The 71,197-nt window shown below is 34.9% G+C and overlaps 10 protein-coding genes across 10 annotated transcripts in view; 5 read left to right on the plus strand and 5 right to left on the minus strand.

Annotated features, from left to right (window-relative positions):
• Positions 1-1,090: 1,090 nt before the first annotated feature.
• On the minus strand, positions 1,091-3,937 carry LOC147392007 (pectinesterase-like). The gene is made up of 2 exons (XM_086457803.1): positions 2,953-3,937; positions 1,091-1,986 (listed from the first exon to the last, which is right to left on the minus strand). Exons 1-2 carry the CDS (start codon positions 3,902-3,904, stop codon positions 1,295-1,297), a joined length of 1,644 nt encoding a protein of 547 aa, XP_086313929.1. The 5' UTR covers positions 3,905-3,937; the 3' UTR covers positions 1,091-1,294.
• A 7,845-nt stretch (positions 3,938-11,782) lies between these two features.
• LOC147392008 (pectinesterase-like) lies at positions 11,783-14,210 on the minus strand. Its single transcript, XM_086457725.1, has 2 exons — positions 13,228-14,210; positions 11,783-12,564 (listed from the first exon to the last, which is right to left on the minus strand). The coding sequence occupies exons 1-2, from the start codon at positions 14,177-14,179 to the stop codon at positions 11,873-11,875; spliced, it is 1,644 nt and encodes a 547-aa protein (XP_086313851.1). The 5' UTR covers positions 14,180-14,210; the 3' UTR covers positions 11,783-11,872.
• A 5,343-nt stretch (positions 14,211-19,553) lies between these two features.
• LOC147392009 (pectinesterase-like) lies at positions 19,554-23,857 on the minus strand. Its single transcript, XM_086460026.1, has 2 exons — positions 22,864-23,857; positions 19,554-20,399 (listed from the first exon to the last, which is right to left on the minus strand). Exons 1-2 carry the CDS (start codon positions 23,807-23,809, stop codon positions 19,708-19,710), a joined length of 1,638 nt encoding a protein of 545 aa, XP_086316152.1. The 5' UTR covers positions 23,810-23,857; the 3' UTR covers positions 19,554-19,707.
• A 2,094-nt stretch (positions 23,858-25,951) lies between these two features.
• LOC147392010 (nuclear transport factor 2A-like) lies at positions 25,952-27,578 on the minus strand. The gene is made up of 2 exons (XM_086457265.1): positions 27,216-27,578; positions 25,952-26,110 (listed from the first exon to the last, which is right to left on the minus strand). The coding sequence occupies exons 1-2, from the start codon at positions 27,513-27,515 to the stop codon at positions 26,039-26,041; spliced, it is 372 nt and encodes a 123-aa protein (XP_086313391.1). The 5' UTR covers positions 27,516-27,578; the 3' UTR covers positions 25,952-26,038.
• Positions 27,579-30,933: 3,355 nt separating this feature from the next.
• Positions 30,934-32,253, minus strand: LOC147392011 (Tetratricopeptide repeat (TPR)-like superfamily protein). Its single transcript, XM_086459132.1, has one exon. It carries the CDS (start codon positions 32,251-32,253, stop codon positions 30,934-30,936), a length of 1,320 nt encoding a protein of 439 aa, XP_086315258.1.
• Positions 32,254-35,409: 3,156 nt separating this feature from the next.
• Positions 35,410-35,802, plus strand: LOC147392012 (2S seed storage albumin protein-like). The gene has a single exon (XM_086459133.1). It carries the CDS (start codon positions 35,410-35,412, stop codon positions 35,800-35,802), a length of 393 nt encoding a protein of 130 aa, XP_086315259.1.
• Positions 35,803-43,099: 7,297 nt separating this feature from the next.
• LOC147392013 (protein NRT1/ PTR FAMILY 4.5-like) lies at positions 43,100-46,651 on the plus strand. The gene is made up of 5 exons (XM_086459891.1): positions 43,100-43,148; positions 43,265-43,482; positions 44,270-44,692; positions 45,237-45,361; positions 45,584-46,651. Exons 1-5 carry the CDS (start codon positions 43,100-43,102, stop codon positions 46,524-46,526), a joined length of 1,758 nt encoding a protein of 585 aa, XP_086316017.1. The 3' UTR covers positions 46,527-46,651.
• Positions 46,652-50,628: 3,977 nt separating this feature from the next.
• LOC147392014 (protein NRT1/ PTR FAMILY 4.5-like) lies at positions 50,629-56,565 on the plus strand. Its single transcript, XM_086459134.1, has 6 exons — positions 50,629-50,661; positions 51,536-51,614; positions 52,025-52,239; positions 54,115-54,537; positions 54,621-54,745; positions 55,552-56,565. Exons 1-6 carry the CDS (start codon positions 50,629-50,631, stop codon positions 56,504-56,506), a joined length of 1,830 nt encoding a protein of 609 aa, XP_086315260.1. The 3' UTR covers positions 56,507-56,565.
• A 2,081-nt stretch (positions 56,566-58,646) lies between these two features.
• Positions 58,647-67,862, plus strand: LOC147392015 (ubiquitin-conjugating enzyme E2 enzyme activator PEX22-like). Its single transcript, XM_086457674.1, has 9 exons — positions 58,647-58,918; positions 59,243-59,482; positions 59,569-59,616; positions 63,874-63,930; positions 64,005-64,106; positions 64,318-64,383; positions 67,045-67,146; positions 67,261-67,381; positions 67,511-67,862. Exons 1-8 carry the CDS (start codon positions 58,814-58,816, stop codon positions 67,372-67,374), a joined length of 834 nt encoding a protein of 277 aa, XP_086313800.1. The 5' UTR covers positions 58,647-58,813; the 3' UTR covers positions 67,375-67,381; positions 67,511-67,862.
• Positions 67,863-68,776: 914 nt separating this feature from the next.
• LOC147392016 (uncharacterized) overlaps positions 68,777-71,197 on the plus strand; it is a 3,934-nt gene continuing 1,513 nt past the window's right edge. The window contains exon 1 of the mRNA XM_086457673.1: positions 68,777-69,603. Coding sequence (XP_086313799.1) covers positions 68,833-69,603 — 771 coding nt within the window. The 5' untranslated portion in view covers positions 68,777-68,832. The remainder of the gene's footprint in view (positions 69,604-71,197) is intronic.

Below are 71,197 nucleotides of genomic sequence, written 5' to 3' on the forward strand. Positions count from 1 at the left end.
CAATTTGATGACTCCTAAAGGAGCCATATCACCAGATTTTGGAACTACGTGGATTAGATAATCCATTTATCACTTCAACCCAATAATTTTGGACCAGGATCAAGGATTTGTGTTTCAATAAGGATCTGATTCAATAACTTAAGGATCCCTTCTTTGATCAACCATGTCATGAGCTTTCAAGGATCCCATATGATAAATTTCAGAAATGATATAAATTGTCACATTTTTTTTTATCAGTATATCACATATTTAGTATGAATATAGGAAGTTATTTATATTTTTATAATATGAAATCGTATTTGATCTAATCAAAACTCAATTCAATTGTCATCCGATCAAATTTGAATTCTACTACTGGGATCCAATAAGGAAACCAATTCAACAAGGTTCCAATCTGATTCTCATTGGATCAGTTCTAAATCCAATCCAGTGACAACCTTCGCCAAAAGGATGTCTAGAGAAATGTTAAAAAATAATCCTATGATTCGAAGTATAAATCAACAAGAACACAAGAATTTCACAAGAGACAAGATATATGTGGTTCAGTCAAAGTATTGACCTACGTCTATGGGCGAAAACGACGATTTCATGATATTAACCAAAGAAGAAGTAGGTTACAATTTTTCTCTGTCTCTCATATATATCTCTCCTCCCCCCCTTTCGAGTTTCATCTCTTACTCTTTATATACTTAAGATTACCAAGATGTTAAACGGGTCGGATCCAAAATCAAATCAAATGGGCCCAATATTTTGTGGGTCGTTAACGGATCATCAAAAAATCCGGTTTGAATCCACGACAATCTCCATATACAAAAATAGAAGACATAACCTAATAAGAAATATTAGAATAATGATACAAATAATCATTTTCCAAGACATCCATGGCTTTAAAACTCTATTTGGCATCTTGTCTTGTCCATGAGCAAAATTGAGTCGGATGAGATATTCGATTTATTTGAGTTGTCTTAGATGAGATTTTAAAGAAATGCTGTAGAATTACAAAGCACATCTTTGAGATAACTTGTCAATTCATTTCGTTGGTGGACGATACCGAGACAATTTAGACAAGTCATCTCGGGTTGGGATGAGATTTAAAACCATCAATACATCCAATCTTATTTTAATCCAAATCAAATCTCTATGAGAAGATGATTCGGTGTATCAATACATACCTTATTACAATACATCATATATTCTAATATCATTTCTAGTTATACAAAACACACGTTAAAAAAAAGCTGGAAGTAATACAAAATACAAAATACAAACAAGAACTATAGATGTTCTTCCTTATTTAGAGCCCTTCAGTATAAGATACCCCAGTAGACTTCAACCATGTCCCTCCTTGTATCAACTGGCCCACTGTGAAATGCTTTGCTACTTCCGGGTCGGTTATGACATGATAACCAGCCCATTTCACTCGTTTACTCGTACCCGCACCGGGTCCTTTATTCAAATACTCTCCATAGTACAAGGTCTTCAAGGCAAAATCTCCGGACCATTCGGACCAACCCACCGGGTCAATAACGTTTCCAATGGATGATTGCATGACAACAGTTCTAGAGTACTCCTTCCATGGACGACCAAGAAATGATTTGAACGATTTCTTCACTGGTTCCAAGTCAGAACTGGCTATTATCTTACACTTTTGTATCGAAGTACCAGTGTTTTGGTTCGGGTCGGTCCGTCCTTGGGCTGTTACCATATTACTTTGGCCCTTCATAGGTTTTCGGGGCATGATTTTGCAATTTTGTAACACTACAGCTGCATTACCAAATATGAAATCAACCGTGCCAGTGATGGAGCAGTCTCTATAGAATTGACGTAGGGAGTGGGCATAGAGTGTGTCCTGATAAGCGTCGATGCGACATCGATTGATAACGGATTGATCGGCTCCAACGCGGAGTGCAACTGCTTGATGCTTCTCCGGACCCGCCGTGTTCTGGAACCATATGTCTTGTCCTATAAACCCATCACCTACAACGGCTGCATTGGAGAAGAGATGAAAATGTTACAAATATTGCAAAATTATTCAATGCTTTTTGAAACAACTTCTTTGATAATTACAATAGAAATTTTGACTTTTAATTCATTAACTTAACAACTTAATAGCTATACCGATGTTAATTTATTCATAAATAAATATATGGGGGCATCAATAATTAAAATTTATATAACTTTACATTTTAATTAGATTCTCACAAATGCTAAAAATTGATCCGAAAAAGGGGATGCACTTATCTAATAACGACAAATCAATCATAAGTGCTTTTCAAAGTGAGTACAAAATCTAGAGACCAAAATTGCATACGTTCCATCTATTATTTAATAGAATTGTAATAAATGCATGCGGAAAATCGTATGCGATCTCTCTGTGGTTGACAAGACAAGGGCATAGAATCATAGATATTTATCTTTGGGATACAGAAGGAAAAGATATGTGATTTTATGCCCTTGTTACATCAACCATATATGACTTACCACGTGCATTCATCATTATTCTATTTAATATGGACTCTGTTGAGTTTTAAGTGGATTATGAACCTCATATAGGCAGTGTTGGACCTATTCGATGGTTTATAGACCGAGTAGGCCACATGTCAGGTTGCGACTGGCTGAAAAAACCATATCAATAATTAATGATAAAACACTAGGAAAAGCCCATATACGACGAAGATTATTTGTTGTCATGGAACAAGGATTTTATTGATCTCTAACACAGACCGAGTTATACATCCTTAAAGATTCTCAACCCAACTGAGTTTTGAGTAGATTCAACAAGTTTTAAAACTATGGGTATTGAGTTAAATATAAAACTGACGCATTGACGTGGCAGTGTACCGACCGTCGTTCTTTTTCTTCGGGATACAAGGAAAAAGATCTATGATGCCACGTTAAGATAATTATCATTAGTTAGTCATAATGAAAAGATGGTGAAGTGAGGTTACTTACCAACAGTGGCGGAATCGAAAGTCGTGGATCCATCAATAACATTGAGACTACCAGTTATAATGGTCAAATTCATGCCATCTCCTATGATCATCAAATTTTTCTTCTTCTTCCCAACCTCCACTTTCTCCTTATATGTTCCCTTTTTCACATATATCACAAACCGGGTCTTACCGTTATCCGGTGCGGATCCAAGTGCTTCTTTTACCGTTTTATAATTCCCACTTCCATCCTTTGCCACCACAACATCAGCTTTGATGTCATTAGCAGAAGCTTCTAGAATCTTCCGATCTCTCCTCGTGATCCACGTCGGGAATCCTCCGTTCAATGGCTTGATGATCTCTTCTTCTTTTGTATGGGAAATTGATGTGATAATGGCTAGAGAAGCTCTTGCTCGATCAATCAAGTCTAGAAGATCCGTTTCCACTTCGGGTCGGGTTGATCCTTTTAGCCCATCCAAACAGGTGACATGATTGGTTAGTACACCGCTGAGCCATGTATGTACCTCGAGATGAGATCCAACGTTCTGGGTGCGTAGAGCGAATATCGAGTCAATTACTCGATCAATCGACAAGTCCATCAACTGGATACAGTTGGTCAACGCTGCATGTGCTTCCAAGCCATTGATACTGTTGACCAACTTGACCACATCACCTATACGAGTCATGGAATTGTTCAGGAAGAGCTGTAGTACATCAACCTCGTTTAATTTTCTTACACCATCATCTTTTACTACTTGAGAAACCATGTTAATACATGATGCAGGGTTGTGTGCCCGGGCACAGATGTGAGGAGGGAATGAGAGATCAGACTGATTTGTTTTGATCAGATGGAAGGTTACAAGAGCTGTGGGGCAGATTATAGCAACTAAAGAGAGAACAACAAAGAGGGTCTTGCAAGAAGAGGTTGTCTTCTTGGGAGAACCTAGTAAGGGCTGATGATGGGTTGTTGCCATGTTTCAAGAATCTTTGATCGACTTCTTCTCTTACAAATTACCTTAAATAAGGAGAGGAGAGAGTGTATGTGTGTAGAAAGATAAAGTATCCAGTGGTGCTCGGGCTACCGTATTAAATTGTGATAAAATATGTACAAATATGGAGAGTGTGAGATAATTTAATATGGTAAGTTTTGAACTATTGGGTCTAGATCTAAGTAAACAAATACTTAGTACTGTTAGTGGGAGATTTGGGATAAAGAGAAAATAATTATTTACACCACCTAAGAGCAAAGTTTGCCATACCACTTATCTACCCAAATTCCATGTGGCATTCTCTTTCGCTACACCCCTATGAGCCAAGACGTTTAACATCAAATATTATGATGATTGGTGATTGGTGATTTTTATATCATTTTTTCTCTAGGTAAAAATAATTACCTCATCCTATAACTCGTAACTCGTACCTCGATTATGATCCTCCTGTTGATCCTTGCAAAAATTCTAAGAGTAGAAAGTTTTTCACATACAAAACCCTTTAATGTAGGTTAGTAAAAATTAGAACATTGAACAACAAAATCACAATTTCTTACGTAAGTATTGTCTTTCTTATTTTTAGATTTTCAATATTCTTCTTTTTTGGACAATCTTCCTTGAAATGGCATAGCCAATATTTCCCTAAATTTAGTGTTCCTCTCAATTAAGAAATCTTCTAATCTTATCTCTCATCTTTTCGTATTCATTCTATCCTCTTTCTAATTCAATCTTTTTTTTTCTGTCATATTGTTCTATGATTAGAATCATAAAAATCTCAGAAATATTTTTATTGTGATGCACATGGATCCTCCCAAAGTCACCATGATTCTTCTTTCACAAGACTACTCACTCAATTGTATTCAACCAAGTGCTCCCTTTCAACCACACGTCATTTTAATTGAGTTCTTTTAGAAGAGTTGATATGTGGAGGTCTCATGTGGAGGTCTCGATTTAAATTATTCATTAGCCAAGTTCATTTTAATGCATGGGTCAATGAACATGTGTCGACTTTGATTTAGATTGTTCATGCACTCATGACCACGCAAAAGCATCCTATTGGTCCACATCAATAGGTGTAATTATGCACCCACACTTCTTCATTAATTTGCATCATGAACACCCCCAAAAGAGCTAAGACCTATGCAATGAATCCACTGGTTAGAAATCACTAATCAAATTGATAGCATTGTTTGTAGGAATATGTATTAGTGAGGATAGCGGACCCAAAATTTAGCATTATTTTTAAAATTCAAAGGATTAGGATCTAAAATATCCTTAGTCATTATAACGGGACAAGACCCATGTGACAGTAAACAAGAACATGCGATCGCCTACATCTTCTGTACTTTATAAAGCTACATCTATGGCATGCTTTATACATTAAAATACTTAATCTCATAAACACGTATGGCTGGTGTGTCTTTGTGTTTGGAGTTCTATATAAAGAATTTGGATTCGGTACACTTGGATTTCGGATAAAATCCATACCATTATAAGTTCTATTTTTGATGTGAAAGTGGATAGGAACTGTAGATGCTTTTTTGCTCGTATCTCGAAGAAAGTATCTATGGTTCCCATACACTTTCACATCAAGAAATGCGATATGAGGTTCCAACCTGAGGTCACTTCAGCATTATTCAAAAAAAAAAAAAAAAAAAATCTCAATCCAAAATGGTCCAATCTAATTCTTGACAGATCCAGATCAAGATATGGTTCGATCCATATCGAATTGGTCCTAGATTGATCTAGAACAATCCGAACCTGATCCATTAACAGCCCTAGCCTAAAGGATGTGCATGGTCCTTAGATTCCAAGATCGAGAAAGATAAGAATGGTGCATGATACACAAAATCTTCTTTCCAATAAATCCAATCAAACATTAATTTGTCCTGATCTTCATGAGAAAATGATTCATTTTATAACCATATATCATATTACTGTATTTAAACATACTTTAATATCATTTCCAACAAATGATCATCACAAGAAAATGATACAAAATAATACAAAAAGAAAGGATAGTCATTGTTCTTCCTGATTTAGAGTACTTTCTTCAAGAACAAGAAAGTGATCCATCTTTAGCAGCACGGAGAGAACCTAGGAATAGGCATCAACTAAATTATTTGAAAGACTATGTTTCGTATGCATTGATGGCGGTTGGTGATGAGCTTTATTCATATAGACTTGCTATGTCAGACACACATGGTAAGGAGTGGAGAGCAACCATGGATGAAGAGATGAAATCTCTTCATAAAAATCATACATGGGAGCTTGTAAAGCTTCCACATGGGAAGAAGGCGATTGGCTGCAAATGAGTTTATACAATAAAAAATAGTTCTCCAAATCCCAATGGGAAAATTTTAGGTGTACATTACAAGGCAAGATTAGTGGCTAAGAGATATACACAAAAGGAATGTGTGAATTATAATGAGATCTTCTCTCTAGTGGTGAAACACACTACCATCCAGGTCCTTTTAGCATTAGTGGCGTAATTTGATATGGAGCTCGAGCAGTTAGATGTCAAAACAGCCTTCTTGCATGGTGATTTGGATGAGGATATTTATATGTCACAGCCATCATAGAGTTGCTAGGAAAGAGAGCTTAGTGTGTAAGCTCAAGAGGTCATTATATGGCTTGAAATAGACATCAAGGCAGTGGAATCTTTGCTTTAATGTATTCATGAAAAAGTAGAGGTACACACATAATAAGTACGATCTATGTGTTTACTACAAGAAACTCAATGATGTTTCTTATATTTATCTCTTACTATATGTTGATGATATGTTGATTGCTGTGAAGAATAAACATGAGATTGACTTACTGAAGTCTAAATTGAACATGGAGTTTGAAATGAAGGATTTAGGGGCTGCCATGAAGATATTGGGGATGGAGGTCCAACGAGACAAGCAGAAGGGCAGATTATGTCTCTCACAGAGATAATATATAGAAAAGGTTGTTAACCGGTTTATGATGCAGAATTCTAAGGCAGTTAACACACCATTAGCTGTCCACTTCTAGTTATCAGGGAAGATGTCTCCTACTACAGAAGGAAAAAATAGAGTACATGTCGCAGGTACCCTATGCTAGTGTAGTGGGGAGTTTAATGTATTTTATGGTGTGTACGCGTTCAGACATTGCTTAGGTTGTTAGTGTTATTAGTCGGTATATGAGTAACTCGGGAAAACAGCATTGGCAAGCAGTGAAGTGGATTCTCCGTTATCTAGGTGGCTCCATGAATATTGGTCTTATCTTTCAGAGAAAGAGAGGAAGATGTAGGTTTGCAGATACGTCGATTCTGATTATGCTGGTCACTTGGATAGGATGAGGTCTACGTCAGGGTATTGTTTTAGTATGTGTGGGGCTCCTATCAGTTGGAGGTCTATGTTACAGGCTACAGTTGCGTTGTCTACGACAGAGGCTGAGTACATGGCAGTGAAAGAGGCAATAAAGGAAGTCATTTGACTTCAAGGCTTGATTAGTGATTTGGCCATTTCACAAGAGGTTGTATCCGTCAGTTGTGACAGTCAGAGTGCTATTCATCTAGCCAAAAATCAAGTGTATCATGCCAGGACGAAAGCATATCAATGTAAGGTATCATTACATTCGTGATATCATTGAGGATGGTGAGGTCTTACTAGAAAACATTGTCACCAAAGACAATCCATCGGACATGTTGACCAAAGTTGTATCTGAGATCAAATTCTTTTATTGCTTGAACTTGACTCGTGTTTCTCATTGTTGATGACTCCATAAGGAGTATTGGCTCTTTCAGGACATAGTGACCTTGTGTGGTCTTGTTTTGACTCCTAGTGTGGAGTATAATTGCCTCGACGGAGGATGTGGTTCTTTGGAACATGGTGGTAATGGTATTGGTAATTGGTAGCAGCTTCTAGTTCTTCGTCAAGAGGTGGAGATTGTTGAGTTTAACTCGATTTATGGAACGGTGGAGAGATTGGTGTTAGAAGAGTCCAACACCAATACAACTCTTTCTTTCTTATCTTTACATGAGAAGGAAAACGTGGGTTACCCACATATGTGCCACTGCCCATCCTGCCTATATATCAGGAGAAGTAACGGAGTTGCAGTTTTTCTTGGCATAGATTATTTTAAAAAAAAAAAAAAGTTTTTTTTTGGGGCAACTAGAGAACACATAAATGCTGGTTTTCTTAATTGTAACTTTTCACATTGCTTTCTATAATAAAAATTGACCGTTGCTGCCCGTGGATGTAAACATAGCCGAACCACATAAATCATTGTGTCGTGTGTGATTATTATCTTGCATATTGTGTGTGATTCTTAAGTAGGTATTCAGACCTAGATCGAAGGGCTGTGCAGCATTGATTGTTTCATATCAAATCATCATCGCCGATTGTGTTTGTTGGGTGAAAACCCCAACAGTCACAACCAACTTAAAGGGAGGTAAACTGGCTGGGAAGAAAGAATTAGAGTGGTGATTATCCGGGAGAAAGAAGCTACAAAGTGATTATTAAATACTATGTGAATCATTACACAATGCAATAACCTAAGCAATGGAAGGAATCTATTGTATGACCGATAGCATAAGGTATTCAATCCTTAAGTAATAGAGTTCGAGTTCTTCTTCTTAAGTATGCTATTTTGCTATACAGTCTAATTGTTCCCTCCCCTACACGTACGGGCTATCATCCTTCAATATTGCAAAACTGGTCAGTATACATAACAACCGCCTTGTTAGAGTGTCATATGAGGACCATGGCCTCATGGACTGCCAAGGATGCAAATTATCTATAATTATAATATAATAATCTAATTAGAATATCATAAAGGCAATTTGACAATATAACATGATTGATACGCTCGTCACACTTTTACCACTAAACAATACCGTCACAATGTGATTATTGCATATGAATGAATCATCTGTTGAAAAAGGGCATTAGACATATTATCTCATAATTAAGATAATATCATAATAGAATCATGAAATTGGAGTGCTGACGTGTTTCACTTAATCAACTTGATGAGATAGAAAACTTTCCCTTACAACTCTATATGTAGTAGTCTCATTTATCAACACAAACTATATGTAAATAACCACCAATGGACAACTTGTTGAATATGAGTGGTTATTCTGTCAAACATGACGTAGATTTCTTTCTAATCTCTTCCGTAAATCAGTTACACTTGGAAGCTCATTTTATTACTAGCTATTATGGTGTTATTTAGTACTCATATTCACAATAATGTCAATATATTCAATTGTAACCATTTATTTTCTCTAACATCCTCAAAATTAACTCTCCAAAAATTCTCTATGTTTCTCAAAAATCAATAAAATCATATGTGAATTCTTCGGTTTCTCTTAAAACGTCTTTAATAATTATCTAAGAAATAGTCATGTGAGCACATATATGTTTGTGTTTCGTGTCCATAATTAATTCATTAAGTAGAAGACTAACAACCCATGAATATATACCACACATAAGAATCATCTTGACAAGTCTTCTTTAGCAACCTATATGATCTTTTTATTTTCATCATTCGATATCATTATGCATAAGTGCTTCAGAAATTCTAAGGCATAAATGATATATATAAATGGTTAAGCCCATTAGCTTGAAATTGATCTTCAGTTTAGTTGACTTTTGTAGAATTCTTTTATGGTTCAATGTAATTAATTGGAAGTTTTTGGTTCAATGACCAATGAGATTATGACTTGTGGGAAGAGACATACAGGTTACTTTTGAAATCCATTTCCTTTCGAAAAGCAAGAAAAAGAAAATGAGCAAACCTAAGAGGAAAAAGACAAAAAAAAAGAGGATGATTTTATCGACCCTTGAATGCTTTTCTGTTTTACAGTGTTCAACACTATTGTTATCCTCTAGGGTATGTATTTCAATTTCTTTAAATTTAAACAAGGGTAAATTATCATTTCGTGAGTTGAATATGATGAAATTCTGATTCTAGCTAACTCACTAATTATTTTAATTCCCAAAATATGAAGAGTAAGATCGTAGGATTTCAAAAGTGATGATGTCGTTAATATAAAATAGTGAGATCACTGATTTTTATTTTTATTTTTTCAAAGTGACTATCTCGATGATTTATTTATTTACAGTCTTACGAAAAAATAACAAGCCTACGGGATCATCACTTTTATAATCAGTGAGATTGTCATTTTTCAATAAATATTAACAATCTTGATACTTTATATCAGCATGATTGTCACTTTGAAAAATCTAAGAATTAAAATGAACAGTGAGCCAAACTAGGAATTTTGCTAAAAGTCGATCACATTTTAGAAATTCTCTTATAACAATTCTATAACTCTCAATGCCCAAAGTAAGACTGCCAATTAATCCGATTGGTGCTAAAATTTGATTTGCCCAATAACTTTGGATCTGAATTGAGAATTTGGATTTCGACGATGATCCGATTTGATTACTTCTAGGGGAGTCCTATCACTAGATTTTGGAGCTACGTGGATTAGATAATCCATTTATCATTTCAACCCAATAAATTTGGACCCTGGTCAAGGATTTGTGTTTCAATAAGGATCTGATTCAATAACTTAAGGATCCCTTCTTGATCAACCATGTCACGAACTTTCAAGGATCCCAGATGATAAATTTCAGAAATTATGTAAATTGTCACATTTTTTTATTGGTATATCACATATTTAGTATGAATATAGGAAGTTATTTATATTTTTATAATATGAAATTGGATTTGATATTATCGAAACTCAATTCAATTGTCATTCGATCAAATTTGAATTCTAATACGTACTGGGATCCGATAAGAAACCCAATTCAACAAGGTTCCAATCTGATTCTTATTGGATAAGTTCTAAATCCAATCCATTGACAACCCTCGCCCAAAGGATGTCTAGAGAAATGTTAGAATAAGGAGCATCTTCAAAATTATTGGATTAAAGGTTTAGTGATGGCACAAGGTAAGTAACGATAACTTGAAATAGATTTTTGTTCACGAATGATTATTTAAGATATATGTTTGATTGATTCTATTAGAACAAAATAATAGTCGTGTTGAGATTTGAATGTATAAAATAATTAATAAGAAGAACAGAGGGTTTGATCATCCTGACCATGATCTTAACCTTCTTGGACAAGTAAGTGTAAAGTCCTTTCAACATTTTCTAAATTAATTTAAATTTTCTATTTTTTTATGTGTAAAAAGTGAATATATATGTTTGTTTTTTATTTTTTTTCAAGGCATGGAAACTATGGAATGAAGGCAAGGCCTTGGATTGTTACAGAGTCTTAAGTGTTGAGATACAAAACAAAACTGAGTCGTCTCGAATGAGATATTCGATTTATTTGAGTTGTTTCAGATGAGATTTTAAAAAAATGCCTTAAAATTACAATACACCACGTCTTTGAGGCGACTTGTCAACTCGTTTCGTTGGTGGACGATACCGAGACAACTCAGATAAGTCATTTTAAGTTTGGATGAGATTTAAAACCATTAATACATCCAATCTTATTCTAGTCCAAATCAAATCTCTATAAGAAGATGATTCGGTGTATCAATATGTACCTTATTACATAATGTGAAAAAGCCCAAATTTAATGGTTTTGAGCCGTCAAATTTCATAAAATTCAACGGACCTAAAGGTCGAATTGGCGTCGAATTTTTCATTATCAATTTTTTTTTTTTCGCCGAGTCGAAACTGTCAAATTAATGAAGGATGAGAGAAATTCAACATCTCTAAACTGTCAAATCTGGGAACATCAAGAATTTTGACGGTCCTAGACCGTCAAAATTCAGTTTCTAAAATTTGTGAGCCTTGGCCGTCAATTTTTTCTGTAGAAATTTTCAATTTTCACGTAGTGTTACAGTGCATCATATACTCTAATATCCTTTCTAGCCATACAAAACACACCTTAAAAAAATATTGAAAGTAATACAAATTACAAAATACAAACAAGAAGTATAGATGTTATTCCTTATTTAGAGCCCTTCAGTATAAGATACCCCAGTGGAGTTCAACCATGTCCCTCCTTGTATCAACTGGCCCACTGTGAATTGCTCTGCTACTTTCGGGTCAGTTATGACATGATAACCAGCCCATTTCACGCGTTTACTCGTACCCGCACCGGGTCCTTGATTCAAATACTCTCCATGATACAAAGTATTCAAGGCAAAATCTCCGGACCATTCGGACCAACCCGCTGGGTCAATAACGTCTCCAATGTATGATTGCATGACAACAGTTCTAGAGTACTCCTTCCATGGACGACCAAGAAATGATTTGAACGATTCCTTCACCGGTTCCAAGTCAGAACTGGCTATTATCTCACAATTTTGTATCGAAGTACCAGTGTTTTGGTTCGGGTCGGTCCGTCCTTGGGCTGTTACCATATTACTTTGGCCCTTCATGGGTTTTCGGGGCATGATTTTGCAATTTTGGAGCACCACAGCTGCATTACCAAATATGAAATCAACCGTGCCAGTGATGGAGCAGTCTCTATAGAATTGACGTAGGGTGTGGGCGTAGAGTGTGTCCTGATAAGCATCGATGCGACATCGATTGATAACAGATTCATCGGCTCCAACATGGAGTGCAACCGCTTGTTGCTTCTCCGGACCCGCCGTGTTCTGGAACCATATGTCTTGTGCTATAAACCCATCACCTACAACGGCTGCATTGGAGAAGAGATGAAAATGTTACAAATATTGCAAAATTGTTCAATGCTTTCTGAAACAATTTCTTTGATGATTACAATTGAAATTTTGACTTTTTAATTCATTAACTTAACAACTTAGTAGCAATATTAATTTATCCATAAATAAATATATTGGGCATCAATAATTAAAATTTATATAACTTTACATTTTAGTTTGATTCTCCCAAATGTTAGAAATGGATCCCTAAAAGGGGAGGCACTTATCTAATAGCGACAAATCAATCTTAAGTGCTTTTCAAAACGAGTACAAAATCCAGAGACCTAAATTACATATGGTCCATGTATTATTTAATAGAGTTGAAATGAATGCACTCAGAAAATCATACATGGTCTGTGTGCGGTTGACATAGCAAGGGCATAGAACCATAGATATTTATCTTTGGAATGCATAAGAAAAAGATCTATGGTTTTGTGCTCTTGTTACATCAGGTATGTATGATTCACCATGTGCATTCATCATTATTCTATTTAAAATAGAACTGACGCTATTGATGTGACAGTGCACCAACCGTAGTTCTTTTTCTATGAGATACACAAGGAAAAAGATCTATGATGCCACGTTAAGTTAATTATCATTAGTTAGTCTTAATGAAAAGATGGTGAAGTGAAGTTACTTACCAACAGTGGCGGAATCGAAAGTCGTGGATCCATCAATAACATTGAGACTACCAGTTATAATGGTCAAATTCATGCCATCTCCTATGATCATCAAATTTTTCTTCTTCTTCCCAACCTCCACATTCTCCTCATATGTTCCCTTTTTCACATATATCACAAACCGGGTCTTACCGTTATCCGGTGCGGATCCAAGTGCTTCTTTTACCGTTTTATAATTCCCACTTCCATCCTTTGCCACCACAACATCAGCTTTGATGTCATTAGCAGAAGCTTCTAGAATCTTCCGATCTCTCCTCGTGATCCACGTCGGGAATCCTCCGTTCAATGGCTTGATGATCTCTTCTTCTTTTGTATGGGAAATTGATGTGAGAATGGCTAAAGAAGCTCTTGCTCGATCTATCAAGTCTAGAAGATCCGTTTCCATTTCGGGTCGGGTTGATCCTTTTAGCCCATCCAAACAGGTGACATGATTGGTTAGTACACCGCTGAGCCATGTTTGTACATCGAGGTGAGATCCAACGTTCTGGGTGCGTAGAGCGATTATCGAATCAATTACTCGATCAATCGACAAGTCCATCAACTGGATACAATTGGTCAACGCTGCATGTTCTTCCAAGCCGTTGATACTGTGGACCAACTTGACCACATCACCTATACGAGTCATGGATTTGTTCAAGAAGAGCTGTAGTACATCAACCTCGTTATATTTTCTTACACCATCATCTTTTACTACTAGAGAAACCATGTTGATACATGATGCAGGGTTGTGGGCCCGGGCACAGATGTGAGGAGGGAATGAGAGATCAGACTGATTGGTGTTGATCAGATGGAAGGTTACAAGAGTTGTGGAGCAGATTATAGCAACTAAAGAGAGAACAACAAAGAGGGTCTTGCAAGAAGAGGTTGTCTTCTTGGGAGAACCTAGTAAGGGTCGATGATGGGTTGTTGCCATGCTTCAAGTATCTTTGATCGACTTCTTCTCTTTCTGCCCTTAAATAAGGAGAGGAGAGAGTGTATGTGTGTAGAAAGATATGTATCCAGTGTTTCTCGGGCTACCGTATTAAATTGTGATAAAAAAATGTACAAATATAGAGAGTGAGACAATTTAGTATGGTAAGTTTTGAACTATTGGGTCTAGATCTAAGTAAACAAATACCTAGTACTGTTAGTGGGAGATTTGGGATAAAGGGAAAATAATTATTTACACCACCTAAGAGCAAAGTTTGCCATACCACTTACCTACCCAAATTCCATGTGCCATTCTCTTTTGGAACACCCCTGTGAGCCAAGATGTTTGACATCAAATATCATGATGATTGGTGATTGGTGATTTCTATATCATTTTTTCTCTAGGTAAAAATAAATACCTCACCCTATAACTTGTACTTCGATGATGATCATTTTACTAATTTTTATAAAAATTTTAAGAAGTTGAAGTTTTTCACATTTAAGACTCTCTGATACTTAAATTAGTAAAAATTAGAAAATTGAATAACTAAGTCACAATTTCTTACTTAAGTATTGTCTCTCTTATTTTTAGATTTTCAATATTATTCTTTTTTGGACCATCTTCCTTGCAACAATATAGCCAATATTTCCCTAATTTTAATGTTCCTCTCAATCAGGAAACCTTCTAATCTTATCTCTCATCTTTTCGTATTCATTATGTTCTCTTTCTAATTCAATCTTTTTTTCCGTCGCATTGTTCCACAAATGGAATCTTTAAAATCTTAAGAATTCTTTTATTGTGATTCACATGGATCTTCCCAAATTCACCGTGATTCTTCTTTCACAAGACTGCTCACTCGGTTGTATTCAACCAAGTGCTCCCTTCTAACCACACGTCACTTTGATTAAGTACTTTTGAAAAAGTTGACATATGGAGGTCTCGGTTTAAATTATTCATTAGCTAAGTTTATTCTAATGCACAGGTCAGTAAACATGTGTCGGCCTTGATTAAGATTGCTCATGCACTCATGGCCACACAAAAGTATCTTATTGGTTCACATCAATAGGTGTAATTATGCACCTACACTTCTTCATTAATTTGCATCATGAACACCCCACCCCCGAAAGAGCTATGAACTATGCAATGAATTCAACGGTTAGAAATCACTAATCAAATTGAAAGCATTGTTTGTAGGAATATGTATCAGTGAGGATAGCGGACCGAAAAGAGGGGTAGGTGCCATTTAGCATTATTTTTAAATATTGAGATCGATTTTGGGTTACAAGTGGGAGTTGGAACTCACTTATTCTATATTTGTTTATTTAAAATTCAAACTCAAACTCAATGGATTAGGATCTAAAATATCCCTAGTCATTATAACGGGACAGGACCCATGTGACAGTAAATAAGAACATGCGATCGCCAACATCTACTGTACTTTATAAAGCTACATCTATGTATGCTTTATACATTAAAATACTTAATCTCATAAACACGAGTATGGCTGGTGTGTCTTTTTGTTTGGAGTTCTATATAAGGAAGTCCAACTTTGTAGAAAATGGGATTTGAATAAACATTAGAAAAGATAAAGCTATGAACAAAGAAAGTAATTAATATTAGATTTGGGATAAGGGAATGGATTTAGTAAACATTGGGCTCAGAGTTTGTTTTATCAAGGTCACTTTTAATAATGAAAACAAGAGAGAGAGATAGAGATGCTTTTCCACCTCTACTTCTAAAAAAGAAAACCTTTTTTTATTTAGTAGGAAAATGATTTCCTTGATAATTATAATTCATCAGAATCCTTACATTTTTTTTTTTTTTTTCACTTGTAAGCTCTACCCTAAAACTAAAAATGAACTCTCTTTTTTGACAAATTTAATCAATTTTCTAAGACATTCATTATCCAAGGACTTCTTTCAAAAAGTGTTTTTGATAGGAAACATTTTTGACAACTATTAACAAATACTAAAGTGTAATTGATTACTGGAAAATTTTCGGAAGCCCAAATTTTTTTATACCAAAAAGTGACTTACTAAAGTCTAATTCATTAGTTCTCGACAATTAAATAAGAGAGATTTTATTGTCACAACAACCAAAGAATTAAACCACCAGATGGGTGGCTGAGTGATAGCACTTTGGGGTCAAGGGGTTTGCTCCCTCTGTGGTCTCAAATTCGACTCCCACTGATTGCTAATATTAATGGCCATGGATCACAGAGTTAAATGCCTGTTTAGCAATCCTTGTTTGGGGAGGAGAGAATAGTTGAAAGATGTGATTACCCAGCATGATATGTAGTACTGTCAGGTTCATAATTCACAAGCCCATAAAAAGTCGGCTAGGCTAGGCTAAGATTTAATAATGTTCGTTCTTACCTAAGTCCTACGTGGTTATGAGAATCCATGGATGACAAGGGAGTCGGGAATTTTTCTCATAGTACAAGCAATTGAATGTTGGCAATTTTTTCAAAAAATTGCTACATAAAAGGTGATTTTCACTAAAACTGATTATATTTCATAGGTTTTGGATTTTCTGTTGCTTTTGTAACTCTCTATTTATTGAAAATGACCAAATGTTGGATCCATTAATTTCCTTTCTCCATTGCCGTGTTTCTTCCAACTTCATTTTTATATGAACAAATGAGTAATCTGTAATAAAAAATGGAATGGGAAAGGCTCTTTTTATAAAGCCAACCACGATTAAATAGTAGGATGTGTTTGATTGTGCGTGAAAATTTGGTGCCAAATTCATTTTTCATAGAAAATTGTTTTAACCATCATCAAAAAATCCATCAAAAGTAGGATTTTATTTCCTAACCAATCACTATGGAAAAAGGAAATTCACCCCCAATCAAAATCTTAATCGACAATCTTCTTCTTTGCTACCACCACTAATTAACACCATCGCCACTAACGTCATCTCTCTCTCACAAATTGACCACGTTCTTTAGGTTTCAGATATTCCGTGATTTTGTTATTCTCTATTTGTCGAAAGAGACTAAATGTTGGATCCATTAATTTCCTTCCAACAGTGCCTTGTCTCTTCCAATTTCATTTCTTTCTTTTATGAATAAATGAATAGCCTGTAACAAAAATGTGGAATGGGAATGACTCTTCTGTGATTAAAATGGATGTGTTTGAATCCAAATGAAAAATTGGTGAAAATATATCTTTTCTTAAAAAATCATATTTTCCATTTATTTGATTGATTTTCCATAGAAAATTAATTTGCACCCAAATCCAAAAATCCATCAAAGACTGGATTTCATTTTCTCACTTATCTTCGAGAAAATAAAATCACTCCCAAATCAAAATCATAATCCTTAATAATCTTCTTCTTCCCCATCACCACTAGTCGATTGTCATTGCTACCAGTGTCCCTCCTCCGCTCTCTCTCTCCTCCTTATCTTTGGATTTTTTTTTCTCGAGATTTTCCAAATGCAATCAAAAAATTAGTTTTTATTTTCCACCTTACCCATTTTGCCATATATTTCAAATTTCATAGAAATTGAATTTCCATACAATCAAACAGGCACGAAAAATTTAGATAAATAGAAAAATCAATCAAACTTGAAATCAAGTGTGCATAAATGGGAATGGCTAGGGCTTTGTCAATTATGATCATCCATAATTGGCTTATGACTCAATCAAGTACGAGCTAGCCAAGCCCAACCAACGAAAATGCCACTTGCATGGTGAGAAAATTTGGGATCAAATCTTTCAAATTAATTTTTGATCAGTTATCCAGCAATATTCAATTTTCCATGTGCAATCAATCGTTAAAAAACTCTAGGAAAATGACTTCAAATGTTGAGTTGAGTCCCACATAACATAGTGATTGCCTTGTGTCTCTCTTTATAAGCTCTTGGACCTTTCTATTCGTCGCCAATTGATTTTGAGTTGGACCCCCAAATTTATCATTGTATCAAAACGAATCTTTCTTTTTCCACGTCACTTAATTCATATCTTTACATGTTTTTGCCCGGTCCGACTCACACGTGCGGGGGCATGTTGAGTTTAGACCCACATCAGACATTCCTTGCCTTGTTTCTCTCCTCATATATTCATGTGCCTCTCTATTCATCGCCAATTGATTTTGAGTTGGACCCCCAAATTTATCATCAAAGGTAGTATTTTTAAAAATACAAATCAAAAGTTCTCTTGATAGAAAATATTTTGAGACCTACTTTTTAAATGAGCTATTACGTATCTTTCAAAATCAATTCAAATCATATATATTTAAATTCTTCATTTTCTCCCAAAATTTCATTGTTAGTTTTGGAAGTAAGAAATAATCTTATTATTGTACATATGTGCGTATGTGTGCACACAACACTTACCATGTGGGGGGACTAGTGACCAATGCATACTACGCACCGTTCCTTACTGCACATAAGAATCCTCTTAATTTTTAACAGTCCGATGAAATGCAAGAAACTTCGTAATTTATAGTATTACGGTTTGTTTTCTAGTTTTTGTTGGATAAATATATGGAATTCTTCACATTTTGTATATGAAATTAGATTTCCAAATCCTAACATTGAGATCTAATTATAAATAAAAAAAAGTCATGTTGGAGTGATGGAACCTCATATCGCACTTTTTGATTAGGGATCCAATCTGATCGAATTAATTGGTTTGGGTCGGATAATGTCAACCATTTAAGGTTATTTTAAATAATATTACTAAAATTTGATCAAATGGTGACTCAAGTTTAAGACCTCTCCACACTACACACAACTATTGCTGGTTAATGAAAAATAACTTTAAAAATATAAAAATATTACTTGCAAAATAATATATCATTGGGATCTTGACAGATATAGAAAGGAATTTGTATTCGATTCGAATCTAACTTGAATCAAGCGACATCAACTCATATCCAAATCATATTTTAATTTGAATATACTTGATGGGATCAAACCCGCTAAATTCGGATTCAGTACACTCGGAATTTGGATAAAATCCGCATCATTTTAAGTCCTATTCTTGATGTGAAAGTGTATAGGAACCATAGATGCTTTTTCACTCATATCTCGATGAAAAGCATTTATGGTTCTCATACACATTCACGTCAAGAAGTGCGATATGAAGTTCCAGCCTGAGGTCACTTCAGCATTATTCAAACAAAAAAAAAAACTCAATCCAAAATGGTCCAATTAATCTGATTCTTGACAGATCCGGATCAAGATATGGTTCGATCCTTATTGAATTGGTCCCAGATTGATCCAAAACAATTTGAACCTGATTCATTGACAGCCCTAGACCAAAGGATGTGCATGGTCCTTAGATTCCAAGATCAAGAAAGATAAGAATGGTGCATGATACACAAAATCTTCTTTCCAATAAATCCAATCAAACATTAATTTGTCCTGATCTTCATGAGAAAATGATTCATTTTATAACCATATATCATATTACAATATTTAAACATACTTTAATATCATTTCCTACAAATCATAATGAAAATGACACATTGATAAATTACGGAAAATAATACAAAAAGAAAGGATGGTAGTTTTTCTTCCTGATTTAGAGCCCTTCAGTATAAGCCACCCCAGTCGACTTCAACCACATTCCTCCTTGTATCAGCTCGGCCACTGTGAATTTTTGTGCTTCCACCGGGCCAGTTATGACATGATAACCAGTCCAATTAACCCGTTTGTCCGTACCCGCACCCGGTCCCTCATTCAAGTACTCCCCATAATACAATGTCTCCAATCCAAAATCTCCGCTCCAAATGGACCAACCCGTTGGGTCGATTAGGTCTCCAATGTAGGACTGCATGACAACAGTTCTAGAGTACTCCTTCCATGGACGGCCAAGATATGTTTTGAATGAGCTCTTAACCGGATCCAAATCAGAACTGGCTATTATCTCACAATTTTGGATCGAAGTACCAGTGTTTTGGTTAGGGTCGATCCGTCCTTGAGCGGTTACCATGTTCTTCTGGCCAGTCATGGGTTTTCGGACTATGATTTTGCTGTTTTGTAACACTACAGCTGCATTACCAAATATGAAATCGACAGTGCCAGTGATGGAGCAATCTCTATAGAATTGACGGTTGGAGTGGGTGTAGAGTGTGTCTTGGTAAGCATCGATGCGACAACGGTTGATGACGGATTGATCGGCTCCGACCCGGAGTGCAACCGCTTGATGCTTCTCTGGGCCTGCCGTGTTCTGGAACCATATGTCTTGAGCTATGAATCCAGGACCCATAACGGCTGCATTGGATAATATATGAAAATGTTACAAAGGTCTTGTTTGGGCTAGTAGGGGGTTTCTACTTACAAGAACTGCAATGGAAGTGTGAAATTGCAAAATTATGGTTTTGTGAGGTGTTATTATTAGAGAGTTTCTGTCGCTACACCAACTTTGTACAATTCTTTTGTGATTTATATAGGAATTGGTGTGGCAACAGTAGTTCTCTATTATTATTATTAAATAGCTTTTTTGAACGTGTATTGGTAATTATACTAGAATTTTTGGTCTTTTGATCATTAAATTAAGATCTTAATAGTGAGGTATTTTAGTCGATCGTAAACAAATAAATAAGATGATTAACATCGAAAATTCTCGTAACTTTACATTTTTTCATATCCCCACCAATGCCAGAAGTAGGTTTGAGTTGTTTCTCACATATGACAATTTTCTGCTTTCTACAAAAGGGGGTAAGCACTTCTCAGGTAATTTTAATTCGAAAGTCATTTTTCAGCTTTACAAATGCTTTTCAATGCAAACAGGTATAAAGTCTAGAGGTCTGAAATACATATAGTAGATGTTTTATTTAATGTGGACCATTTTGAGTTGTGAATGGATTACGAAACCTAACCTAGCTAAGGCTCTTGGTGCTCAACCTATAGATCTATGAGACCAAGGCTGGGTATGAGTATTGATATTTAATAAGATCTTGAGATTGGTCTCAAGATGCAAATTCTGTGAAGGACCAATTATGTTTACGGTCTGCCAAGGCCTATGGAAAGAAATAAACAATAGGATTAGATCAGAAATCAACAAATTCTTTTGGCATCATAGTTTCACTTGTTCTTTTGGTGCAAATTGTTCAAGTAATTTGAGAGATTTTTTCCTAGAGTCATGATGAACGCATGCAGTCTTGGTATGCGGTTTGGTACACGGTTGACATGGCAAGGGCATAGAATCATAGATCATTTTCATTGGGATACACAGGAAAAAAGATGTGTGGTTCCGTGCGCTTGACCGCGTGCTTTTATCATTATTCTTTTTCCTAGTCAAGCCTAAAAACACTAGTCCAAGTGCAGCCCGCAATGTATACTTTGTTAAAAGAATAAAAAAAGATTATACTGCCACACCAACTTTTACTAAGTGCACACCAATTCATATGATATTAATGAAGAATTAGCATTAAGAGTGTCAATGGGTTCGTTCAGGTTCCTAAAGTAATTAGAACCATAACCATTATAATTTTTGGTTCTGGTTCTGGTTCTGGTTCCAGTTTTGAAATAAGTGGAACAGCCAAGAATCACAAGTACCCATGCGTTCCAATTTTCAAGAATAGTTTGAAAATAAAATATTTTAAATTATTATATATAAAACAAAATCCTTTGAAGATGTGATTTAATATTTTTTTTTCAAAAATTAAAAATTTTCTTCTTTGCAAGTAATAAACTTTTAGAACAAATAACTCATTTTAAGCTATAATGCATAATTTATATGAAAATTTTTAATAGCTTTATAATATATATATTAATATTAAAATATAGAAAAAACTCATATTATACATGACAAAATAATAGGTTCCAATTACCCATAGGTACCTACTGAATAGAACCTAACAGTTTAGGTTCCTATGAATCGGTTCGGTTCCCTATTAGATCCACCTCTAAACGGTTCCGATAAAATTATCTGGGTTTTCAGTTTCAGTTCCCGTTTCGGGTAATGGGTACCTATTGACACTCCTAACTAGGGCTGTTAAAAAGGATGCTTATCGGTTTGGATACAATAATATCCGAATCCAAATCTGAAAATTTTATTTGATATCCGACGGATGGTCTAAAATTATATCCGAATTCGAATCCGATTATCCTATTGGATATCGGATAATATCCGATTAGAATTCAAATAATTTGTATATTAGAAAAAATACAAATTTTCCTTATTCAATTGATTTATCATTATTAAAAAAAAACCTATTATATATTATATTATGTATATAATAAATAAATCAAATAAAATAATATATATTATATTATTTATATAAAAAAATAAATCAAATAAAATAATATATATTATATATTATTTCGAATGGGATTTGAAATGTTAATATCCAAATCCGTATTTGATAAGGATTCAAATATATAAAACTATCCAAATTTGAATTGGATATTCAAAAATTTTGGATAATATCTGATTTTTTTAATTCAAATTCGAGTCAGATTCAAAATTTTGACTATCCATCGACAGCCCTACTCCTAACAAGCACAAATGTTGGTGTGCTCTTAGTAAAAGTTGGTGTGGTAATAAAAGCTCTAAATCTAAACATATGTCGGCCCCGGCTCGCCAGCCTGAGCCCAACCCTAAACATGAATTGGGCCTAACTGACCTGATAACAAATAAACGTAGCAACATCACAAACCAAGTTCATGATGGGCTGGCCCAAAACCTGGCCCATTGACAACCCGTAATTTAAGGTGAAGTGAGGTGACTTACCAAAAGTGGCAGATTTGTAAGTTGTGGTTTCAGCGACACTGAGACTACCAGTTATGATGGTTGAGTCCATGCCATCCCCTATGATCATCAAGTTGTTCTTCTTCTTCACCACCTCCACATTCTCCTCATATATCCCCTCCTTAACATATATCACATATCGGGTCTTGGTTTTATTTGGTGCGGATCCAACCGCTTCTTGCACCGTTTTATAATTCCCAGTTCCATCCTTTGCCACCACAACATCAGCTTCGATGTCCTTAGCAGAAGCTTCTAGAATCTTCCGATCCCTCCTAGAGATCCACGTCGGGAAGCCCCCTTTCAATGGCTTGATGATCTCTTCTTCATTTGTAGGGGAAATTACATTGAGAATGGCTAGAGAGGCTCTTGCTCTGTCTATCAAGTCTAGAAGATACGTTTCCATTTCGGGTCGGGTTGACCCGTTTAAACCATCCAAACAGGTAACATGGTTGGTTAGTACACTGCTGAGCCATGTTTGTACATCGAGGTGAGATCCAACGGTCTGAGTGCGTAGAGAAACTATCGAGTCCATCACTTGATCCATGGACAAGTCCATCAGCTCAACACAATCGGTCAACGCTGCTTGTTCTTCCAAGCCGTTGATACTGTTGACCAACTTGATCACATCACCTATACGTGTTATAGAATCGTTCAAGAAGAGTTGTAGTATATCAGCTTCCTTCAACTTTCCCACTCCATCTCCTACTACTTGAGAAACCATGGAGATACATGATGCAGGGTTGTGGGCCCGGGCACAGATGTGAGGTGGGAATGAGAGATCAGACTGATTGGTGTTGATCAGATAGAGGGTTACTAGAGTTGTAGGACAGATTATAGCAACTAAAGAGAGAACAACAAAGAGGGGGGTCTTACAAGTGGAGGTTGTCTTCTTGGGAAAACCTAGTAAGGGTTGTTGGGTTGTTGCCATGTTTCAACTATTTTTGATCAATTCTCTCTCTCTCTCTCTCTCTCTCTCTCTCTCTCACAGCCTAACTCTCTTAAATAGAGAATGTGGTGGAGAAAGAGACTGTAGAAGGATAAGTTTTATCCAATAGTTCTTGACCTACCATAATAAATGCTCAAACAAGATAAATCACACACTCATGACTCAAAGTCAAAAATCATCCTGATTGGTAATTTCTAGATCATTTCTTGACCATGATTTTAATTAATGGCTGGAAATCACTAATCAGCCTGATTCTTTTGTGTAGTGTAGGTACACGCTAAAGTGTTGGCATGTATCCATAAGATTGTGCCACCTGGCATTATTTTAATAAATAAGAATCCGGAACGCTATCCCGTACTTAACAAACGTCAGTTGATCTCTCACGTGGCATAAAATGGGGTGCTGCCTGACCTTGGTTAAGTACGGCATCCTATTCTATTTTAATCGATATATTTATTTTGTAATTGTTAATTTATAAATGTGTTTCAAATTCAAATTGAATGGATTAGCACATTGAAAATATCACTTTCACCGAAACATCAATGCCAATAACGTATAAAACAATGTAAATTTTAATGTCACTTGATCATTTTTCCAATCTTTCTTTATTAAAGTGGGAGAAGCTGCATGTCAAGTCAACGACAACATGTGATCTCCAACATAAAAGGCTCTAATAAAGATATTTATGGCATCAATTAGTGGGACTCACTTGTTATAGTGGATGTGTATTTTTTAATAAAACCTAAGAAAAAGTCCAGGTTTAAAGATAGAAGACAATGATTTTGATAGAAAAAATCTTTGAAGTACGAAGCCCGCTTCAAAATTTTGAAGGAACCCTCTTCCTCGAACTAGACAGGAGGCTCTTTATGGAGGTATCTCAAATATTGATAAAAAAAAATTAGGGATGCGAATTAAATATAAAAATTATCGTAGTTCGAAGAGGGTCCCTTCAAAATTTTGGAGTGCGCTGCTCGCTTCAATCAAAGTCAAACTCGATTTTGTTTGGGATAAAAGATCTACTTTGTCAACAAAGTCCAAAATCAGGGGTGGAACTAGTGGGGGCAATTGCCCTCACAGAACTTTGAGACACCCTTATATTTTCAACTAATTACATGCCCATTTGTCCCACTCCCGCTACAATCGGACTCTGAGATTGTGCTTGTTGCCCGGCCCAATACTATTTCACCCCAAAATGACCCAACCGAAAACATCCCGGCCCAACTCACTAATATGACCTAATCTTGCTGGAAAAGAAGGCTTAGGACCTTGATCTTTGGCCCACATGATTGTGTCAAGTTTGCAATGCATAAGCCCATAAAATCTGGGCTAGGGAAAGATTTAATAGTTCTCAGACCTAACCCACCCGGCATAGAAGTAGATGAGTCCCCTCTCTTGGGTTCTAAGAGAGTAAGAGTGGGTTCGGCACTATCACCAATTTGAGGATGATAAATTAAGGAGTGGACTTAATTTCAAAATTTTGCTTGCCGTACAAGGAATGCAATTTTCAGCAAAAGTTGATTTCTTTAAAATTGATTATATTTTGTAGTTTTTTTTGGTTTGAGAAGGTTTTTTGTGATTCTTCACTTATTGGAAATGGAGTGAATGTTAAAATATTAGAATTTAAATAACAAATACATTCAATCAGGCCAGCAAACAAGATATGGGCGCATATGGGAATGGCTAGGGTTGGCCTATTAAGGTCCTCTAAGATTGGGTTTGGCCTCAACAAAGCTTGACTCAAGTCCGTCGATGAGAAAATTTGACACCAAGACTTTCCCATTAAAATTGTGCCATATAGAATCTGTTAACCAACAAACTACTCCAAAAGACCGATCTGTTGAAGAAGGGGAGAACTATTAATATAAGAGGATCATGGGGGTTGACACAACCGAGAGTTGAGGAAAATATACACTCAACAGAATCTTGGGTGGGAGATGCATATCCTTCCTCGGGATATATGTAGCTAGTCTTGGGATATGTACTCATCGAACATCAAGACATACCATCAATCTTGATTGTATGTTAAATGTGGTTACATTCCTACATTCAAATGGTCTGAATTGATGAAAAAGTTGCTGATAAACACCACCTATTATTCTCATTTCAATAAGGATCAAAGATCAATAAAGAGAACAACCTTATTCTTTATTTCCAAACATGAACTAAAAAACAGATGACATAGGTTACAACAAGGGATTGAAGGAGTACAAATCAACCATAGTTGAGGCGAAATATGTCATTTTGGACAAAATAGCCTCCTTGTAGGGGAATCAAATGAAACATCTGCAACATCACAAATCAAGATCTTAATTAGTCCATCAATTCTGGATCCCATTCACAGAGCAATTATTGAATAATTGGCTAAATTTAAGAAATTCAATAATTCGATATTCCACTACTGTCCATAAAGTTATTCTTTTTGTAGAAAATTATATTTAATGTGAACCAAGTTTTTAATAGAAAATTATATTCCTTTTGATTATGTTGTTTTAATCATTTTCATATTTTTACGTACTTCTACTCAAAAAATTTTCCATTTTTCATTATTGTCGGTCTAGCAACTGCAAACCATGATTTGAACCTTAAAACTTAAAATCGACCATTATTTAAACGTAGACCTCAGGTTCTTGGAGGAGTGAACTGTGACCCAATAAGTTGGTATGGCTGTTTAAGCTTTCTTGAGCATTTTGGACACCCCAGACATGATCTTTTTTTCCTTTTTTTTTTTTTTAAATAGAAATCTTCATCTTCGACTATAAGTTTTTGGTGAAAAAGTAGCCATTCTTTGCACAATTTGATTAATTACTTAATTTACTCTATGGTTTCATCTTTTAAATCAGATCTAAATTGAGGGTTTGGGTTTCAATAAGGATCTGATTTTATAAACTATTGGATTTGTTATGGATTAACCATGTCCCAATCCGATAGAGTTCCACTTGAGAAAATGTTAGAAAATATGTAATTTATATTATATTTTGTTTAAATATATGAAGTTTAACTTAATTTCCTATATCAAATCATATTTGATCTGATACAGACCTAATTCATTTAGTCCCGACCTGATTCATTTACATCCCTAGAATAGATTTCTAAATTATGTACTCTAATATCAATAAATAGATCTCCTCGTTATGATAGCTAAATCTTAAAAGAAGTTCAATATGAAAAAAAAATTAATCGTTCGATCAAGAAGCATTTTATATGTAGCTGACCACCAATTTTGATTGATCAAATTAAGTATAGAATCCTTTGAATGGTTGGGATTTTCAGCTTATATAGATACAATTATTTGTATAAGATGGTTTATGCCAACATGAATTACATTTATGTTATATTTTGACAAAGAAGACTCATCAAATCGAATAGATAGTGAGAGAGAGAGGCTAACCTGACTAAACCTGAGCTGGTGTTCTTCACCAGCCAATAGAAGGTTACCACTAACAAAGACAAGGATGGCACCAGTGAAAGAAGGTTGACAATCAATGGTTGTGATTGTGTGTTGACATTGATCGAATGGTAACTGAGTTAGCTTAAGAGTTATATCTTCACCACCCTGTATTTTCTGACCTTCAAAGGAGAGCATAGAAGATGGTTGGTAGAGAGAGGAGAGAGAAGAACGATTGGTATCAAATAGGTGGTAGTAATGATCTACAAAAGCCTTCCCAACCATTTCAACCTGTTCTTCCATTTTCTCTGTCTTTCTTTCTATCTATCTATCTATTCTTCCATACCCTCACCATACAAGAAGTAATATAGCCAAGCTCATTATAAAGAGATTTGAGAGAGAGAGACCTTGCTTTGGCTTTAATGACAATTCTGCCCATATGCACCTAACAGTCTTAAAAGTAAAATGTTCAAGGCAACTTGATGTAAGAAAATTATTTTAAATCTTGAGATAAAGTTTGACAAATTTGAGAATATATGTATGAAAACACAGCCCATTGAATAGGCAAATAAGAGAGGGGGGGGGTGAGATTTCTAAAATAGCTATATATTTTTCTTAAATGAGTGAACCTGATTTTTTTAAAAATATTTATGAAAATGGCCATAAACCCATTTTTGTAATTTTCTTTTTACAAAAGCAGATATCAATTCACTTGAGTTGAATTTAAGTCCATGGGAAGGGCAAAGAAGTAAATATCAAATATAGCACAATGCATAATTTATTTATTTTTGATCAGTTGTACAATACAAAATTGCTTTGTAAAAATAAATAAGTATGAAATTGGATAGATGAAAAAAATTTAATTATAGAAAGAAAATATTTGATTCAATAATTTTGGCAAAATACTCGATCATTTTTGTAAAACACCGTTACCAAATTAACTTACCTCTCATAGCCAATATTTTGGATAGAACTATTACATCACCTCACCATTATAAATTTATAATGACTCTTATATACATATAATATTAGGGTCCATTGACTTAACGAAATATTACTCAAGAAATAACACACAATCCTAACCAACGGTTGAAATTTTTTCTTGAAGTATCATTAAGATATATTATTGGGATACATATAAAACCTCTATCCGTGGATGCTTGCTTACACTGTTAGATCATGTGTTATTTCTTAAAATTACAAATGGTCGATCTTAATAATTTGAATGGTCAATCTCGACAATTGAAAAGAAATCCCTCCGTCAAGGTTCATTAAATAATTTTTCCTTTAAATAAATCTCAAGTCCGAACCATCAAATCCCAGATTTTCCAAAAATACCCTTTTCATGCCCATCCTAAATATAGAGGTTATCTTTCCAATAGAAAATATTATAACTTGGTATTTGGTGTTACCGTTATAACAGCTCTTATTATAAATCAAGTTTATATCCACCTAAAATACTTTATTATGGGTATTTACGTTGTTGAAGAAAATGAGGGTAGTATTGTAATTTTTTCATGTTCGCCGAAAGAACCATCACTGCTGTGTTTGTAAGCAAAGAATCGGAATTTTGAACTACTAAAAAACAGGGCGCCCAACTCTTGAAATATTGTAGAAATATAGATATAGATAGATAAACGTCTAAAAGTCTTAAAAAAGAATAAAAGTCGTGCCGGGGTGACACTAATGGAGACACAAAGGTGACACAATGATATTATAGCGGCCCTCATAAACCACTTTCCTGAAAGAAAATGTGTAGGAACTATAGCTGTTTTCATCTAGATACTAGTGAAAAAGCATTTGAAATTCCTTCACACTTCCACATCAGAAAAGTTCGACATGAAGTACAATCTTGAGGTCACTCTAGCACCTATTCAATAGAAAAGCACCTATGATTCTCACAGACTTTCACATTAAAATGTGCGATATGAAGTACAAACTTGAGATCGCTTCAACATTATTCATTAAAAAATGTTCCATTTTAAAAAGTTACGAGAGTCGTAGATAGTGGGGAGAATGTGGCGTAACGGGAACGCTGGATATAAGTGGTTTCTTATATGATCCTTAGTGCGTCTCCACTGCTCACACAACCGAAAGTAAGGAATATTAACCTTTTTTGGTTCCTTATTTCCTTTGCTTGATGGACAGAGAACAAAGGTTCCGCAATAAAAATAAATAAAATCAAAAGCAATGTTTCAAACTTTTTATAAAAAAACTTGGTATTTATATATTTTTGTCAAAAGGGAAGACAAGACAGTTGGATCCACTTTATTTATATGAAATCGAAGTAAGGGTGCAAGCAAAGTTTTAGTCTTAAAAACCCAGATTGGATCGGGTTGGACTGACCCAATAGCTTTCATGGGTTGGGTCAAATGAAATAACAACTGGTGGACATCGAGCAGACCCTGTATTTTTAAAGGTTGAAAAAACGGGTTTGTAAAGGGGCCAATCTTAATTTTTACGTACACCCCTCCATGGTATGATGAATTGTAATATACCTTTGAGTTTTAGAGTTAAAGAGATGCCCCCTCTATCTAAGTTTTTTCATTTTCTAATAAATTAATGGAAAACGACTTACATGTTATCATCTTCAAACCTGTTATAAAGTTTCATTATCTTTTACTTAAGAAATCCCATCTTTTTTGTTAGTTGTGAATCTTGAAGAAGTAGATAGCTTCTAAAGATGGAAGATAATGTAAAATTTTTTTGTTCTTGAAAGTTAAGTAGATAGAATCTTCAAGGTACAAAAAAATTACAAGAGAAGTCTAAGATGTTTGATTTTTGGAAGAAATAAAAAAAAAAACTTACTTAATATTTCATTTTTGGGTCAAACTTGTTGGATCTACAACTTGGTTCGATTTGGTTTGGGATCAAATCAAAAGCAAACGTACATAGGTTGATTACACTAAATAAGATCTAGAACCGAACTAAATTGCTCATAAAACCAAATCAAACCAATGGGTTGCCAATATCTTATATAACTGTTTGGAAGCAACATATTTTTAATGAAAAAATAAATGTTAAACATGAAATTTCTTATAATAAGTCAGTAATCTATAATAAATAAATAAAAGTCATTAATTTATGTCTTTAACTCTTAAAAAGAAGTAAGCAAAATAGAAGAAATAAATTTGGGAGTTTTGAGCTTTACTTATTTATTTGATAATGATTCGACTCTCTTTATAGTTTGGCTCTATACAAACTGTGAACTGAGAACCAAACCAAATTGATGAGTTCTACATTTTCTTAACCCAGAATGCAACTTATTCTAAACAGACCAGTCCAAAGCCGTTGGTTTGGTTTGATTCTTTGTTTGAATGAAACGAAATTCAGAATATCATGATTGAAATCGTTACCCAATCCTTTCCACATAAATCACATTATATCCTTACAAATTCAAAAAGACCAAAAAAGAAAAAAAAAATAAAAAATAGGTCATATATAGTTACTTTCGGTTCCCTCGTGCATTAGACCATCAAATAGCCAGAATGGGGGGTCTGCCTTTGGAGATTAAAGGTTGCCAGCATCATTGTAGGTCCTAAGAACCTGCATAGAACAAATATTGACAAACGCTTTATTCCGATGGCCACAGTGATTGATTCTGGATAATGTTGCCTTCTTTTCCCCCAGAAGAAGTTTCATCAGTGCACTTCTTACATCACCTTCCACATCCAAACTTGCCCCCAACTTCAATTTTCTCAACGAACTTACGAGCATTTATTTACAAAAATCTTGTTATAAGGCGCTTGTAAGTGGCTTCATTAGGTTTGAGTCCCATCTTCATCATTTCATCATGAATCTTCATGGCTTTTCTCATCTCCTTATCACAACAAAGCCCCGTTATCATAATCGAAAAACTACTACTACTCACTACATTTCGTCTTCTCATATAATCAAACAACCGAATTGCTTCTTCAATATTTCTTTCTTTAAAGAGCCCAACAAGAAGTGTAGTATAAGTTGTTGCATCCAAACTTCCTCCGAGTTTTTCCAGCTTATCATGTAATGCAATCGCCGAACCAATCTGCTTATTACCACAGTAGTGCTCTATCAATGAACAACAACAGAAGGAATCTGGCACAAACCCTTTCTCCAAAATCAAATTCAAAAGACCCTCTGCTTCTTTCCATTTACATTGTCTACATTGAGCTTCTACAAATCTTGAAAGATCTGAATTACGAGGCATAAATCCCTTCACAATCATATCTTTTAACAAGTTATCTATTTCCTCAGATGGTTCTTCCTTACAAATAATATCCGTAAGTGCACAATAACAATCACGATTAACAGTAACACCCCTTTCTAAGATCATCTTGTACAATTCGACCGCTTCCTTCACTCTTCCTTTCTTACACAATGCCCTCAACATACACCCATACGAAGAATTTTGTAATCCACTTTTCTCAATCTGGGCTCTCTCAAAAAACATTTTCGCCACATAAGTTCTTCCCAATTCACAAAGCTTATGAATAATTGGATTGTAATCCAAAGAAGGACTAGTTGGAAGCAATTCCTTTGAAACCATCTCTTTTGTTATCATTTGAACAACTCCAACATCTCCAAATCTATATGCCTCATCAAGAATCAAACTATAAATACGCAAACCAGGAGTCATATTCTTACAACACATCTCTTTCAAGAGATTGACTGCAGTCGTAAAAAACCCCTTTTTACAGTAACATTCAATAATTAGATTATAAATTACAGCATTATAAACACCAGAATTCAACAACCTTACAGTATTCTCGAGCTTCCCTTCTTTACAAAGAAGCCGAGCAACCAAAGACCACGTAAACGAATCCAACAGCACCCCGTAACGAACAATGGAAGCAAAAAAACACCAAGCCAATCTAATCTCACCCTTTATTTGCAATGCATCAAGCAACACATTGCAGCTATGAATTGAAGGCAAATATCCATAAACCCTAACTTTCTTAAATATCTCTAAACCTTCAGAAACCAAACCCTTATTCGAATAGTGTTCTAGAACAAATCTACAAATAAGAGATTGAGAATCTCTACCGTTGCAGGCTTCAATCATGGAATCGAGAACCACAGACGCCGGTTCGGATTGAATTACAGAATCAAAAAGAGGTCTAGCAAGTTGTAATTGCCCAGAATTGACCAAAATTTGGATAATTTTGTATTGGGATTTGAGATCAGGTTTAAACCCTAGGTTTGTTTTTGCCCAATTGAAGAAATTTAAAGAGATTTCAGGGTTTTCTTCGGTGTGACGTAGAATTTGGATAAAGATATTTGGGGTTAGTTTGTGAGAAAGGTTGAGTTTTTGGATTTGTGGATTCCAATCGCGTCTCTGTAAGAGAACAGAGGAAACTTGGGAGATGAGTTGGTTTTGTTTAATTTGGTTTCGCCATTTGAGAGAAGTTGTTAAAGTGGAGAAATTGCGGAAGAAAATAAAGGGTTTTCTCAGAAGCATTAGGGTTTACTGACCTGGTTGTTGCTGTTCTTCGTCAACTGTAACTGGAGAGAGAGAGAGAGAGAGAGAGAGAGAGAGAGCTCTGTCGAAGAGAACAGGCTAGATCGTAATGCGAATAGTGGGACAATTGGCTAGATCCTGTACTTCAGGGAGTTAGATAGTTATCCAACTCTATGCTCTTCCAAACAAACAACGTGGCACACATAATCCAAGAATCAACCAAACCCAGAATTTTATTTTAGGCATTACTTTTTTATATATTGTAAAGTTTCCTAATCCAAACCCTTTTGAGATGATATTAGTAATGTTGCACGTAAATCTATATATGTTTCGATAAATCAGATGACCAAATTTCGAACACCCAATCAAATAGAATAAACCCAAGATATTAGTTTTAGTCTTGAGTGAACCCACCAAGAGTTCATTTGTGGAATTTTTCATTATTACATAGTGAACCATTCATTTAAGGTTATAGAGATGATTTTGATCGTTCTACCCCACTGCAATGGCAGCTGATGAGGTTTGCAAATTGGGTCAATTTGAATAACTTATACTAGACTTATCTTTAAACAATAATAAAAAATTAATGAATTTGAACATGATTTTGGTTACTTTGTTGGCTATATTAAGTTGTTGGGAAGTGGAGATAAGAGATTTTTGTGGATTAATTGAAACTTTCTTTAATGAGATTTCAACTTGATTTTTATTACTCTAACTGCATTTTTGTCCATTTGTAATGTTCTTGAGAAATGGAGGTTAAAGATTTCTATGGGTCGAAATAATTGACACTACTTAAGTGTCTACCATCACATATGAATCCATTGCCAATCATCGAGTTTCTATCGTGTTTAAATACATATATTGAGCATTTCCCAACACTTGCATTGAAGAAACTGAATTTACTTTATTGAAATTCTTGGATCATTTACTACATGAAGCTTGTTGGGTATTTAAAATTAAGATTGCATCAACTAAGATATAGGCAATAATCTTATATAAAAATTCTAATTACCAATCACTAGTATCATTTAATGTCAAATATCCTTATCTTTACTATTATAATGAGAGAAGGCGAAGTAGAAGTGGTTCGACACCAAAATTTTAGATGTCAAAATTGTCTCTATCTTGACTTCTAAAATTAATATAACCAAATTCATTTTGATCAAAAACAAAGAAAACTACAATCTTATATTCCTAAAATCAAGTTGATTAGTTTTTCAAAATTACAATATATCCTTTTTGTTTTTTATGTGATCTTTAAAATTGTCCTTTAATTAGTCTATAAGAATGGGACATTGTTCTCAATCGCGTCACTTATAAATAATTCCCTTCAAATACATGTACGTTTGCACATGCCACCTTCTAGTCATCAATAATTCTAAGAGTCAGGATTAGGATCGAGAACAATGTCTACATGGGATATTTTGGCAGGTGTTTAAGGTGCATTGGGCTCCTAACTAAGCTGTAATGCATGCAGCCCAATGTGTTTAGTCTCCAATAAAAAAAAATGCCATACAGATAAGATATTTTCCCATATAAAAGGGACACCTTTCTAGATCGCGACTCAAAGTCTAAATGTAGTAGAGACTAATTGATGTATACTGAACGGGTTTAGCCTCTCCACTTGACCATTGGGATGTTTAGGCTTCCGAATAAAACAATGTATCCCTAGGAAAAGTGTTAATCCCTATAAGATGAGTACTAATCTTTAGAAAATCTGCATTTAAAAAAAAAAAGAAAAAATATCCCAACTGTCATCTTGATCAACTGTGCGTTGAAGCTTGAAAAAAGTATATGTTAAATATGTCATTCTCCACCCCAACCACACTCACAATGATATAATGTTTCTTAGCATCTTAATATGATACATCTTATTCTCTTAAAATCATTCATATTAATATTTTTCAAGGACTTAAGATCCAATATGGTATCCCACACCTATAAATTAAATAGGAACAGTGTCTATGAGGCACTCGTTAGTTGGTGTATAAAACACCTTGGGCTAAGTTGTTCACACAGCCCAATATGATTTTTCACCAATTCAAACGTGCCATTTAGACATTGTTCCTATGTATAGGAACGGGATATCATATTGGATTGTGCATATCACTCAGTGAGAATTGGAAAATTCGACAGAAAATATTGATTGGCCCATAAATTTTAGAAATTGAATTTTGACGGTTTAGGACCGTCAAAATTTTAGATATTCCTAGATTTGACAGCTTAGAACTGCCAAATTTTATGAAATTTTACAGCCCAGGACCATCAAATTTGGAGTTTTTTCACATTGTGTATTACTGGTCATTGGGTAGATCCTAACAACAAACACAACGTGAAAAAAAAAAAAAAAAAACTTATATTCGACAGACCATGGCATCAAAATTTTCTTCCGACAGGTTGAAACCGTAAAATTAATAGAGAATGGGAGAAATTCGACAGTCCTAAGCCGTCGAATTGTCCAGTTTTCACATAGTGAAATCAGAGCCGTTGCTTTATTGAATCAAGACTAAAAATATCTTAGAGATGAGATCCATAACAAAACAAAGTTTGTTCAATATGGCATCTCCAATGCCAACCACGTTGACATAAAAGAATCTTATATGTAGGCAAATTACTTCATCTGAACTTCAACGTGTCCTCTTCTTCTCTCCACGTACTTCCCATGCAAACCTTCAAATGCCATATAAATACCCACTCATCACTTCTTTATCTTCATTCATAGAAGAGAAGAAATTAAAGAGAAAAGAGAAGACAATTAGAATGGCTCGAGTCCCAATCATAGTTGCTTTACTTGTGGTGCTGATGACATTAGCAACAGAGGCATCGATTTATCGAACCATCATCACCACCACCACAACTGAGATTAGAAACGACCACACTAGCAAGCAAGGTAGATGTGGTGAGCAGATGAAAGATGTTGAGTTTGACAAGTGCGTGAAGTACTTAGTACCCCCATTTGAGGCGGGGCCTGACATGGTGAAGGAGTGTTGCACAGAGATAAACAAGATGGATAACGAGTGCCTATGTCAGGTGATCGAGAAGCTAATGCCACTGTTGCCAGAAGGACAAATGGGTCAGCAGATGAAGCAAATGGCACAGCAGCTACCCATTACATGTGGCATGGGCTCATCTTGCCAAATGGCTAGGGCTTGAGAATGCTGCGTAGTAGAGGGAATGGGACCTTCTAGTACTTTGTTTGCACGTTAATAAAATTCACTCTTTTGTTGGACCATTTTGTAGATAAAGGGCTGATAAGCACATGATCGTGTGTTGTGGCGTTGTAAGCTTTGTATGGTTAAATAAAAATGGGAGTGAAAGTTTCAACTTTAAGTGAGCTCGATCTCTCATGTGTAAACATTAATTATTGAAGCATATAGTTTTAGAGTATGGATTATATATTTAGCTAGGTAGGAGGGTTAAAAGAGTCGTCAAAATCTGACTACCTCACGTGACAGACTCAATCGTCAGGATTACCTGACATGACAATTTTGAGAACGTACATCTGCATTCCTCGGGATACACGATTCCCTTGAGATACACTTTTTAATAGGGAAGTGCAGCCATATATCCCAAGGAGTGTACATCTACCATTCCCAAACTTGTCACGTCAAGATAGTCGATTGAGTTTGCCACATGGGGTGATCAGATCATCATGATTCAGGTTAAAATCCCACTCCCATACCTCAGATCTTATTAAATAGATCTATCATTAAATGCACCAAATAGAGAGAAGATTCTTTTGTGTTTGTGTGGCAAGAATTGAGGCCGTGGCGGACAAGTTTTGCATGGGCATAGTGGCTAGGTTACCTTTCAAAAAAGGATACGATTTTAGTTCAAGGCTGCTAGACACCAGTTGGCCTCTCACAGGGATTGAATGATTTTTTTGCTCACAGGGAGTGAGCAAATCCAACAGCCGTTTGACATGCGGTGCAGATGACTCATCAGCTGGCATACTCAATCGACTCCATGACGTGAACTTGTGAACAAGTTCAGAAATAATAGATATGTATGCCTTGTTATACACTTTTTTTATATATAGGGAAGTGCAATCGTGTATCCCAAGACATACAAATCTACGATTCCCAAACTTATCACATCATGGAGTCAATTGAGTAGGTCACTTGGCAATTCATATTATCACAATTCAATCTTAAAATGGGTCGTTAACACCATATGGATTATCACATTGTCAATTTAACATTATAGTCTTCTAGATTTTATGAAAAAATTCAAACTGAAAAAAAAAAAATGTATTTTGAGTTTGATCCATGGAATTGGAAAGGACAACTATTGAGTACCAACAAAAATTCAATGGTGAAAAATGAAAAAAATATTCAACTTTTTTTTAAGTTTGTAGAATTCCATCTGCTAAAAATCCTGTGGCATGAGATAATGTTTTTGAATGCCACAAGATCATCTTATTAGGAAATTTCCATTTTCACACTTAAGAAGGAGAAAGAAATTTCCTCTCTTATTGCTGATGTCATTTCTCCCGTCTTTTCGTACCGTCCATTTGCGTTCTAAATACAATCCTCACAAGATTAACAAACACCACTAATTATATAACAAAATTGATGTTTTAACAACTTTTACGGTTATTATGCTTGTGGTGATTACTTTATGTTAATCTATGTAATTCTCAGGATTTAACTGAGAATTTTGTTAGATATGCAATTATTTGGACCTTGAAAGTTACATTTTCCAGCCCTGATCATTGGACCGTGAGCAAAAAATCAATCGACTTATCTGATATGTTATTGAGTATTTTTTTTGTTCACAATACCACATACATTTTGACATGTGGCAAAAAATAAGAAAGAATGAAAATTTCCCTCTTCTAGTTGTAATGAAAAAAGAAAATTTCTTGATTGCAGCACCTCGGTCATTCAAAAAGATGATATGATACCAAGGGATTGTAGAGGGCAAAATTCTATGAATTTTTAGGAAAAGAAATTCAAAAATAAAAATATTTTCACCATTGACTTTCAATTTTAAATTTGGATGTGTGATAACTATCCATTTTCAACACCTAAGATCAAAGTCTTTTTGTTTTTTTTTGTTTTTTAAATATAAATTTTTATGAAATCTAGAAGACTGTGGTGTTAGATTGCCAACGTGGTAATCCATGCGGGCCCAATCATATTTTTTAAAATTAAATATTAAAATTTCTTGAAGAGGATGATTGGGCAGGAGAAATAAAACTTATCTCTATTGATTTTGTCTTTTGCGCCAGATGTCAAGTGGCAGCGGTGCTTTGAGAAAATAGCTCATAGTGTTGTGAGCAAAAAAATACAAGTCGAGTATGGCATGTACCCGAGATTTGGGTGAGATGTATATGATGATCTAACAAGCCAATCGCCTCACCCTTTCTAATTGGGTTTATGGGCCTGAAAAAAGAGATTTGACGTGTGGGAGTGTTTTTTAACCCTCCTTTCAACTGAGTCCACTAACTCGCTAATCCAATCCAGCTCACGTGACAGAACAAGGGTTAGGACCTTCATATTGAACCTGCAAAAATAGGGCCAAACTCAGTAATTTTAAGCCCATCAAACATTATAAAATAAATAAGCCAATAATTTTAAATTGAATTGGATAATCTTTAAAAACAAATCTTTTTAAAGTACAATTTTCAATAAAAAAGAATTAGAGTCATTTTAGAGTCGGGTTAGTGCTTAATCGGCTTAGACACAATATTTCTTTAGGGCTGACTTAGGGTTCAACCAAGAAGGGCTGAACCTGCCTATTGACAACCCTACTTTTGACTCAATTTTAAGAGGAATTTACCAACTCATGAGCGATTGGGCAAGAGATGTGACAACTCCGCTGACCTTACTTTATAAGTTTGTTACTCAACAAACTTAGCATGGGGATCCATGTTATTTTTAAAGATTAAATACCTATAATATCTTTAATTCTTTAAGTTAAATATCTCCAATTTTTATAATTCAATACCTATTATATCCTTCCTCTTCTCAACAACTATTCTTTCTCAAAATTATAGATCAAACCTAAAAATGATTTCTTGTTATTGTTTTTTAAATATAATTTTTATCATGAAAGAGGATTGTGGTTTGGATAACAGGCCTAACAAAGGTTTTGGGAGAGAGAATGGATGTTCTAGGAGACATGCAAGATATAATAATTATTTGATTTAAAGAATTGAGGTTGTTGAAAGAATAGTGTATGATCCAATCCATTAACAACTTTGGGGTCTGGGGTAATTGATTTTATTAGTCATGTTAGCCCTACTATTAAGAAAACAAGAATATAAATCGAAAAAACAAAAAAAATAAATACAAAATGCAATCACATAAAGAAACATAGAGATTTTACGTGGTTCTTTCTAGATTAAAGTACGTTTACAGATCACACCGATTCCACTATGAAAAAAAACTCACAGTTGTAGATTATACCCTTTCAACAAAACGAGAAATATAAATACCTTAGGAAATCTAACTAGGATTTTACATAGGGGACGGTTCAAGGGACATATGTAAAACACAATGATTTTTCAAAATATGGGTTAGAGGTTTTGGATTGAACTGACTTTTTGCGAGAATAGTCACTATAATGAGAAGATTATCCTCACAAAAAATCAGCTCAATCTAAAACTTCTAAATTCATCAAAAGTGATTTACAAATTATTGGCAAAAATTGACAAAAAATCGATGATCCACATTCTAAATCACTTTTAATGGGATTAGAAGTTTCAGATTGGACTGATTTTTTTTTTTTCCTGATGATCTTCCCATCATAGAGATCATTCTCACAAAAAATCAGCTCAATCCGAAAATCCTAACCTATATTTTGAAATTTTATTAATGTTACATTGTTTTTACATATGTTTTTTCATATGTCCCTTGATCCTGACCCTTTTACATAATATGAGTGAAATTATAAAAATGCCTCTGAATTTTTTTATTTTTATTTTGGAAGGCATGGCTTGATCTATAATACTTCCTTGTTGACCAGTACTATTAGGCTTCACAAACCACAACACCTACTTGAAAATTAAAAAAAGCATATGATTTGAGACTAAAATGACATATGTTGTATTATAATTAACATCTGACAGATGAACAAGTGATTGGAGGATAAGGTGCTGACTCATACACAATATTAAGTTATATAAAATTTATATTTTGGAGATTCACATTGAACCATCCGCCCCAGCAACTGAGTGAGATTTTGACATTTTTGGTTATTCAGCTTTTGGCCTTATTGAAACACTCTGTAAACATCAAACATCCTCACACATGTTGAACGGCCAGAATCTAAGATTCACAAAAGGCTAAAACTAAGAGTTGATCATTGGGGCTCTCATCATCACACCACATATCTATTATTATACAAATTAGCCATTTTTTTAATGTATTATTAGCTGTGACAAACATGTTATAGGGACAATGCAAGATTATTATAAAAGATATATTGTCATTATCAGTTGAGTCGATTGGTGTGGAGATTTTGTTTGTGATTCTGATTGTATTATTACATGTTAAAGTGACATAAATATATATTACAGCTGAGAGAAAGAGAGAGAAAATAAGATGGTATTTTTATAATCGATATTGTTATTATCAGTTGAAGTTGGTTGGTGTTAGATTTTGTTTTTGATTCCATTTAAGGCCGGTCGGTTAGCCGTTTTATACTACTTAGTATAATCATGGTTTTTGGAATCGGATTTTGGGATCGGATCGATACACACTGAGTCCAACTTGACACGATAGATCTGATTCAGAGAGTCAAAACCTTGAATTGGTTCAAATTGATCGATTTCAACATCAATTGAAAATTATATGAGCATACTTAAAAATAATTAATTTTGATAATTGATCTGAATTATAGATGCTTTGAAAAATCAATTGGGTGTTAGCTATTTAAATAAACTATATATATATTTTTTATAAATATCTTTGATATTTAACCTTCCTTAAGTCAAAAATCCTGAATTTTTCTACCCAAAAATCAATCATCTTCAACCGCTTGTGTAAAATATGTTACAATATCTTCGACCTTATGGTTTTATTTTCATAAACCTCCAAGCTTCAAGAAGTAAATAAGATCATTCGCAAAAGTAAACAATGAATGAATTTTGAGTTGAAAAATCAATTGGTTTTGTTGTTAACAATGGATTGAAGATGAGTTGGTGATGACTGGTCTGTCAATTTATGGCCCTAACTTGAGTTTTTTAGGGATATCTTATAGGTGGGGGTGTGGGGCATTTTCGTAATAAAAAAATGCATGTTTTGCCCTAGGATACCTAGGATACCATATATATTCCAGGTTCAGAAATCCTAAAAGTTGTATTGTATTTTCGCAGTTTTCATCAATAAAGAAATATCATTGTCACTCGTGGACGTAGGCAATTTTGTCGAATCACGTAAATCTTTTGTGTTATTTGTTTTCTCTGATTTTATCTTTGTAGTTTATCAATCTTGATCGGTCAAAAGGAGCTTTTCCGCCACATGGTGTTAGGAAAAAACATGATCAAGGGATTTGGTTAAGGTGATGTTGAAAACATGGATTGAAGATGATTGGTTTGGTTACAAAAAAAAGAAAAAAATCAATGTTTTTCCGTTTAAGGGAAGAAAAATTAGGAGTTGTTGATTATAATTGAAGATGAAGGTGTTTAGCTCATTTTAAGTCAATAAGAAAAAATCAAGATTAACTGAATTATATCATCAATTTGGTAACGTAGAGATGTATCTCCAATATTCACCAAAACGTGGGGACCCATTTCTAGATCACTTATGCTTTTACACTAAAATAACTTAAATGGTAAATACACTTACAGCATTACTAATTACTGTGGAGGCAAATTTGAATTTTCACCCTAGAGTCATTTGGCTGTTCAAAGAAACAACTTATTTAACAAAATCACGATTTGAAAAAAATTGTAAATAGTTTGGAATGTATATTATCCTGCTAAAAAAGATCATTTTATTGCAAGCTTTGTTAACTTGTCCTTTTACAATTCCATCTTTTCAGCTTTCACATGAGTTAAATGAGATTACTGATCTATAGGGAAAAAGTGATCTAGTGGCCTTCACTTCAATTCTGATTTCTGACTTAAAAGAGTCGACTCAGATTGACTGATTTTAAAACCATGGATTCAATAAACCTATGTTTCAATGTTCACAAACCAATCAAAGATTATTATTAAGTAGCGTTATATTCGAAGCACTTTTTATAGGTTGTTATTTTAAGGAGTTGTGCTGGGGTGACTCAAAGGGTGATACAGGGGTGACACAATGACATGGTGGCACACACATAGCTGTAGATGCTTTTCCGCAAGATACAAGTAAAAAGCATCTACAATAATGTTTGCGCCACCATGTCATTTGTGTCACCCATGTGTCCCCGGTTGTCACTGCAGCCTTAGTGTATTTTTTAATTAAAGAAAAACATCTTTTATGATTCATTAATTAGTATATATATTCTTAGTGGCTCCTCGTCCTTTACCAGTTAAAAGGGTGCTCATCTCTCTCTCTCTTACTCTGCAAGCAGCTGATCAGCCATGGTAATCTTGGTCTCAATAACCAGAATTTCTCTCCCTCTGTGTGCGTGTGTGTGTGTGTGTGTGTTAATTGCATTCAAATGGGGAGAAATCTAGTGTCTGAGTCAATAGGCATATAGGGCTGTAGGCAAATGATTTTTATGCCTAAGGCATGAATTTCAATTTGATAGTTTCACACGTGCCATCAACACAGGAAAACATTCGATTATGAAAAATATGTCGTGGAAAAATACATGATTCTGACCATGTAAATATGATATCCAGCGATCATGAACTGTGTACCTTAACAAAACACACCTTGCCTTCTCGGGAAAACTTATCCGTCTGTTGGATATTTTACTTAAATGGTCGTGATATGATGTCTTTAACATAGGTCATTGGAACTATGATTTTAAAACTCGTCTGAGACCGAGACGTATTGCCCAAGTTAACTCGGTATCAAAGCTGAATGAGAACAACTGACAAGTCACTTTTTTGACTAAGATTTAATACCTCATATTCAATTTTTTTATTTTTTGAAAGACATATCGGAAAACTCATCCGAGACGACTCGGTACCAGGCCTGGATGAGACGAGACAAGAAACCGAGTTTAAAAACCATGATTGGAACTGATTCTAAGCTAATCTCCTGTAATGCTGACTATTGGCTGGCCCAGAAAAACTCTTAGATAAGGCCCATTTAATGGTGGGTCCTAACTACCTTAGCATCAATACATGAGAAGATATGAAGATATTGTTAAACAATTAATATATATTTCTTTTAAACATTTATAATTGGACCTAATTGGATTCCTTCATTATTTCATGAGCCTGGTTTGGGCCTGGAGATTATGGACCATGGTCTTCTCACTATCTCTTTGATTTCATTTCTTTTTTGTTTAGGGAGAAAGCAATGAAGCTGCTGATAAATGTAATACAGGTCTTCAGCCTATGAAGAAATTACAACAAGGTGGATTTAAAGCCACCATATTCATCTTTAGTAAGTATCCAACCTATTAAAGCTAGAAAATCTGGTTCTACTTGATTATTATTCATATCTAATTAGTTTCACCAATGTGTTCTAAATGTTAGAATTCTGGTAATTTAATATCTCAGTTATGATGGGGCTTGATAACATCGGCTTTGTTGCCAACATGGCTAGTCTGGTTTTGTATTTCCTATATGTCATGCATTTCGATCTTTCGGGCTCTGCAACCACCACGACAAATTTCTTGGGTACCACTTTCATGCTTACGCTAGTCGGAGGGTTCATCTCGGATACATACATGAATCGGCTCAATACTTGTCTAATCTTTGGAGGACTTGAATTGCTGGTAAATCTTCAAGTACCCTTTAGCTGTTAATATTCACTTACACCTTTCTTAAACTAAATTAGAAAATAGGGAGTGATTCCTAGTTATTGGCACTTGTTAATAGTGCCAAACAAAAGGGGGCATAATCAATACAGAAGCATTAGAATGTATTGTAATGGATATCTTGAATTTAGTCCATGATTGATCACCAAAGATATACTACATGTATTGTACATCATGAACATAACATATACTTATACCCAAATGGGGAATCACAATGGTGATTTTTGTATTTCAAATTTCATTAATATACATGGGGAATGCTAATGCCCGAGACATTATTAAGACATTGGCAAGCTCCAAACCATGCATCTTCCATAAATACCTATAAAACATTATTGTTGTGACATAAAAAAATGGTTTTATGGGTAATTTAGTGGAACCCATCTACAAAATTGGTGATATTAGGTTTACCCTCCTACAAAATGAAAGATTAGATTTACCCCCTTGTGTTCTCTGTGTGGATAATCAAAAGGAAAATGCTGAAGTAATATCAAAATTGACATCAATTCTCACATTGTTGACGTGGATGTATGTATGGAACCATAGATGCGTTTCGTCAAGTATCTCGATGAAAAGCATCTATGGCTGTGTGTGCAACTCAAAATCAGCAATGCGACTATCGATGTCAATTTTAATGTTATTCCAGCACAACTCTAATCAAGAATGTAGAATAGATGCTTTGGGTAAATCAAAGACATAATTTCATGATTTATTGGAACTCTCAGTATTTATGTTGAACTTTCAGGGATACTTAGTGCTAATCGTTCAAGCTCGTTACGAGCAACTACAACCAGAACCATGTTTGGATTCAAGTTGTGTGAAAGGTGTCAAAGCTCTGATGTTTTATGGCTCAATTTGCTTGTTAGGATTGGGAGCAGGTGGAATAAGAGGGTCAGTTCCAGCTTTAGGTGCTGATCAATTTGATCATAAGGATCCAAAGGAACGCAAGTACATAGCGAGTTTCTTCAATTGGTTTTTGCTAAGTATAACTATTGGAGCAACAATTGGAGTTACAATTGTTGTATGGGTAAGCACCAACAAGGGTTGGTATCAGGGTTTCATCATCTCTATGATCTGTGCCTTCCTCGGTCTTATTGCCATTGCTTTAGGAAAGCCATTTTATCGTGTTCGGATCCCTGGAGATAGTGCATTGTCAAGGGTTTTACAGGTCTCTCTCTCTCTCTCTCACACACACACACACACACACACACACATTCTTTGGGATGGTAACACACCACCATGTTCCACAACTGTCATTCAAGGTGGCCTACTCTGTGGGGGGGTTTTTACTCTAGTACCCTTCACTTGGCCCCCCAAGTAGGCCTTTTTTCCAAACTTCTATGGTGGGTTTTGAGAAATTTTTTGTTCATATAAAAATCAAATTGGATGTTTCACATAACCAATAGCTAGACATCATGTGTATTGAACACATCCCTAATTTACCCAAAAAGAAAAACACATTAGGGATGCCTTCAATACACATGACATCCTGTGATTGGTTATGTGAAACATCAAATTGACTTTTGTCAAAATGCCTTTAATGCCCACCCTACAGCGACCTTAACATTTTGAACTCAATATTTGGTGCTTGGTCTGATGTTAAATTATATTACCCAATTAATACACCAAAAGCACTTAGGTGTTAATTGTGTGGAAAGTTAAGTTATGTCTCTTTGGAGTCGAAAACACGCTCACTTGGGATGGTTTTACAGGTTATTGTGGTCATGGTTAAAAACAGAAAGGAACAGCTACCCGAAAACTCAGATGCATTATATGAGATTCATGATCAGGAATCTGCTTTGGATGAAGAAAGTATCTCGCATACCAACCAGTTCAGGTGGAGTTTTCTCATCCCTATTAGAACATTTTTCTTCAATATTAAAACACAAATATTGTCAATGCTTTGATTAGATACTTAAAAGCACGCTTAATTTATAATTGTAATGCTTTGCATTTAGCCATTTAGTTCTGCAGGCCATGCCCTCTTATGTGTCCAATTAATTAAACTTCTTTACATTTTCTTTTCAAATTAATCAACTTATATAATCTTCTTGAACAGGTTACTAGACAAAGCAGCAATTCTTCCCAACGGTTTCAAACCTGAAAAATGGAGAGTATGCACAGTGACCCAAGTAGAGGAAGTAAAGATCTTAACAAGGATGATGCCCATTCTTCTCAGCACTATCCTCATGAACACATGCTTGGCTCAATTGCAAACTTTCTCAATCCAACAAGGAACCATCATGAATACTTATATTGGTTCATTCAAGGTTCCGTCAGCCTCAATTCCTGTGATTCCGCTTGTTTTCATGTCCATTCTTATACCCATTTATGAATTTTTCTTTGTTCCCATCCTAAGAAAGATCACTGGTCACCCAAGTGGCATTACTCACCTCCAAAGAGTTGGTGTCGGACTTGTTCTATCGGCTATATCTATGGGTATTGCAGGAATTATAGAAGTGAAGAGGAGGAATGAGTTACTACACCATGGATACAAAATCAGTCTCTTTTGGCTCTCGATACATTATGCGATTTTCGGTGTAGCTGACATGTTTACTTTGGTTGGGTTAATGGAGTTCTTTTATAGTGAAGCTCCTGCCGGCATGAGATCTCTTTCAACTTCTTTCTCATGGCTTTCACTGTCGATTGGCTATTTCTTGAGCTCGGTTTTCGTCGAGCTCATTAACTTGGTGACTAGTAAGGCAACCAAAAGTAAAAGAGGATGGCTCGAAGGGCGTGACATGAACAAGAACCATGTCGACCTCTTTTATTGGTTCTTGGCTATACTCAGTGTGCTTAACTTTGCCAATTATCTTTTTTGGGCTAATTGGTATAAGTATAAGAAAGAAGTTCAACTCATCAACCATGAAGAGGTTCTACAAGTAAGCAGTAGTGATCAAAAGAAAGAAAATTCCATCGAAGAAACTGCAATTTCGGACAAAAACGAGGATCGAATTGATGAAGGAAAAGAAGAAGAAAGAGAGGAGAAGAAGGAGGCCTAGGAGTTTTGCAACCTTTTAGAACTTTTGATCACATAGGAACTTTGGAGAAGAGCTTGTAATTCACTGGTGATGGGTAGTATGTGTTTGTCAGTATGTATGAGAAGTTTTTTCATTTAATTATTTCTAATGGGCATAAAATAATGAAACTAAATGTTCTTCTGTATTCAGAATTTTTTATTACTAATGTATTCTCAATATTCTATAATTCTATAATTAAGAAGAATTTTAATGCTTATTCAAGGGGATCGAGTACTGCTTTTTTCGCTTGGATTATAGTCTTTTAGATTCAATATTACCGCATTTTAAACTAGTTAATTGATCTTGAAAGCTCCATTTCCTTATTGATTGAAGCTTGATCATCACACCTCATGTATCCTTAGAACGAATCTGTCAATCAACATCACAATGTTAATGTAATTTTTATAGTTATGCAATTTGTAAAAATTAAGTACAGAATGGTATGAAAAGAGTAATTATAAAGTGTCATGATAAACTGACTCAAATAAAGCCACTCGAAATTCACACGCTGATGTAGCATGTGCAAAGAACCATAGATCTTTTTTTTATGAAAATGGTGAAAACAGAGAATCCTCTGCTTTTGGAAAAAAGTTATCTTGTGATTAAGAGGGTTGGATTTGGCTGCTTTAACTATTTAATTTGTAAAATGTAAGTAAGGCCCTGTTTGGTATGCTGCAAATTATTTGTAAATGCAAATAATTTTCTGAAATCAATTTTACTGGTGCTTGGTTATATAATGCAAATGATTTGCATTGCAAAAAAATTTGCATGGATCACCTAAATTCATAAGAAATTTCAGCAAACAATTTGCGGCACAAAAAGTACTTCAAATCATTTACAAAATCATAATGAAAATTTGTATTGTAAAGATCAAGCAATCACAAAAAATGATTCACAAAAGATTTCCCAATGGTTACCAAGCAATAGTAAATCATTCATTGCAAACCATCACATTGCAAAATACTTGCAATGATTTGCTGTGTAACAAGTAGGGCCTAAATGGAGGCAGTGAAGACTGATAATCCATGACATTTGACATGTATCCCAAAGCTAATTTATCAGTTAAAAAGAAATTGAGGGAATTTTCGATATAAAAATCAATTGTCAAGGTTTATTTAATGTACTTTAATGTGTGTTCTTCAGACACATGTTGACAAAACCCCATATTAATTGATAAGACAACATTCCACGTAGAGTAGAGAAATGAATCCTACTAGAAGGTGGCACGCTCATGTCTCTGAAGGGGTTCATTTATGATTTAAAATATTAATTAAGGGGTGATTTTGAAGGTTACATAAAAGGATAATTTTGCAATTTTAAAATTTAACTAACGTGATTTTAGATTGCAATTTTCTTGATTTTTAACTAAAATGACCTTGATTATTGTAAGTTTATAAGTTAAGATAGGGGCATTTTTGAAATCTGAATTTTGGTGTAGAACCAATTCTACTCCGGCTTCTTTCATTGTAATGATAAAGAAGATAATTAATAAGTTACCATCTTTAAGTAATTAATTATTTTGTAGTTAGAATTCCATCTTATGGGATTACTTGCCAATTTTATGGGATTAAATTGTTTTTGGAATAATATTAAATTGACTAAAAAAAATACTCAAACGCACTCAACTAATGTGGAATGCGCATAGAACCGTAGATTTTTTTTCCTTATGTATCTTAAGGAAAAAATGTCTAAAGTTATGTGAACATCCCATGTATTTTGGCTCTTGTATTTCAGGAAAATTATTTAAAGGATCATGGTGGAGGGATTTCTTTCTAATTAGTCCTTAAGTTTTAGGACTTCTCTTAATGGTCAATTTAGTGAAACTTTTATTTTTTTATCAATTCCTGTGTCAGATAATAAAGTCACTTTTGTTAGTTGAAGGTAGTTAAGATAAGTCAAATATGACGACTAGATAAGCATGAAAATCACTTTCCTCCCTCTATCTATACATGTCTTCTCTTCTTCAAAGATAATCTCATCCTTATGTTGTATTCCATCTTTGTTAAAGACAGAGTGCATTTTCTCCCATTATAAGAGAGAAAGTATTATCAATTGTGCTCTCCTTATTTTAGAGAGAAATTATTATAATTCTTTTGCAATAGTGAAATCCTTCTACAGTTTACTTGTGATTTTCACTCCAATTTCAGGAGGTTTTTTCACGTTAAATTTTGGTGTTCATCATTTTTCAATTTTTTTTTCTACTTCAATTATAATTGTGTGTCCTGTACCACAACTTCCTAACACCCTGAACCTTACTCCCAAAATCTCACCTGATTAGAATGTCAAATGTGCCTTAACTATTAGCATTCACTATTTTTATTAAAAAAAAAAAAAAAAAAAAACTAAATTTCCGACATCCCACTCGTGTTTTGGAGATTCCATTCCTACCTTAAGGATTCGAGAAGGAAGAAAAAACTATTTTCAAGCATTTTGAAGATGTATGTAAAAATACTATTTTTTGACTTCGTTTTTTGAAAGAAATTTGATCAAGGATGGTTCTTTTGATGTGAACTCATCTGCATAAGTCATTATGTCAAGTTTTTTGTCGATCTTTCCATGTATTTTAGTCAGAAAAACACAAACAATGAAAGTGAGTGAGTTTTACCAACATCAAGCTCACCAATTTTTATTGTCGAGTTCAACAATTTTTTAAATTTGCTAAGTTCAACAATAAGAAATGTCGAACTCGACAATAAAAAGTAGTGAGCTCGACAATAACACGTGGTGATGTCAATAATAAATAAAAAAGTGGTAAGCTCGACAATAATGAAGGACCAATAAGAAATAAAAAGTTTGCTAAATGGACTATCAAACCATCACCCAAAATTCAAGGACTATTTAGAATAAAATCCCTCCGTCATGATCCTTAAGCAATTTTCCTTTATTTAATACCTATTTAGGAAGCATGATTTTAGCTAAAGGAGAGGAGAGGAAAATGGCCATATGAATCGTGATAATCTGACTACCCCACATGGCATACTCAATGGACTCCTATGACATGACAAGTTCAGGAACTGTAGATCTATATGCCTTGGGATACACAACTGCAATTTCCCATAAAATATGTATCCTAAGGGATCCATGTATCCTGAGGCGTCCAAATCTATGATTCCCAAACTTATCACGTCAAGGGAGTCGATTGAGTATGCCATGTGGAGTAGTCAGATTATCACGACTCACAACCATATTTGGGAAAATTGAAAAGTGATATGGCCATGGAATAATAGTGGAATAATTCTCCCAAGCCTTGGGCCATGGTTGTCAACCTTACGATGAATCCAGCCAATAAATGATTGGTGTTTTGGTGTCTTCTTTCCTTCTTCTATTTATATTAAATATGTGTAGGTATTGTTGTGTGTATCAAAGGAAAAGGACGTTTGATAATAATAATAAAAAAAATGAGGAATTGATGGCATCCCGAAATTTGCATGGTTAACATACAGAATTCATAAACCCAAATGAATAATCTAAGGACCTTTAAAATGAAGAGTATAATTTTGGCATTTTCGATCTCCCATCATTTTAATAAAATGCCTTAGAAATTATTGATCCAAAGTATTATATAGATATTATATCTTAAAGGTGAGAATCTCAAAGAACTTAATATTAAAAGGGCAGCAGAAGGAACAAAAAAGAACAGCAACAGTTATACAAGAGTCCCTGTCTCATATCAAAGAGAGACAAAAGCCAGGTAGGAGAAGAACTTTGCTTACATAACATATAAAAAGGAAGAAAAAAGGAAAAAAAAACATTGCGCACATGACTTCAGTTATGTGGGGAGCCTTGCTTTATCCGTCAATTTAAGCAAATTTAACTCTTTAAGTTATGTGCAGAATCCAAAAATATTCTTTTTTTGGATTTTTTGAGAGATTCTATTGGTACACCAACTTTTAGTTACAACACACCAATCCTATGAAATCAAATGATTATCTACATATAATTTGGTACATAATTAGTAAAAATTTGGTGTGCTATAAACTCTTTTTTATATATATTCTAAGAGTCTTGTTGGAGTGACCTCATCGAAGGACACACAAGGACATCTTGACATGGTGGCTCGTGCATACCTGTAGCATCTACAGACATGCGCGTGCCAACACGTCAAGATATCCATCGTGTATCCCCCGCTGAAGTCACTCCAGCATTAATCATATTTTAATTTTGATTGTCGACTTGCTATACATTAGAATTTTTAGTTGGAGAGCCTCAAACAGACAGTTGAGATGCTAGGGATTTCCAAAAAAGAATTGTACTAATCCCTAGGAGTCAAGAATGATCTATAGGAAATCTGTGTTGCTCCTCTTGTCTAAACAGTGTTTGATGGAGATCCTCAACCGTGGATTGAGGCTAGTGTTTTCCAAAATAGACTTTTTTTATACTCAATTCTCAGTTGATATAAGAGGAAAAACACAGATCTTCTAGATATCCATAAAGACCTTCTAGGGATTACTATAATTTTTCTAAAATATAGTTTTCCATATATGTTTGATGGAGAGTTTCAAAGGCCGTTTGAAATTGAGACTGAAAAATGTAAATCTCTAGGAAATACAAAGCCTCATAGAAATGCAAATTTCTAGAAAACAAGTGTTTTTTTAACTTCTATCCTAGTAGACGTTAACGCTTTGCTATAAACGTAATTTTAAGACAAGTACATTCCAATATGTAAGTTTTAAAGTTTAAAATGGTTATTCTCATTGCCAAAACATCACTTTCTTTCGATGTCAAACCATATAAGTCCAACACTATTTTCAATTGATGTGAATTTGTGTGTGAGTAAGAGATAGAGAGAGAGAGAGGCGTTGAATCTAAGGGAATGAGCGACATATACAAGGCCTCATCAATTATATCTTCAAGCCCATCATCTTCATACTCATTTCTCTAACTACTCTCCATCCTCTCAAGAATCAATGGTAAGTCTCTCTCTCTCTCTCTCTCTCTCTTTCTCTCCATAAGCCATGGATTCAAAGACACTTATTTTGTTGCACAAATAGGAGGACAAGGAAGCTCCCAAGATCCCACTCCAATGGAAACCAAACCAAGGAGGATTCAGAGCTGCCACATTCATTTTCGGTAAATTAAAACAAATCCTTATATTACTTTATCATATAATTATTTATTGGATAATGATGGATGCACACACTAAATCATACACGGTCGGTACGTGGCTGATGTGCCAAGGGTACATAACAGTAGATCTTTTTTCCTTGTGTATCCCGAAGAAAAATATCGATGGTTCTATGCCCTTGCCATGTCAACCGCATACAAACCAGGTTCATCACAACTCTTATTTATTAGATAGTTTTTATAGACATGCCAAAATTTTCTTATAGCTTTATGAGCAATAATTCAATTTGAAAAGAATTGGTTTGTAATAAGTAGAAGTTAGTGTGCCAATAGAATCTCCCCCCTTACTTATCTTATTATGTTTTTGGATCACCAACAAATCATTTTAATCCTTGTTTTGGTCTTTATTTATGCAGCCCTAACGGCACTAGAGAACATGGGTTTTGTGGCTATCATGACGAGTATGGTCATATATTTTATGAAGTTATATTTTGATATATATCACGCCGCAAACACTCTCACCAACCTCATGGGTGCAACTTTCTTGCTCTCACTCATCGGTGGCTTCATCTCCGACACTTTCTTAAGTAGAATGACTACATGTCTACTTTTCGGATTGGTTGAACTACTGGTAAAATAAACTCACTACCCATATCCCTTGTAATTCTATTCTTGGTTATTTAAACTCCATGATCAATTCTACTCAAAAAGATTTGGACCAACTTTGACTGAAGTCTTACCTTGTTGCTTTGAGGTGAGTTAATATTTGACCAATTGGATTTGGAATTCGTTGATTCTCAAATCAAACTCTTTTCTAATATGTAAGTACCAACTAGCTTATTAGTTGGTTAACTCTTTGGGTGATGATATCATAGACTTAGGTTCAAAACCCATCATAAAAAATATCTTTTTTTATTATACGACATAGTATGCTTTTTTTTTTTCCTTTCTTTTTTTGATTAATAAACCCATTTTCAGTGAGTTTTGTAACTCGGTGGTGGCAGGATTTGAATCCAAATCTTTGGTATCATCACCCAAAGACTACTAACTACTAGAAAAATGACTTTAAACATCATTATTTAATGATGTCTATAAGAGTGATGTCTATTCTTCAAACGAAAAAATGACCTTAAAAGATGGTTTTTAAACATCAACTTTTTCAAAATCAATGTCTAAATTCCTGCTCTTTTTAAAAAATTATTGCTTATTTCAAAAATGTGATGTCTAAAGAGTGAGTCCTAATAAATTACAACTTACCGATAAGTATATATTAAGTATTATAATGAGAGAAGGTGGAGTAGAAGTGGTTAGACACCAAATTTTAATTCTCATAAATGCCACCCACATTTATATTTAAATTTAATATAATTAGGGACATTTGATTAAAATCAAGAAAATTGTCAGCCCACAACATTAGAATCAAGCTGGTTAGTTTTTAAAATTACCAAAAAAATATCATTTTTACTACGTACTATTCAAAAACCTTTTAAAAATATTTTAAATTACAGATTAGCCCTTTTGATACATGTGTGTTTGCACATGCCAACTTCTAGTAAAACTTAATTTGAAAACATGGACGATGATGTAATATATGTTCCGGCATCTTGTATTAATAAGATGAATAATACTAAACTGGCTCAGAAAAAAAAAAAAAAAAAAAAAAAAACACAGGCATTCAAATACACTCAATTGACATGAGATGTGTGCAAAACCATAGATTTTTTTTCCTTGAGATAACACTTCACACCTCAAATCTTATCAAATCGTATAAAAAATTATATATTTTTTTTGGTACATTCAATGAGAGATTTGTGTGGAACGATAGGTTAGGGAATTTAATTGGGCAAAGCTATTAAATCATGTTGTCGAATCATCTTATTTACTAAGCCATCACACATTCAAAACTATTTATAAAGTCCGTAGAAAAGAGATTTTGATAAGTAAGTTATATATATAAAATGATCAAAATGCTTATTGGTTGAAACATGGTTGAAGATGCATGATTGATATCTGGAAAGAAAAACCAAGTGTTTTTGCTGAAGGTAAAGGTTGAAGATGAGGGTGTTTCTGGTATTTTCATTAGTCAATAAGAGAAAATCGAGGTCTAGGCATCATGTCTTAAGTTTGAAACATAGGAATGTATCTCAAATATCCACCAAAACGTGGGACCTAGTTCTAAATCACCCTAAAAATTATCGTTTAAAAAAAAAAAAAATTTATGAGTAAAAAAGATGGTTTGGTAATTATTTAAAGATATTTTCAAGATTTCTAACCCATGAATTAGTAAATTACCCTTTTCATTACTTATAACTCAATGATTCAACTCAGCCATTGAGTCAACTTGACCCCAAATACAGCTCCCAATCATAAAGTTTCTATCTTTGTTGTGCAACTCTGATCAGATGTGCAGATATGTGATCCCATCATCATTCATAGATAATAGGCTTAAGGTCAGTAAAGGGCTTAAATGTAAATAATTAATTTTTTTTTTTTTTTTAATTTGCAGGGTTTGTTGATGATCACAATCCAAGCTCATTTTCCTAAGTTACAGCCTGAGAAGTGTAGTAAGCCACCTTGTATCAAAGGTGGTCAAGCTGTTATGTTCTACACATCCCTATGTTTATTAGCATTGGGAGCAGGTGCAGTTAGGGGGGCTCTTCCTGCATTAGGTGCTGACCAATTCAATCAAAAGGATCCAAAAGAGAAGAAATCACTTTCAAGCTTCTTCAATTGGTTGTTGCTAAGTGTCATAGTTGGAGCTACATTTGGTGTCACCTTCATAGCATACATTAACATGCATAAAGGTTGGGACTTGGGATTCTTCATTTGTATGATGTCTGCCTTTTTAGGGTTCGTTGTTCTAGCCATTGGAAAGCCTTTCTACCGTGTCCAACCACTAGGAAATAGTCCCCTCATAAGCATTGCACAGGTCTCTCTCTCTCTCTCACAAGCATACACACACACACACACACACACATGTACATAAATATTGATTTTGGGGTTGTTGTGCAGGTTGTAGTGGTCGCTTTTCGAAATCGAAGTTCGTCACTCCCAGAGAGCTCTGATGAACTTCATGAGAGAAATGATAAAGAGACATCTCTTGAAGAAGAAAAAATTCCACATACCAACCAATTTAGGTGATGCTTACTAGCCATCTGAACTATATTATCATCTGCTCTCATTCACATTATTTTTTTTTTTGGTAACCGAGGTGTCCAGGCCTGTTTAGCACTGAATTAGTCCTCAGGCATGTACAGTTCCCTCTACTCACATGTACCAAGTAATTTCTGGGATAAATCCCTCAGGGTGTCCCTTAAGGGAAATTCAAACTCAAGATCGATCTCACTTCCTGAGGTGTGGTCTTGGCCACCTCGCCAACCCTTTGGGGTTACATAAATACATTTTTCATTTATTGCTTAGGTGGATCTAAGTTGGGCCCCTACTATTTGGTTGTGTAGTCCAAATGTTTAAGTCAGTCCTACTCAAGTGTCTCGGGAATTTCCATAGCTAACTATTCACACTCAAGAGATGCCCAAAAGAATAGTAGATTAGGAAGAAACTTCTCTTACACAACTCACTCTCATGAGTTTAGGTGGTTTCAAAGGAGATTAACTCGAGCGAAGCATAGGCACTAGATGAGAGCTTAGGACCATGACAGTTGATATTATTAGAGTATTTGAATGTGATGCATTGGAATAAGTTATTGTACTAGGATACACAATATTGTAAATATAATACATTAGGGTGTTTTATGGTACACTATGGTGTATTAGAATGTGATGCATTGTATTCTACGATACAATGCATTATAGAATTTGATCTATTCTCTCGACTATTTTACAATGGACCCTCCTAGAGTTTATAAAGAAAATTAAGAGCAGTCATAGAAACTTAAATTTGGATATGCCGGCGAAATTCTTAACAAGATCATTTGTTGAAACAGGATATTAGACAAAGCTGCTATTCTTTGCCAAGATTCAACTCCAGAGCCATGGAAAGTTTGCACAGTAACCCAAGTAGAAGAAGTTAAGATCCTAACAAGAATGTTACCCATCCTAGCCAGTACAATCCTAATGAACACTTGCTTAGCACAATTGCAGACATTCTCAGTAGCACAAGGGAATGTCATGAATCTTGACCTCGGTTCATTCCCGGTACCTGCAGCATCAATCCCAGTAATCCCACTATTATTCATGTCCGTTCTCGTACCCATCTATGAGTTTCTTTTCATCCCTTTCATGCGAAAGATCACTCATCACCCGTCAGGCATAACTCAACTTCAACGGGTCGGTGTCGGTCTAGTTCTCTCAGCTATATCCATGGGTATAGCAGGAATTGTCGAAGTGAAGAGAAGGAACCAAGCTATCAAGGACCGAAATAATCCCATTAGTCTCTTCTGGTTGTCTTTCCAATATGCCATTTTTGGAATTGCTGACATGTTCACTCTTGTGGGACTATTGGAATTTTTCTACAAAGAAGCTCCATCAGGGATGAGATCACTTTCTACTTCTCTCACATGGTTATCGCTTTCGATCGGTTATTTCCTAAGCGGTGTTTTTGTTGAGATCATAAACTCTATAACCAAAAAGGTTACTGAAAGTAAAACAGGATGGTTGTCCGAGGATGACTTGAACAAGAATAAATTGAACCTCTTTTATTGGTTCTTGGCTATCCTTAGTTGTATTAACTTTGCAAACTATCTCTTCTGGGCCTCATGGTATAAGTACAAGACAGATGATGTTGAACCTGATGAGCTCAAAGTTCTCAAAGTTAAGGCTATTGGATCATCTTTCCACAATGAAGAAGCCATTGAAGATGTTGAAGTTAAGAGAATTGATGCCCCTTCACCTGACCAATCTGAGGGTACTAAGGATAAAGAAGTAAAACAAGAAGAATAATAAGTAGGTGTGAAAGCTTGAAGGCGCATGAGATGTCATCTCCACCATAGATTGAAAAACCAAACAATGGGGTTCTTCTCTTTTTCCTTTTTTTGTTTTTGTTTTTATTTTTTTTCTTATTATTTTGCTTTCCGTTTCCTTTTAATTTTCTATGTATAAGGTATGTCAGAAACATGATGCAATGGACATGAATTCACCATTTCTATGTTTTGCTATTCGTCTCCCTTTCTATGGCCCGCATACATCATTTGGAGTTGTTTTCTCTATTTTTTTTCTTTTGTTTTCTTTCAGTGTAATCCATACTAGGGATATTTACGATAACGATAATGAATTTGGAAGTTTTTAAAGTGACTATTTTGCAATAAACCTGCAAAATTGTCACTTTAAACCACCAAAATAGGAACTTTAAAATCGCTGAATTCGTTAATATTCTGAATTATTTTTAATGAAAACTTGATCATTCAAGTTTTGGTAATCAAAATGAACAGTAAGCCGGAATCGCAAATAATTCATTTTCAGCTCACAAAATGATAATTTACCCTCCATACTATTATAAGGTGTTTGGAACTTATGCGTATTGCATTTAATATACGGCAAGTTTTATCAAGAACCATATTTTTCTCTAAAACAAAAATAAGGTGGCCCAAGTGTTAGAATAATTAGGTCAAGTTTATCATATTTTAGCTTCTAGGCATGGTCACCAAGTTGGGGTTCTGTAATAAATTGGTAAGGGAAAAATTTCTTACTAAATTTAAAAAGTTCAAGAAAAACTCATACTGTCGAGGACTGTGTAATTGTTCTTACTTAGTGGTGTTCTCATTTTATATCATCAAATCCCAATAAAACTATAATAATAAATCAAGAAATCCTATATTGATGAAATCCATATAACCATGAAAAGTAACAAAAGCTTCACAATATACATTCAAGGTTTATATTGTTTAAAATATAAAATTGATTACAATCATGAATTCAACTTTGAAAAAACAAAATGCACGTGAGTAAGAAAAAAGGAAAACTAAGAAGAAAAATCAAGAGAGGGAGAGGGGCAAGAGATGGAGAATTAGGTTTTATTTCGATTAAAAAAACATAATAGACTCATTTTTCATTTTTACTGTGAAATGCGGTTAGATTAATACGCCAATTTTCTGTTTGAGAGAAGCAATTAATCACATGCACCATTGATTTTCTAGCTAGCAACAACAAGAGCATCAATCCTCAAGATTTCCACGTGGTGTTTGATGATAGATTTATTTCTAAATACGTGTCTTTAATTTTGCTTGAAGATCTATCATGTAATTACTCTTGTTTATACCCCCCACCCCAACATACCAATCAAAAATCTCTATTAGACTGGTAAAGGAAAAAAATGTCATAGTTTAATCACATTTTTTTTAAAATATAATTTATTGAATTTGGTGATAATGATTGGGGTGGAGCAGGATTTTCTTGTAGAGGGTGCAAACTATAGCTGCCTTATAAGGTTGAAAAACATGAATTTGAGGAGAAAATTCAATAATTTTTGCTAGAAATTAAAAAAAAAAAAAAAAAGGGGTGGTTAGATCACTTGTCATTAGTTTATGATAGAAGACCTAAGTAAATGAGCAACGTCATCAATGGTGGTGGGGCAACTGCCAAATATCAATCAAATAGAAAAATTATATAAACCTAAAAACTTGAGCAAGATGGGAGTGGGGGCAATTACCAAAATAACTTTTAACTTATCCAACCTCATCTTCAAAGTCATGCAAAAAACTCTTCAATTTTTTATCCAAAATTCCATCTTCTTCTACTTTCGCAAAATCCTCTTGTTACTGAGATTTAGAGGCTGAAGGAGATAGAATTTTAAGGTCAAGGATAAGAATAAAAAAATTGTCTTTAAGAGGTTAAAGTTGATTGGTTTGGGCAAGAAATCAAGAATCCCAAGTTGTCCCAGAAGTTCAAGATGAGGGGCATTAAGGTGTTTTTATATTAGTCTCATAAAGAAGACTTAGGTGGACAGGTATATCATCAGTTTTAAACCACATGGGGGTGTATCTCAAATAATAGAAAAAATGTGAAGAGGCATCTCTAAATAATAAATTAATGTCTGCTACAACTGTAAAGACGAGGCAGTACTAATTTTATAAGTAGTCAGAGATTGACATTTCTCTCCTGAATTCTGACAAATATTCTGTGCTAGAGTTTCATTTCTCCAATTCAAGAACATAAAAAAGAAAATTTACAGCCTATTCGAGTGTTTTTAGCTTTTAGGGTTTCTCTGAGAACAAAAGAGGAAGAATTCTTGAAAGCTTGAGAGATTCCACAATGGCTTACTCTTCGAAAGAGGATCTGCTTCAGCTTCTCAAGAGAATTGGCACTTCTCTCACCATCAAGATTTCAAATCTCTTCTCGATCTCCCCTGATAACCTGGTTCTTCTCTGCTTCCCTTGTGTTTAATTCCAATTTCCAATTTTTATAGCTTTTGTTATAGATCTGAGAGGTTTTGGGCCTGAATTTACTCGATTCTTTGATGATCATATTTTGATTTGTTAGGGACATCGATATGCGGATTTTCCTTGAATTTAACTGATTTTTTTTTTTTTTTTTTTTTTTTAAATTTTAGTTTAAAACGATTTTGATTTCGGTTTAACTGTACAATTGTTCGTTTGTTTAGAAAGATTGCATGATTGATAGATAGAGAATCAGTGATAATTGAGTATTTCTCAGTTCTCACTAGTTTGGTAATCTAATCAGAATTCTCGCTCGGTTGGGACAATTGTGGGTCTTGCTGTTGCAATAACGTTGACTTGGAGGTTATTGAGAACGCCCACCACTCAACAAAGAAGACAACCCAAACGGCGGGCAACGACACCTAGTAGTTCGGCTGTCAATCCTCCTTTAAATGCTTCTGTTACGGGCTCTTCTGGAGCTTGTTCATCTTCAGAGGATTTGAGAGCACAGAATGTAGTTGATGAGTTCTTTCAGCCAGTAAAGGTATGTTACCATGTTTTTTGTTAATTAAATTGTATCGATTTTTAAGATTGGGTGAAGATTTACATCTTTTGTTTTCTGTTTTACAGCCGACACTAGCGCAAATAGTAAGACAAAAGTTGAGTGATGGAAGGAAGGTAATTCGCTTACTTACTCTAACAAAACAAAGAGCTTCTATGAATGTGCATTTGATAGTTGTCTTCTACAATTTTCGGTTTTTAGTTATGGAAAGAGTTTTTGTTGGTTCTCACTCCGTATTTGTTACATTGTTAAGTTATTTTCCTTTCTTCTTGTCTTTTTTGGCCTTGTGGAATCCTTATTTGGTGAATCTGGACCATCTATAGAAGACCCTTTGATTCTAAGCATGGAGAGACCTTTGTTTACATCAACCCATATGCAACCATGTATAGCATACAACCTAGGAGTTATAATTTTGCAATTTTAATTTTTAAATGAAAAAAAGGAAAAGAAACATTCCTTCGTTTCTCTATGTGGTGGATGGTAGTTACAGCTAGAACATGTTAAATGAGACGGAAGGAGATGCTCCGACAAGATGATCCTAGTTGGTTTTGTGACCTCAATTACCATATCTCTAGTTACTGAAGTCAAAATGGATAAGGACCAGTATGATAAGTGTATGGGCATAAAAATGTATTTAATGTAGGTCAAACACATGGCACCAATTGATTATGTGTATCTCAAGATCAGGATCCTAGGATTGGTTCAATGTGCCTCACGGCCAGCCCAACACGTATCCTGGAGTTGGGATACGTACCTCCCATCTAAGATGCCATGTGGCACAATTACTGAAAAAAATAATATTTAAAATAAAGTTTATCTGAACAAAGAAAGAAATCTTTTCAAATCCCCCTAATGGATAGTTATTACATTCCTTAATTAATGGAGTCATTTTCCTATTTCAAAGCTAATGTTTTTTCTATTTCCTTATTCTACGAGAGAAATGGGGAAAAGAAAAGAGGCCTAACAGCCATGGATGTAAAATGCAAAGCTTAGTGCCATGTTTGGATAATGAATAAGTGATGTGACTCCAAGGAATATTGGCTATCTGGTGCTTGCGAATGTAGTTGTCGGATTTGCGATGAACCCCATCGATAGATCCCTTGTATCATTGTTTCTATAGTTTTTACTCAGTCTTTTATTTTTGTATGATCTTATGTGGGCACCTGAAGAAAATTGTTTGTTGGGGAAATCTCGAGGAATCAATGACATCCCAGATTCTCCCCCCATAAATTGGTGTCGTCCGTATAAAGTGAACAAGAAGTCGTGCTCTATGAACGTATTGCTTGTTCCTTCTCAATTTCAGTAGCCAACCATTGAGGGCTAATATTATGGATTCTAAGATTAGGATTCTTCTACCTAGCAAGCTGCTTCTGCTTCTGCTTCAGAATTCCACTCGTGCTTCCGGTCATAAATAGTTCAATTTCTAATTTTTGAGGACGTTCTCCCTTCCAACATAAATCCGCTTCTTGACTCTTCCGGTAACTGAGTTGTGGATGAGGGTGGCAATGCTTGAAAGTAACTAAGCACTATAAAAGTTATTTTTCCTGTACATATATGGGATTAGGGTTGCAATGCCCCAAAAATTCTGACCAAAGTAAGGCTATTTTCACTTGATGTACTCGAAATGAAGGTGGTAATGCTAAAAAAAGGTTGATTATAAGTTAAACTTTTAAAAATATGTGAAAGGCTGGTCGAGATAACCAGCTCAGAAACAACTCCCAAACAAACAATAAAATTTCCCGGATGTATTCTCAGGGGTGGAGCCGGATTTTGCCCATGTGGGGGCAACCAAGAGTAGAATTGTTTTTTGTGGGGACAACTAAGAGTGGAAAAAAAATTTTGTGGGGGCAATAGTGGCAGATTTTTTTTAATGCTGCCAAAATCTGTTGCAAGAGATCACTAATCCATTGACTTTGAAAGTTCTTGTGGGGGATGGTGCCCCCTCAGTCCCCAATGTAAATCCACCCCTTATATTTGAATAGGGGTGGATATATACCTAAATATTTTAGTTGGATCAAGAAGCCTGTATACGATAGAGAGAGCTAGTGTTCTCGGAGGTGAGCCACAGTTATGCCATGCTCCACCACTTAAGAGGGGCTATATATGGGCCTAAAACTGTATTTAATCTAGGTTGGACATGTGACACCAATTCATTATGTGTATTTTGAGGTCGGGGTTCCTAGGATAGGTTTATTGTGTTTCTCAAGGCCAATCCAACATGTATGTCGGAGTTGGGATATGTACCTCTCATCCAAGATGCCATGTGGCACATTGACCGATAAAAAAGGATTTAAAATAATGTTTATTTGAATAGAGAAAGAGAAATCTTTTCAGATCTTAATTGATCGGGTCATTATTATATTCCTTAATTAATCGAACCATTTACTTATTTGGGAGGTAATTGGTTCACGACGAATGCCATAAACAAATCCCTCGTATTATTATTTCTCTCTTCTTCCCTCATCCTTGTATTTTGTATGATCTTATTTGTGCACCTAAAGAAAAATATTTGTTAGGGGAAATCTCAAGGAATCAATGGCATCCCATACTTCCCCCCACAAGGAGTTATCATGATGCCTGGTTGTTACTTGCCTCACTAACATTAGACATTTTCAACTCCCTGTTGACAGTTGTATAACCTGGTGAACTGGAACCCAATAAATTGGAGCATTTACAATTTCAGTTCAATTTGACTGTACGTTTACTTTAGCAAGTTGATTGAGAACAGTGTGTGCTAGACTAAATGACCTATGGGAACAATGTAGCTGTCACTTACTGCCACTGACTGTGTCACTTGTCAGTCTGTTTACTTATCTTCGTCTATCAGAAGAAGGTTACTTATCAATGAAAAACAAATAGTGGAAGTAAAATTCATCAGGAAGGCTCCATTAGCTTTATCAACATCCAAAACTGAGTTTGTTCTTTACATCAGTTACAACTTAAACTCGTCTATAATTACAAAATATTTGATGGAATTATATATTTTAGAGGGGCCTATGTGGGGGTAATGAGTGCTGAAGTGCTAAGCCTCTTCTGTTGTGCATGTGTGACTCTGGAGTTCTAAAAGGTGGTACATAGGAGTACGGGAGCGGTGCTTGCTACTTGTATATTACAGCTTCACAACCTCTGTTTGCTTGGCCGAAGCGTGTCAGGTTGAAATTATAGATTGTTTTTGGTAAAATGTGTCAACATGTGTCTGAGCATTAGTACAAAAAGGTGTCTGAGCTTTCTTGGCTTGTTTGGTTTGGTGGGCTGTTTACCAAACACTATTCGCTCGCTTTTCGATTCTTGGTTGGCTTGGGGTTCTCTTTTTCAGGAACAAAGAGGTTATTGTGAAGCTTAATTCCTTTAGCCATCTGTTGGTGTCTGTGGAAAGAATGGAATAGCCAGATTTTTGAAGGAAAAGAACTTAGTTGTCAAGACTTAATCTTCTCCATCTTGTCACTCTTATTTTACTGGGGGAAGGTGTCCAAAGTTTTTAGGGGAAATTTCTTTGAAAATTTTCTTGTTAGATGGGACCGTGTGTGTAACTTGTCTGTAGATTAGCTTCTCCTGTTTTGTTTGTTCTTTCTTTTCTTTTTCTTTTTTCCTGGGAGTTCATCTTGAACACCCTGTACATTCTTTTTTCTCTCTTTAATGAATTTTGCCTATCAAAAAAAAAAATAAGGGGGAAAGAAAGGTGTCTGACACAGCGATTCTGTAGAAAATGGAGTGATCTTTGTTACACAGGACAATGCTCTAATGATAATTTTGCAAGAACATGTATGTGATGAGAAGCGCCTAAATTCAGCAAATGAAAGACATGTTGACTAGTTAGTTTTCTTTGGTATTGGAAACTACCCTTTTCACAGTTTCGCTGCGAAAAATGGTGGCAGGGTGTTAATGCTGCCATATTACTTTGCAGTGTCAGATTAACTTTATTTAAATAAGTTACCCCTGCATGGTAGATTTACTTATTTATGGCATTAATAAACTTCCATCTTTGCATCTCCAATTTATTTTGCTGAAGCTCACTACTTTCATTCAGTTAGTCAGAGAGTAGTTGTACTGTGACTCCTCTTGGTTCGAATATACACTGTAATGTATAATTTGAAGATGGCTTCCACAATATTGAAGCTGCATTACTTTCTCATTTCACTTGCTCAAAATTTTGGTAGTAGTGCGGAACAGTGTTCTAAACTTTTATATATTCAGGAGGAATCCTGTTATGGTATGTGATTTCTTGCTCTACATAACTGTTATAGTGATGTTGCATATTTCTATTAGAATTTAAAACAGAATGTTGCTCAACTGTTTTGAGAAAGTTTTTTGATCATTCACTACCAAAGAGTTTACATTACAGGGTTGATAGTCTTTTGACTTCTTGTCTGTAGGTTACATGCCGGTTGCTCGGTGTAATTCTTGAGGAGAGTACTCCGGAGGAGCTCCAGGTGGGTATCCTTTATGCATATAACAAAAATTTGAAAATAAGTAATATTGTGGTCTAATTCTCTGTCGTTTGCAGAAACAAGCAACTGTGAGGTCCTCTGTGCTGGAAATACTATTGGAGATCACAAAGTTTTGTGATCTTTATCTCATGGAAAGAATCCTGGATGATGAAAGTGGGGTGTGTTCGGAACTTGTTTTTTACAATATGATGTTACTTTAAAGGCATTATTATTATTTTCATTAAAAAGAAGAGAGAATTACTTTAAATCATTTGTGTACTTCTTTCAGCTTCATTTTTTTAGAGCATCAGATTCTAGGGGTTTTATGATTGAATGTGTGCATGTTGGTCATTTATGCTTAAGAAATGTACCTTGGGTACAATTGTGCAGGAAAAGGTTCTTTTGGCTCTGGAACAGGCTGGTGTTTTCACATCTGGTGGTTTGGTCAAGGATAAGGTAAAATTCATTGTATACTAAAAAGATAAAAGGGGCAATAATTGAGATGCTCTAGTCTTCTTATATGCAACCCCCTGATGAGTTTATTTCCTTGTCGTCTCCTATGTTGCTTTGAGGCTGTGTCCGGCCTAATTATTAGTTACTGAAATGTATGGTGTTTGGGGTTGTGCCAGTCATGTATTTAAATTTTTTAGCTGTTACTTTGGGGTGCCAAGTTGACTATTTCCCTTTGGCTTACCTCAATCTTCCGTTGGAGGTTGGAAACAGTTCAAAGCTAGAAGACGAGGTATTTGTCAAAGGGGAACAAAATGAAATTAATAGAAAGCTTGCTTGCCAACACCCCCAATCTATTTCTTATACCTAGGATTGTGCGGTAAAAGTAGGCTCCACTTAAGTGAACTTATTTGCTGTATAAAAGGTGTGGAAGTTTAGGTTTCTATAATTTGAGGATTATGAACCCAATTTTTCTTGTTAGTGGTTGTGGAGGTTTAGTTATGATGTTGCATGTCTTTGGAAATAAGTTGTTAAAGCTAAATACAGGAATAGCAATTTTGCATGGGATGGTGGTGTAATGAGAAATTCACAAGGGTGTGACACATTCGGCGGGGTTCTTCCAACTTTTCTAAGTAGAATTTCCTTCAGGGTTGGGAACTGTTCTAGGGCCTGGTTCTGGAAGGATCATTGGTGTGGTTCTTTCTCTCTGAAGTCGCAATTTCTAGGATTGAGTTCTCTTTAATCAAAAAATAATTTGTCAATTAGGGATTGCATGATTTGGGCTGAGAACAAGGTGTTTAGGGACTTTGATTTTCAGAAAAAAAATTCAATGATTGGGAGGTCAAGACAGTTTCTTTCCTTATTGATCAGATTTCCCTCATCCCAAATTCCCTATTTGCCATGATGATGAGGATCAAAGGACGTGGGATGAAACTCGCGATGGATACGCCATCTCTTTTGCTGATATAGTTGTTTTGGGGGCCTAAGATACCATCCATGGTAGCGTTTTTGCTTGATCGGATTTATTGGAAAAAAGAATTTAAGTATTGACAACATCATACCTTGTGGTATCACATTCAAATAGTGTCGTGCTCTTTAAAAACCACTTATTCATTATTCTTTCTCTTACGTTGGTTGGATTTATTCCTTTCTCTCTTTCATTTGTATTGCTGTTTTCCTGGTCGATCGCTTTTCTGTTTCAAAGTTGGTATCTCTTGGCTCTTTCCACTTGGAGAGGATTCTTTGGAGTTTGACCCTTTTGTAGTGTGTTGGGCTATTTAGAAGGAGAAGCATAACTGTGTGTTTTGAAAGAAGGCTTATGCCCCCCAGGAGGTTATTAACAACATCCATAGTTTTCTTTTCTTGTGGAGCAAGTTGTTCAAAATTCAAGGGAGTCTTTTTTGAAGGCTTCCTTTTAGATGGGATAGCTTGTGTAGATGATTGAGAGATGCTGTTTATTTCTGTCTATTCTTTTATGTTTTATGTTTTTGTTTCTTTCTTCATTTGGGTGGTCTGATCATCCTCCATTGCTCTTTATCCCCTCTTTCTTTCAATGATATCACCAAAGTTGTTGACTTTTTCAAAAAATCGTGTTTAAATCGCGATTTTAAAGATTGGCGATTAAATCACGGCTTTTTGAAAAAGTCGCGATTTAAACACTAAAAAATGTGATTTTTTTTCTTCTGTTGACCAAGCTATTTTAAAAGGGTTTTTTCAAAGACCATTTATTCTTATAGTTTAAAATAGGATTTGATGATATAAGAGAGCCAAACATTGTGCCAAACATTTTTTCAATGTAGTGGTAGAAGTTTCGAGTGGAGATCATCCTCACCAAAAATGAGCCCATTCCGAAACTTCTAATTCCATCAAAAGTGGTATACAGAAATTGGACAGTCCACATTTCTTCAACTTGTAAACTAGGGTTAGAAGTTTCGGAATGAGCTGATTTTTTGTGAGGATGATCTCTTCACGATAGAGATCATCCTCATAAAAAATAATGCATTCCGAAACTTTTAACCCCTATTTTGAAAAGTGTTTGGCACAATGCTTGGCTCTCTTTAGGGCCCCCGAACACTTCCCTATATATATATATAGATTGTATAACTTCTGTTGCAATGGAATTGTGGTATGTTGTTTCTCGTTTCTGCAATAAGACTGCTCTTTGAATCTGTTTTCTCTTTTAAAAATTCCCAATGTGGTCTAAAACATATTATTTATTGAGTTTTTTTTTTTTTTTAAATAAAAATTGAGCATGACTGTTTTCTTCTTTTTTCAAGACACTTAAATATACACAACTTGAAATTTTAGAAACATTTTTCACTGCTTTATTCTCAATTTGGGACAAGGCCTTGTTGCATCTCCTTGAACTTCTTTTTCTCAAGTATCTCTTTTGGGAATTGAGGGTGATTTCACAGTTGAACAGAGAATGTTTCCAGAACTGAGGAAGGGAAGATCCTGACACACAATACAATCTGGCGATGTTTGATAATGAAGTATGTGTTGTAATAATTAACACTCCAGTTAGTCCCAGAAAATCTTGTTAGAAGATCATTGTCTCAAGTTTGAGAACTTTTATATTGGTGGTTTATATTGCTTCCTCTTGATTTATTTTTTGTCTATTTTGTAGTTGAGTCATCATAATTATTCATGTCATCTATCTATGTGCAGGTTCTCTTTTGTAGCACAGAGAATGGACGAACATCTTTTGTTCGGCAACTAGAACCAGATTGGCATATTGAAACAAATCCTGATATCATCACCCAGTTGGCTGTATGTTTCCAATATGCTTCCCTGTCATTTTGAACTCTGTTCTTCTACGGTATTTGCGATAAACTTACATTCTACATAATTCTTACCATCTAAGTTTTCCTTTTATTGGTTCAGAGGTTCATCAGATATCAGCTTCACATTTCTCCAAAGAGACCTGACCGTTCTGCTTCCAACATTATCAGCTCCTCAAGCTTAGAGCAGTTCTTTGGAGTTCTCGATAGAAATTAAGTCACTAGTATATTTCTAATTCACAAACCCTTAAAAAGATATTCTTCTGTTATTTGTAATTTTATCAGTTTTCGCATCTAAAATTACACTTTGTTATTATTAATTTTTTTTTTTTTTTTTTTTAAATTTTCACCAGATCGATCCAGTTGCCTCATACTTTCAGTCCAGAATGTTATTGCAAGAGGGCTTCCATTTCTTGCTCGAGGAACAAGTTGAGAAACATTCTTTAGTTTGCTACTTAAGCTACAGGTTTACTGGTTGTTCAGATAAAAGACCGAGTTATGTTTGCCCCATTATTTTTGAGGTATAAAGCTTTCGATACCCAAAATTTGTGCACTAGATAAGATTGAATCATATTATACTTATGGTGGGTTACTTTGGAACAATTGAAAGTGTCAAATACTTCAAACTCTGTAATTTTCCTTAACAACTGAGGGTGTAAGCCTATAAACAAATGAGTTTATCTTGGTGTCCCAACTTTTGTGATCTTCATAACTGAGAACAACGGTCTACAAGAGGTCCGTATTGTAGTGTAAGCGAGTTTATGTGACTGTTTGTTTATGGTGAAGGTTGAAGAAAAAATGTCTGAGAAAGTCAAAAGTATGTTCCTATAGGGAGATGTGAAGTGGAAAAATCATGATTTTCTATAATTAGAAAATCATATAAATGTTCCAGATATCATTCATCTTTCATCATTAAGTTGAGAATCTATCCAACCGAACAGACAAAGAAGGAAAAAATAAAAAACCTATTGTGATGTCGATGAAAATAACATCCATTGGTCAAAGTGTTCTTCACTTCCCCTTCGCACAGCCACCAACCCACCCATCCACCTAACCCCCCGCGCCACCCACACAAAATACCATAAAACAAATGTAACAAATCGTTTAGGTGAGAAACGTCTCTTTCTCCACCTATCAAGATAAAATTACTTGATGAACCTTGGCGGAGGCCCTTAACTTTCTTGACCCCTAAATTTTCCTTTTTAATGCTCCTCCGTCCCTATTTTAAGTCATTGAGACCAGCCTTTGCTCCAATTGTGTGGGGATTGACCTTTTGCAACCAACGTTATCACTAATTATGAATGGTATATCTCAACATTTGAACATGAATTGAATTGTCGAATCAACCAATCCGATCATGTAGAAATTTCACACCTTTATACTTCGGAAACTAACCTATTGGCTGATCTGACTAAAAATCTCTTTGATCAGAGCAAAAGCGAAGAAAGCTACATGGGTGGCTTTGTCACTAATTAGATAGGAGTTTAATATAAGGGTATTTACGTCATTTCAATTAGTTTCTCAAAGAAGACCACAATCAAGGGGTTTGTCATCAAGTTGCACCTGAATCTTGGGGGGCATTTTCTAAATAACCCATAGTAAAAGTAATGCATTCTGTAATCTGTATTTCTGTTTCCTTAAAACCCGCCACCCACTCTTCACTTTCTCAATCAAAATGCCATCTTTCCATAATTTCCGCAACAAAACCCTAATTGCTTCCTCTCGTTTCACAGCCATTCTCTTAGTCTTCTCCTCTCTCTGTATAATCTACCTCCTCGTATCTCGACGGCGTATTTCTACCGTATTCATACACAGTACACCGTATCCCTCCTCACCACCTACTTCCCTCCATAACGTCGTATTCGGTATCGCATCCTCCTCCAATACTTGGCCAAAGCGCAAAGACTACGTACGTATCTGGTGGAAACCCCACGACACGCGAGGATATGTATTCGTCGACCGTGCACCTACCGATAAAACTACGTACAATTCTACGGATACTCTCCCTCCCGTACTTATCTCAGAGGACACGTCCCGTTTCCCGTACACTTTCAAAGGAGGTCTCCGTTCCGCGATACGCGTTTCTCGTATCTTGAAAGAGATCGTGGATCGTAACGTATCGGATGTTCGTTGGTTCGTTTTCGGTGACGACGATACGGTGTTCTTTGCCGAGAATTTAGCGAAGACACTTTCGAAGTACGATCATGAGCAGTGGTTCTATTTGGGGAGCAATTCGGAGAGTTTCGATCAGAATTCGAAGTATTCGTTTGATATGGCGTTTGGGGGAGGAGGTTTTGCTATAAGTTATCCGCTCGCTAGGGTTTTGGCTAGGGTTTTGGATTCGTGTTTGATGAGATATTCACATTTGTACGGAAGCGATTCTAGGGTTTTTTCGTGCTTGGCTGAGCTCGGCGTAGGATTAACACATGAATCTGGATTTCATCAGGTAAATGTTCTGTTAGTCTGATTTTAGTGGCCAATTAGTGTTTTTTTCTTTTTGGATTTATGTTTGATTTTTATTTTTTATTTTTTGTGTGGAAAATTTAGCTATTTGATAATCAAGTCATTGGATATGTTAATTTTGTGGGTAGATTTTTTTAATTTTTTTTTTTTTTTTTTAGTTTTTAATATTTTTATTTAATAGGAAAGCGTTATTAGTGCTATCAACACTCATAGACTTTAACCAACTTAGCAAGCTTGCACTTTCATTAATTTGGTAGCTCGATTTTTGGTGTTCTTATCATAATTTTTTGTAGAGATGGTTTTCAAGGAATGTTTATGTTGTATAGTTTTGATTTTTCATTTAGTTTATTTATAATTGCGATTCAGTCTTGACTAATAGTACTCTGTTGTTTGCTTTTTAACCTTCACTTTTTGTATTTTCACCAATGTTGCTGATAAGATCAAAGAATGATCTAATATGAGTATTTTTGTATTTTTGGTGTGAGTTAAGATAACAAGTATTTTAGATTCATTTCAGCAATTCAGTTTGTGGACTAGTTTGAGACGTTTTCTACAATATGAATGCTTTAGTGCTAGGGCCTGAGTTGGTTTTGCATCGCAGATAGTTGCTTTGGTAGTTAAATTATCAAAGTTCGTTATTGAATTACTGGATGGGCACATAATTGATAACTATTGGTATTAAGGACTTATTGGAAAAAAAAAAAACTCTTGGTATCAAGCTGTTGAATGTGTAAAGTACCAATGGAGAATGAACTAAAATACTTTAATATACATCTCTCTCAATTATATAGGAAATAAACCATAGTGACCAAATTTTCCGAATTTTTGAAAAAGTAGCCATTAATTCACGCTTCTTGTAAACAGCAATTTAATCCCAACTTCTAATAAGAAAATTTGTAATTTTGTTCAATATTGTGTAAAGTAACAATATGTTTTTACTTCATTCCCTACATTTCCTCAATTTTTTTATGAAATCTGTTGATATTTTTGTTTGTTTGAATTTTTCGCTTGTCGAATTTTTCCAAATCCCGAATTTAGCACTATGAAATAAACTGTATAGATGTGTCGGTATATTGGGTTTGTGCTGTTCACCATGTTTGACACTTCATGTAGCGAAATTTGATAGTGTCTTGTATTCTTGTTGCATAGGGTAGACCATTCCAACACTATAATACCTCGTGTTTTCAAATATGCATGCCACCACATGGTTGTGCACCACTTGCAATGTATTCTCATGTTGTATATGCGCATTAAGGTTTAGAAGCTTGAACTTGAACACAAAATGATCTAAGTTGAGTTGAATTGATTTTATTTGTTGAATTTCGGATTAACTTAGGTTGAGTATCAAACTATCAAGTCTGTTGTCTTTTGGATGGAATTTTCAGTTCATGGTATATGACTTGTTCGTCAAGTGCTAGGCTCATTCAAGTCTAACCTTGTGGAAAAAAAAAAAAAATACTTAACTGATTCAATTCATCAAGTTTCCAAAACACGCCACTCGCCTTTTCATGAGTATGCTACAATTGTTTCTTCTTTCTTCACTCTGGGTAAGGTGGATTCACAATTTCTTCTCCAAT

This window comes from Akebia trifoliata, chromosome 11 (genome assembly GCF_017979445.1).
Source record: "Akebia trifoliata isolate Shusen 1 chromosome 11, ASM1797944v1, whole genome shotgun sequence".
Taxonomy (NCBI): domain Eukaryota; kingdom Viridiplantae; phylum Streptophyta; class Magnoliopsida; order Ranunculales; family Lardizabalaceae; genus Akebia; species Akebia trifoliata.

Coding starts and splice junctions, on each gene's coding strand:
- LOC147392015 (XM_086457674.1), top strand. CDS start 58,814: ATGGCTTACTCTTCGAAAGAGGATCTGCTTCAGCTTCTCAAGAGAATT. Junction 58,919..59,242: donor CGATCTCCCCTGATAACCTG/GTTCTTCTCTGC, acceptor TAATCTAATCAG/AATTCTCGCTCGGTTGGGAC. Junction 64,384..67,044: donor GTGGTTTGGTCAAGGATAAG/GTAAAATTCATT, acceptor ATCTATGTGCAG/GTTCTCTTTTGTAGCACAGA.
- LOC147392014 (XM_086459134.1), top strand. CDS start 50,629: ATGCGCGTGCCAACACGTCAAGATATCCATCGT. Junction 50,662..51,535: donor CACGTCAAGATATCCATCGT/GTATCCCCCGCT, acceptor TTGCACAAATAG/GAGGACAAGGAAGCTCCCAA. Junction 54,538..54,620: donor CCCTCATAAGCATTGCACAG/GTCTCTCTCTCT, acceptor GTTGTTGTGCAG/GTTGTAGTGGTCGCTTTTCG.
- LOC147392007 (XM_086457803.1), bottom strand. CDS start 3,904: ATGGCAACAACCCATCATCAGCCCTTACTAGGTTCTCCCAAGAAGACA. Junction 1,987..2,952: donor TTTCGATTCCGCCACTGTTG/GTAAGTAACCTC, acceptor TCTCCAATGCAG/CCGTTGTAGGTGATGGGTTT.
- LOC147392013 (XM_086459891.1), top strand. CDS start 43,100: ATGAAGAAATTACAACAAGGTGGATTTAAAGCCACCATATTCATCTTT. Junction 43,483..44,269: donor TTGGAGGACTTGAATTGCTG/GTAAATCTTCAA, acceptor TTGAACTTTCAG/GGATACTTAGTGCTAATCGT. Junction 44,693..45,236: donor CATTGTCAAGGGTTTTACAG/GTCTCTCTCTCT, acceptor ATGGTTTTACAG/GTTATTGTGGTCATGGTTAA.
- LOC147392010 (XM_086457265.1), bottom strand. CDS start 27,515: ATGGAAGAACAGGTTGAAATGGTTGGGAAGGCTTTTGTAGATCATTAC. Junction 26,111..27,215: donor ACCAGCTCAGGTTTAGTCAG/GTTAGCCTCTCT, acceptor GTGATGTTGCAG/ATGTTTCATTTGATTCCCCT.
- LOC147392009 (XM_086460026.1), bottom strand. CDS start 23,809: ATGGCAACAACCCAACAACCCTTACTAGGTTTTCCCAAGAAGACAACC. Junction 20,400..22,863: donor TTACAAATCTGCCACTTTTG/GTAAGTCACCTC, acceptor TATCCAATGCAG/CCGTTATGGGTCCTGGATTC.
- LOC147392012 (XM_086459133.1), top strand. CDS start 35,410: ATGGCTCGAGTCCCAATCATAGTTGCTTTACTTGTGGTGCTGATGACA.
- LOC147392008 (XM_086457725.1), bottom strand. CDS start 14,179: ATGGCAACAACCCATCATCGACCCTTACTAGGTTCTCCCAAGAAGACA. Junction 12,565..13,227: donor TTTCGATTCCGCCACTGTTG/GTAAGTAACTTC, acceptor TCTCCAATGCAG/CCGTTGTAGGTGATGGGTTT.
- LOC147392011 (XM_086459132.1), bottom strand. CDS start 32,253: ATGATTGAAGCCTGCAACGGTAGAGATTCTCAATCTCTTATTTGTAGA.